Consider the following 72,089-nt stretch of genomic DNA (forward strand, 5'->3'; position numbering starts at 1 on the left):
TATCTAAAAAGGCAAGGCAATGGAGAGGATCAGCCACAAGCCTTTTAATTTGAGAAGGTATTAAGGGACTTCCCTGTAAAAAAAAAAAAATAAAATAATAAAAATCAGTCTATGAATAGACTGGTTGGACTGAACACATTTTTTTCTTTCAAACATTAAGGTACAGTTATTCCACACAGATTGATATTGCAGAATGGAATTGATCAATACAAAAAAATATTATTTCCAATTTCAAACAATAACAAAGGTCAGGAGTTGTTTCATTTTTGTGGCATAAGAAATGTTTTCCACTAGTTAATAGTTTAAATTTTGCAGGTGCAATTCATATTGCACATCCTAAAACATCTGTTTTCAAAGCTGTAAAATATATTTCTATGCCCCCTGGTTTTTCTTTCCCAGGAATTTTGATTTTACTTCCAAATAGATTTGAAAAGGCAGAGCTGTCACTCTCTATTATGGTAACCTCAATGATTTCGTGCTCTGTCCAAATCCAGTGGTTTTCCATAACAATGCAAATTAAAGGGCACAAAGCTGAAGGAGACAAAACTTGGTATTTCCCATCCGAAGGACAGAGGTTTCTTTACAACAAACTTGTCTGTACGCCTTGTGTAGACTTTGACAGAATTTATATGCCGACTTGGAAGTTTTTTTGTGCGACACAAAAGTTTTTGATGTCAATTCTTGAGGATCAGCAGCTGTCCTGAGAAAAAGTGGTACTAGCGCTGAGGAATGGGACCGGAATGTCCCTGCAAGAGATTAATTTTGTGAATGAAACCGTTTGGGGAGCTACTTATCTAAATGGGTAGAAGTTAAAGGTTACCAGACTTGCACAAATGGAAAATTTGAACTCTGTGAACTCTGCTAGAAAATACTGCTAAACCTACCTATCAATGTCTTATCTTATCTTATCTTATCTTATCTTATCTTATCTTATCTTATCTTATCTTATCTTATCTGTGACACGGAAGGAAATGTTTACAAATAAAAATCTGAAATATGCGATGTGCACACTACTGCCTTCAGAGTCATTCATTAGTTAAAAGTATGAACCATCTATTCTGTGAATCTCTCAGAACTTTGTTCGAGAACATTAGAGATCAAACAACATCAGGAAGACAACCCCCCCCCCCCCCAAAAAAAAACAGCATGCATATCAGGGAAAAGGTTGTGGAGAAGTTGACTAGGATTGGGCTGTAAAACTATATCCCAAACTTTGAACATCTCCTGGACAAGGGCACAAAACCAAACCAAGACAGAAACAAAGAACGAATCCATGATTTCTGAAAAACATGGATACTTGGTGAGAGGCAGGACCAGTATACTTGTAGATGAACAGAGAAAGATACACATCAGAAGGAATTTAGAATGCCTTTGATGGGCCCAAAATATATGTTTCAACCCTGTACAACCATTACATTACCGCTCATTCTAATCTGCAGAATTTACTCCTGATTTAGCCTGAGAAAACATCTGCACAGTACTTGAAGGGTATTGTTGCCACATTAGAATCAGACATCAAACTCATTTGTTACTAGTAACTTTTTTTGTGACAGACCCACATAAAGTAGTTCATACTTGTGAGTTGGAAGGTAAATGATTCAAAGTTTTCAATTGTCTTTTACAAATAGAAATCCAAAAAAATGGGGTGAGCCTCATTCATCATTAAAAATGGAAAAAGTACGAACTTTAAACATACCACAACAAGGAACATGGTAACAGAGATTCACAATTTAGAGTGGAAAACCTGTCAGAACAACAATTATGATTTAGGCTCTCCATAAACCTGGCTTTTATGGAAGAGTGCTGAGAAGAAAACCACTGTAGAATGCCATAAGAGGCAGTGTTCGCCACAAGCCAAGACACCAAACATGTTGAAGAAGGTGCTCTGGCTTGATGAGACAATACCTGAAATTCTTGAAAAATACTGTGTTTTGCAGAAAAGATACAATGTAACACTTCAGATATTTTTTTTTTAAATGGGCAAACTGTTCTTGTCCTTTTACTATGTCATACTGGTGCTGGTCTATCATGTAATTGTCAACTCGCGTTTACAAAAGGCGAGAAAATTCAAGGGTTGTGAAAACTTTCATAAGGCGCTTTGTCTGTCTTTCTACAGTAATAAAATTAATTGTATAAAGATGGCTTTGTTAATTAAACATGATATCATTTCTTTGTAACACATTCAGTCATGCACCCGCTCCCCTTTTCCCAGAGTGAATAAGCTGCAGTCAGTGACCCAGATCTATGTGCGATGAACTGCTTGACTCAAGACTGTTGTTTTATTCAGCGCACTCACTGTCAACAGACGGGCGAGGAGGAGGATGAAGGGCGGGACGTCACACTGATATTCCATCCTGATTGGCTCCCCATCTCATAACCCTTATCGCTATTGGCCGCGCGGGGTGTCCTTTCGGGGAAGATCTGTCATCGCCGCCGTTTCCCGCGCCATTCGCGTGCACGCGCGTGAGAGGGGACCAGGCACGCAACCGTTAGGAGACTGTCTGGAGTCTGTCTCAAATTGATAAATTTGGAAATGGAGTTTTACGGGTCTCTGTGCATCTACAAGGAAGCCGCCTGCTGGGAAATTTGGATCTTTGCGCTCCTCCTCAGACGTCGCTTCACCTTGAGTCGCCACGCTTTTGACGAAATGTTTATTTTTCTTCTTTAGAAAACAAAAAACCCAAAGTTTTTTTCCCCCCTCTTCTGCAGTCCATCAGCAGGCAGACAGCTCCTTGTGCCCAGGTAGGTTAAGGCAAACCCTGGAGTGCAAGCAGCCTAACAGAGCGGATGCTGCAGCATTACAGCAGTGCTTTTCGTATTTTTTTAACGCTTTTTCTCCAACATCTTCCTCTGCTTACATACGCAACAGAGTGGGAGAAGAGATAGTCCCATTCATTTGTGCTGTTAAAAAATAATTCGCACCGCATTCGCGTTCGTATTATTTTGTGCAACTCATGCCAGACAATAGCGGTGTTGTTGTGGGGACTTGACCTCATTCACACACTACTTCAGGAAGATGCGCAGGTGACGCACCTTTGCTGACGCGAGGCTTTTTGATTAACTCCACGCGCGCTCGAGCTCTGTGTTTACTCAGCAGCCACCTGAGGGGCACAACCTGGCTTTAGTGCGTTTGCTTTAACCCTTTCAGCCACAGCACCAAGCACTGGGGATTTTTTCTTTTTCCCGAAAAAGCTGTATTCTATTAATCCTACGCAACATGCACCTAAATTGTTACATCATGATGAATTATGAACTCTATAAAATGCTTCCCTTTATTGTGTCTGTTTATGCTCTGCAGGGAATTGTTCCTCACCCATGGAGTTCAAGATGAGTGCATCATGCACGAGGCAGCCTATAAAAGCACATAAAGGTTTGTTTTGGTATAAATTTTAGGGATAGATATTTTTTCTCCCATAGATAGATAGATAGATATTATGAAAGAATGAAATTAAGTGTTATTGTTGAATTGGATCTAAGTTCTTAAATTCCACATACCGCCCTTGAAAGGCATCAGTGCCAATTACACTGAACCCAACTGGTCAAATTTATCACTAGCATGGGGAATGTGACTTAATTGTTATCATGTTTCAGATATGTGATAATGCAGTAATAATTGCAATTCAATATGTTCAGCAGCTCTAATACTCTGTTGTTTAGAAATTTGGCCTAAACTACACAAGGCCTTTAGCGTTTAAATAATAAATGCACCATATTTTGGAGCCTGTATCAAAACTCTTATTCTTTCTTACTATATTTATTGTTTATCTCCCTAAAACTTCTCTATAAGTTCTCTCATTCAGCCCAAGATTTCACCGTCATTTTATCGTCAAAGTACAACAATCCATAAAACAACATGTAGGACAAAGTTAGATAAGATTAAACACTCAAAGTCCACATTGAAAACCAAAACTCATATTTGGAGCATTAAGTAAAAAAGTAATAATTATAAAGTTGTGAGTTTGCTGAAACCTGGAAAGCCTAGAATGCATGTAGCCTCACCTAGTTTAAACGATGCACTTGATGGTCTCCATTATTTACAATGAATATGAACATTTTTTAAAATACTTTTTAAGTAATTTAATTAGATAGACAGACAATCAGAATTCATTGATTTCTGGAAAAATCACAACTAATCTGTGTGAGATGCTGCTAGTCTACTTCATCTGAGATGAGCTTAGACTCGTCTAGACACTTCTTTCCAGTCGCTGCAGTTGTCTGCAGACTGTGCAGTCATATGACTCAGTCAGACAGGCAGTTCCTCCTTCCTCGTCTCAGCTCTGTTTTGGCAAGATGGCTGCTGAGGCTCTAATGCTGCATTCGTGACATGTACAATCAAAGATAGGATTAAAAAATAGAAACACAAGACTAATGGTGAATCAGCAAGTCTGGATTGCACTGGATTGCAATGCATTAGTATTAAGAGCATGCGGACACCATAGGGAGGTCACATTTTTTGAACCGATATTTCTGACTGAAATATTTTTTGGTTTGCGAGTTAGAGGCTTTTTTCTCTTCTTTTCAGCAGGTTGCATGCATTGATCAACTGAACTCCGTACAATTTTATTATTTTCATCTTGTTCTCAGTCACATTTTCTTTCACATGCTCATCGAGTGCTGCAGATCTGAGACGCTTGGTAGCCATTTTGTCTTCTACGTGCATGCAAGAGGCTTGCAGGACATCAAACTATTAAGAAAAACACTAAACAAACACTCTCCATGTTATCCTCTTGACTTTGCATTTTTAAAACACGTCGAAATATCAGAGTGTTACAGAGAACCAATTTAAAATTAAATCTGAATGTTTATTATTTTAACGACTTTGTAATAAATAAATAGCTCTGCCTATGATTATACGTGTGTAAGGATAAACAATTTAGTGTTGCCAATAAGTGCTAATTTTATAATTCAAACTTTTTTTTGATTACTTAGCCGATGTTTTTAAGAGCTATAGCTAAAGGTTATTGAAACATATCCTGACCTACTAGAGTCCACTATGTAGCGGGACAGAATTAATTTCACTGTATTTGTGTGTATTTTGTCTAATGTTTAACTAATTTGCTGCTTATAAATTCTGTTATTAGAAGGTATGTGATTAAGGACAAAGTTTTTTATTTACAGTAGTAATTTACAGTATTTTTTTATGAAGAAGAATACAACAGTAGGTTTCGTGAAAGTAAATATAAACCTTGATGCACTGTAAAAAATGATATTATACAATAAATTATGTTCTTTATAGCTTGTATAATCGTTAAAACAAAACAAAGAAAAAAACAAACAAAACCTGTCCTGCAGTTGAAAGCTTTTTTTTCTCTACAACTTTCTTTTCTGAGGGAGTAATGCAAGTAGCTGAAATTAACTTTGGCTTAAAAAGTGCTCCAAGCGTCCGTCTGACATTACAAGTTACATCCACTCACTGAGTCTGTGATGTTTATCTGTTTGCCATATCATTGACCAGCCTGGACAGATCTCTTCATTATCATCTACTTAGTGCATACTCATCTGCCGTCAGAGGAGCTCCTTTAATCTCTTGTGGTCCTGGTTGCTTTAATGCTTTCTGAGTGCTTGCTGATTGTGTTGTTTACTGAGGCATGAAGCCGCCTTTGAAAACATGCAGAAGTTTTTACAGGTCCAGAGTTTCTCCGAGAAAAGTAGAAAGTAGAGGTATTTTCAGGCTCGTCTATTAATTTTGTGTTTTCAGCTGTAAATTGGCAAACATGGATTATTAAAACATTTTTGTGGGAATAAATTATGCACAAAACATATAACGTATACTTTTATAACTATAAGTACAACTACGTTATAAAGAAGTAAAAATTTCTCTTGATAAATGCGGCTGGTGTTTAGATGATAAATTATAGAAATGTATCTGTTCAAAATAAAATTATTTTGCATACATGTCCTACATTATGTGTGCCAGACAGAAGCATTTGCAACCTTTTTTTATAATTAAAATGTTAAAAATTAAATCAAACTTAATTTATCATTATGAAAACAAGCAGCTGACCTTAAATAGAAATTAGTTTTTCTATATTTCAGACAGACAGTAGATGTAGTTTAGGTTGTTTTAAACCATTCAGCGCTACAATGACAGCGAAATATATTTTATTTGAAAATGTTTGTTTTTGTGCTTACAGCCAAATCTTCCACACAATCTCACACTTGTTTGCTAGCACTTCATTCTCACAGGTGATTCATGTTTCTGCTTTTCTTGCAGCTGCTGACATTGACAGTTATGATTTCCTGTCAACAAATGGTAAGATATGCGTTGACCTTTTCATTAAAGCATATTTGGGTAAATTTAAAATGGAGTAAAGCAATTCTAGGAAGGTTTTAAGGCACTACAGCCATAATATGATTGCCTGAGGGAAATATCACTCCACGGCACACAACGGTGTCTGCAGAAGTCGAGCTCTTGAACTGCAATGCCGTTTCTGTACGCTACACAGCTGAAAATTTGACTAATCAGCACCGTTGCCATCGCTCACTTCTAAACTGTGATTGGTTTTTATCATGGGGGATTTTTTTGATCTCTTCATGACATAATCATGGATATGAAACTCGTAACTTTCACTTGAGGTTTGGTTGAAAAATGCTGATGCCAAAAGCACTCCGAAGCATCCTCCCTTGTTTTCTATTGGCTTGCTGTCTCCACCCACAGTGAGGTCATGAGGTCCAACATCGTGACGATGTCTGGTGAAAAACAGGCTTTCATCTTGGCTCTAATGCTTCCTGAGGTTTAATGAAAGGATTTTTCTGGGTCTATTTCTGAATGCGAACAGAGTTAAATCCAAGCACATTTCAAAGCACGGCCCTCTGGAAAAGCATCCACAGCAACAGTCTTTGCCTGGTGAAATGGTGGCGTGTTTATCTCAGCAGTTCTTGCTGCATGATGACGCAGTTTTCTCTGACTCTGTCATGGGACATTTCAAATGAATATCTTGTGTGTACTTCAGAATGTCTTTTGTCAGTCTGGCAAAGCTTGGGTCCACTTACTTGGGCCCACAACTGCGCAACTGAGAACCTGGGTTGGTCTTAGCCTTTATCTCAAAGCCATCAGCGTCCATTTTACTTCTTGGCAGTTGAGATTAACTGTACTCAAGCTTTTAGAAAAAAGAATCTGAACTCGCAGTCTAAGTCCTAGAAGAAAATCCTACAACTTTTACGCACCACACAAACTTTTCCTCAGAAGATATTTCAAAAACAATTATGCATGAACGGATGCATTAATAAAAATGTGGTTAATAGTTAATAAGTTAAATTTTTCTTGATGGCAGCACAAATAATTATGTTTATTTTATGCTATTATAATTAAAACCTTTGTGAATGTTCAGAATTTTAAACATGATCTTACGCAAGCTGTGCAACATTTGACACAATGAATTAAAATACGTAGAAATTAAAGTTTCAAACATTTTGAAGCAGTATTTAAATCTTATTATACACCGCAATTATATGTTGTTATAAAATGATATCGATTGCTATATGATATATGCCGTGCACCTTTTTTTTACTAATTACATTAAACAAGAAATTATACAAGCCATATGTTAATTAATTAAATTACGTGTTTTTAAAGGAGACATTTAAATCTTGAAAAATACTTTGACTGTGAATTTTTTTTTATTTGGAGTTTTCTAAACCAATATAAAAAACTCCTTCCTTAACTGTAGCTAAGTTTTGATTTACAGCTTATAAAAACTGAATAAAAAAAAAATTTACATGATAAATAAAATAGATATTAACAGTGCAGCAAGTCATGTACCAAAAACACGACATAATGCAAAAATAAAAATGGTATCATTTCATCGTTCTGTATTCCAGTATAAAATTTTAAGATATATTGTCATATTTATTGTTTAACGGTTCACATCGTTTTTTGCTTACAGATTTATGCGCTCATATTTATGCATTTATTTTCATTTTAAATCTAACTACTTAATTCACAAAATATTTGATTCATATTAAACTTTTAATTCAAAGAAAACACAGCGATTAACTGATGCTATTTGTGTGTTAGGTTGCAATCGTTAAAAATTAAAGATTTGAACGATAACGAAGTTGCATTATTTTGGGAATCTACGTTGAAGTAAAAAAAGGCTTTATCAAGATTTTGTGGAAACTACAGTACACTGTGATTTAATCTAGTTAAATTGAGTGATGTGGAGGTTTAGGAGACCCTCCTCCTTACTTCTTGTTTTCATCCACTGTTAAGATTTTGTATGAAAGCCAGACTGGGTTCTGATGCCACGTAGCACAACAGTGGCTGTCCATAACGTCATGTTTAGTCTCCTCTCTGTAGTCAAGCAAAAAGTGAGAGAAAAACCTAATCTTTTGGGATCATGCATATGCAGGAATTCCATGTTTCCAATTTATAGCTTAATGTCAGACTAATCAACTTTTCCCTTATTAAACATACAATTTCTTGGCTTTTGCAACCATGAGAGATAACTTCACCACATTCATTTCAATGCATTTTTATAGTTTCAGTTTATGTTTCTTAATGTTGAATTATTGAAAACATTATGCGATTTAGGATTTAATTTTGTTTAGAGCACAAAAATATGCAGAGAATAAACCACTGTTGCTTTTTAACTGTTTTTTCTGTGTTTTTTAACTAATATTCGGTGTTTAACGTTTCTGTATTAGATGGATTTTTCCAAATAAAATTTCCGCTTCTTAAAGCCATCTTGAGCTAACATCCGACTGTTGTTTGGTTAACCACATGTTCTGTCTTTCCGCTGAAGTCGCAAAGTAATTAATGAATATTAGGATCACATTAATTACAGTATGTCGCGCTTACATTGATTATAGTGCAAATGTAATCTTCTATTTTTAAGCTTTTTGGAAAGGTAAGTGATTTTACTGTGAACAGTCTAAATGTTGGGTGTTTGCCCTGCTTGTTTGTGATCCTGCCACTCTTCAGATGTGCACGTGTTGCATGTCCGCTCCCCTCTGCCAAAAAACTGCAGCAGTGACAGCTTCAGCAAAATACTCCCTATTCTCATTTATCTTCAAATCTGACCTGACTTTAACAAGGATGGTGCCCATCCACAAACATTTAAATGACTCGAGGAAGGCTGGCAAAGTCCGGAAGACCATTGTTTATTGTAATGTTTCTTCTCGACAAGATATTCTCCTTGTCTCAGACAAACTTCTGCTAACTTTAAGTCTTTAGCTTTTATTGAATTCTCGGCATTTACTAAGTAAAAGATGTAACTGGAGTAAAGCCTTACAAATGAAGAAAGACTATACAATATACGATTTTCCAGCACTCTGGAGTCTAACAGAGGCCAGCTGTAGTGTTTCATGGAGAATGTATTGCTTTCAAGCACAATAACTAGCATGCTATGTATAAATAGTTTGCTCTATCAATAAGAGATTGATTTAAAAAGTTGACAAAAAATTTGACTCGCAAAAAAAATAAATAATTAATTGATGAAACAATACTATCCGTTTTGGTTAAAATAGGTGGTAGAGAGATTTTGCTCTCTACCACATTTTTTACATCTGATGTTAAAGTATTGAAAATTATCATGACCATATTAATGGGTTTATATAGTCAGTAGAATAAAATCAAATTTTAATTGGATTAGAAATCAAAAGAATCCATCAGATTGTTAGAACAAAAAAAGTGGTAGACATATCTTTAGGGGCCAGTCTAGTCTTCAGTTAACCACTTATTTGGTGTAAATACCATAACACCGAAAGGAAAAAAACAAACAAAAAAACCGACATAGATTTCTCGTAACAAAAAAGGGAGAGGGCTGGGCAAAATATGATCAGAGAATAATGTAGTAGTTTAGTTTTGAAACCATAACTTAAAAACATTTTTTATACTTCACTAACAACTATAGTAGTATTGGTCAATACCTAAGTTTGATAGACCTTGTTTTGTTCCAGCTTTCTACACAACACATTAAACATCACATTTCAAACTTAAAGAGCATTTATAGCAAAAGGAAAGTGCTGTGGTTTGACTAGCAACTGACATACTGATGGGCTAACCTTTTTGGTAAAATAACAACAAACATTCTGTTGTTATTGGAAAGAATGAAAATTAATCAGATGCTTATAAAAAACAGAAATCAATGAATATTTCAATACTACATCATAAAAGAAGATATTTGCGGATCTCTAGGAAAGGAAGCACAGACTCCCAGAGTCAGCATTGATAATGAAGTTAGGGTTCTCCTTATAGTTTTCGAATTCTGAGGGAAATATTTGAAATGTGTTTCTAACAGGAGTATTATCTCCCTCCTGACAGACACACATACATATTTCCAGTTCAGGGTATTTGCTCAAAGTTACCATCAAAGTCAGACTTGTGAGAATTGGCAGTATTGCCTGCATTTTTCTTTAATTGGGGCTTATTCCAACACACCTTGAATACCTGCTTTCACTTTAGCCATTTGACCTTTTTTGTGAATTAAGACAGCACGGCAGAGTTGAGCTCGTCATCCCCGCGGTACATCATAGTTCAGGGGAGGCTGCACCATGACTAATTAGTAAATCTCACTTCTCTCCAAGGTGAGAAAAGAAAATGATTTTCTTTGCAAGAAGCTCGGGGGCTTGATGAGTAAATACCCACCTGCACTAAGTTGCAGTAACCTAATAAGTCTCCCTGGACTTCGAAAGGGAATATTTCATATTTCACTGATCTCAAACAGCCAGTTTTGCGTGTCTCATATTCGACTCAGAAAGCCCGCTAAAGTGGCTCAGGCTGCACCCATCGACTGCAGGGTCTCTGCTGTCACACAATGGCATGGAAAGGTCAGGCCTAATGAAGTCGGGGGTGCGACCCCAAGCATTCAGTGACTTTGCATGGGCTCCCATCCCACCGCTGCAACCATGCCGGTTAATCCCTTTTTGATCCTAATTGATAGGCATTAACATGATCCTTATCCAGGAGCTGTGTTTTGTCTTCCGCACTCCTTCTCTTTTGGTGTCAATGACACAAAGTGTGAAAGCGTTAAGCCAAATGTGAAATTGATATTTTTCATGTTTGTGTGCCTAAACTGTGGCTATGCTTCCAAACAGTCACACTGAAGTTCTCAGTGCTCAGCGTTTTGCCCTTTGAGACTATCAACAGGACTTAGCTTCTAACCTCTGGAATCCGACTGCGATGTGAATGGTAGCGGCCCATTTCCACATTGTTTTCCTTAGAGTCCTTTCATCTTCATCAATAGGCAATTATTGTCTTTAACTGGTAACTAATGACCCTCTTTAAATTGTTTTCTTAGACTCTTAGGTCAGAGCACATGTCACTTTGAAAGTGAGGACAAGGTGTGATTTCCAAAGTGCAGATGTTACACCAGTTCTCACAAGTTTTAACTAAACAAATGTATTCAGTAATGTTTTAATAATATAGCTATTGTTCATTGAAAAAAGCTCAGTTACCAACACTTTAGAAATGTATATAACAATTTGCATACCTTTTAGTTTGGGTAGATTTTTAAAAAATACATTTCTTCACATAGAAATTATGCTTCACTGCTAAAACACACTTTTAATAATTATTTGAATTTGTTTACTTAAACTTTTAATTTGAATCAGAATTCTTTATCAATTTCCCAAATATAAGATTAAAAATATCTGCAGTAGTAATAGTAAGTTGTCTATTAAAATTAGACAATTTGCATGAAATGAGAAAACAACAGCGCTATAAAGAGTTACTTAGTTTTTTGGAGGAAGTGATGGTTATAAAGTCTTGCAGCTGCTCTGAGGAAGGAACTGTGGTAATGCTCCACTGTGTGTCTAGGATGATGTAGTTTGTCACTGAAGGAGTTCTCCATTTCAACAATGTCTTTATGCACTTTGTGGGACACATTGTCTAACACTTGCAGTGGGGCATCCTAGTTTAGTGCTATTGCTAAACTAATATAAGCTGGATGCGAACTTAAATTCTTGCTCCATCTTTCCCGGCATTATGACAGTTCCAAAGTTTTACTTTGCTGATGCATGCATTTATAAAACATGTCAAATAAACATAGAGAGCAGAATGCCTCACTTGACGAATTAGGATAATGGCCCCCAACCTTATTTTTTAGAAATATTTGTTCTTTTTGTCTATTTCAACTATCACATGCTTGTACATGTGTTGGAAGAACTGAAAAATTTGTTTTCTCTCCTCGGGCTGTGTAAAAATTCTTTTTTCGCTGCACTGAATTGAGCGTTCTCGAAGTCTTCTCTTAAAATATCCTGTGGGCTAAACTTTTTCTTATGTGGTGTCCAATGACTGTTATTTAATTGTTTAGAAATGTTAATGGGGCATAGTTAGTTCTGGAAAGAGAAGAATGTTGTCATTTCTGCTCTTTTGCTGCCATGGAACTTCCCAGTAGATCTGTACTTGGAGTTTTTTTATAAAGTGTGAAATGTCCATGGTTCTTGCATTAAGCTTATGGCTTATATTTAATACCGATCAAAATTTTCTTTATCTCTTTAAACATTTAGTACGGTGCATCCAGAAGCAGTATAAATTGTTGCCTTCCTTGTTGTATGTTGATGTATTTTATGTAGAGTTTATCTTTTGTAGCTAAGTTTAGATGAATTGGTTCAATACAAACATCAGACACCTTGATTTGGAATAAGAATTTAGGTTAATATTTAAGCCCAATTCTGCATTTTTCCCCAATTATTGTTTGAGTCATCTACTTGTAAATAAAAAGATGCCTGTGATATGGTCTTTACTTAGACTAACAATAGATATGTATTATCTGGATAGTTTTAAATGTACAAATATATCTTTATCTAGATGGGATAGGTAGAGAAATTGTTCCCATTAAATGGCAAAGCTCTCCAATAACCTCTGCTGTCTCTCAAAATGACATCAATTTATCTCATTTATTTACTATTACATTTTAATCAGTAAGCTTTTCAGCACACAATCAGTGTTTTATAGCTTCACTTGTGTTTTGGTTTATTGTGCACAAAATATTTGGTGGCAAAATATCAGAATTAGTCATTATGATGTAAAATTAAGTCTACCCATACATACCTACAATTCACAAGTCAGTCTTGGAAAAGCTTATGAAAAGACTTAATTTTTCTCATGAAAAAATAATGAAGTACTTCTACTTCAACTGAAAAATGTTGCTGTTCTTCCCAAAAAAAATCCAACTAAAAAACAGGAGAGAACCTTATGTTCCAGCCTGCTTTACAGTTTTCTCCACTGTCAAGCCTGTGTGATTTAAATTTAGTCAAATGTAGCTGCCCAGGAAGGTCAGTGTCTGCTGATGTCTGTTTGCAGCCCAAATATTTGTGACTGTGCTGACTGCCTGCCACCTTAAACAATACTCCCAATTACAGGGTGGCATCAAACACACTGCAGATAAAGAAAATCTGTGTGTCACAACCATGACTCATATTTTTATGAGAAGGAGATTTGCTGTATTCCATGTTTTAAATCAACATCTTCTACCATAAGAATACAACAAACTCAACAAGACAATTTTTAGGTTAAATTTTTCTTCTCCTTTTGTAAGTTTAATAAATTCAGCCTTGGCTCTTTCTGCATGCATGTGTAGTTTCTCTCTGGGTACTCTGGCTTCCTCCTACGTTCTATAAACATGAGTCTTAGGTTGACTGGCCTCTATAAAATTGTTCTTAAATATGCAGGTGTGGTTAACTCTTTGTTGCCCTGGGATGAATTGACATCTTCCTAATGACTACTGGAGTTGGGCATCAGAACCCCCCATGAGCCTGTAAGGACAAATGTGTACAAACAAAGAATGAATAAATGAGATTATAAAGTACGTTTATTTATTTGGATATCCCTCACGGTTAATTAAGTATCACCTAACCAAATCAAATGTTACGTATTATGCTTTTTTCTGGTTGGTGCCAAATCCTGGAACTGGATGTCACAATGATGAGTTAAGATCCTGAGCTTAAAGAAAACACATAACTAAACCCAATATGATCTCAAAGTGCAGAACTGCTTCCTTCTCTGAGTACACTCAGAGAAGGAAGCAATAGAAAAAAGTCACCTTTTGTTTATTGGTTTGGTGACAGAGTTACACATGGCTGGACTTTGTCATTTTACAAAATGTCATTTTACAAAAGCCTTACATTTTACCTCTGAGTTTAAAATTTGAAAAACATAACAGGAAAGGACCACAGATATTGTTGTGAAGTTTTAAATGGGACATAGATAGGAACATACCTGTGTTAGCTGTAAAGCTGGGGCATAGCAGGTTGTTTCCAGCACCAACCCCAAAGCAGCATTTTAATGGCCCCCATCTATGTGTCAGCTTGTCTAAAAATGCACACCTTATCTTCTTCAAAAAACGTAACTTTAGCCAAGAGTCCAGTTTCTATTGGATTCCACTCTTCTTGGTGTTTGTGTTTAGCTGCCATGTTCTTTGCAGTTATTGTTCTTGATTAAATATAACTTAATATGTGAATAAATTCTTCTATCATTCCTCCCGGTCAGATTTGTATGAGACTTGAGACTAACTTTGTTATCCTTGTATTTTCATAGGCAGTATGAATATTGCCCATTTGGAAAACCAATCTGAACTGGAGCTTTAACTTCCTGGCTGATGTCTTTAGATGTTCCTTCAATATCTCCCATTTTTCTTACAGATATAATGATGGTCTTTATGACCAAACTGTTCCACTTCATTTCCATCAGACCACAGAATGTGTCTCCAAAAATGAAGGTCTTTGTGTCTGTGTGCATTTGCAAACTACAGTTTTTTATTTGTCCCTTGGAGTAATGGCTTCCTCAATGCTGAGTGGCTTTCAGGCAATGTCAGTACAGGACAAGTTCCACTGTGGATAATGGCCAGATTACAGTGTAAACTGTGGACTGCGACATGTTATGCATTGAGATAGTATTTTAGGGCAGCTTCATTTAACACAACTAGAACACAACAATAGTTTTTTCCAGCATCCTGTTAGATCGCTTGTTGAAGCAAAAATTAATCCCCAGTGATGCAGGAGGAGTGTCTTTGTTGTCCATCACTGTTGTTTGAGAATCCTGCATTACAGGCAGAAATGCACAAATACAGTTTCCAACCACAACCTTTGTAAAACATATTGTGATTAATATTGTGATTTTTTTTAACATTAATTAATCAAAATGAACACATTATAGTTGAGGCTCTAATCTTATTGTACAATATGTATGCAATTCTGGTACCAACTGCATGATATAGGGAGCAATTCTTTTCAACATCTGTCTGAAGATGCAACATAGAATATAAAAAAATGTGTTCTGTGTTTTTATTTTTTTTTAAACAAGATGCTCATCTTACATATTTCTATGTAAATTTATTTCTATGTGGGATAACATCTTTACCATAATGAAGTTACTTTTATTTCTTCAAATAGTTCTGCTGAAAATCATAATTGTCTTGAGATCAATGTTCCATTTCTGAAATCGCTAATATTTGTACACTGTAAAAGATAATGGGTGTTAAAATTTATATTCAAATAGAACTTTTTTTTTTAAACCAAATTTAGTTAACAAAAGAAAACAGTAGTGGTTGTAGCATCTTCTGGACAGCAGTATGTGATTTTTGTGAGTAAATTCAAATCTGTACAATTAAGAAGCACTCTTCACCATTGTGCTTAGCAGCGTGCAACAAACCACTCTGAGCTGTAAAACGCCAGGTGTCATGTTGGTTCTTGTTGGTTTCACACAGCGATTCCATTTCCTCCCTGGAATACGTTTTGCATGTCTCCAAAGGACTGAGAGCTATTTCCAGTTTGTTTGCTACACTGACTAATGAGTTCTCCATAAGTCCTGATGACATAATTTGAAGATCGCCAAGGAAAAATATCTAATTATGTAGTTCAGACATTACATACTGGGACTGCGCTCATGTACTTCACTCGACTGGCACCACCTGCCCTCTTTAGATGTCGCACTGACTTCCACACTGTTGAGATGCTGAGCTGGTATCTGTGCAACCCCCACCACACATATGTGCAATGACTCCTTGGTGGGTTAGACTTTAGATACTTATTGTTCATTAGATTAGTTTTAACTAAAGAAATAAAATAAAATAAAATGATTAAAAGCTGAATACAAAAGATTGAGAGATTGACTGAATAATGACGCATTGACAGTAAAAAGTGGGGAAACTCTTCAATGAGATGACAACAAAGAGAAATATGTGGAAAGGATCTTTGTCTTGAAGATTTTAGTCTGCTGTGTGATTAACTTGGTAGTATTCGTCTTTATTCTGACTGCAGGAGGAGCGTTTGTGCTTCTTGTTACTCTTTTTTGTGCAAATTTAAAATATGGGTTTTTGACGGGGATTTTAGAAGGGAGTGGGACTATACCCCAGATGTATTGTTGTGTAAGTACTGTATGCCAGTGCTTAGGTTTGCTTCATTTTTGGCTGGAACTGCACCAAATATGTTTACACTTCCACTTTGTTTTATTCAACCAGAAGAAAAAACATGCAAAACAGTTCATGAATTTCAAAACAGGACAGTCACCTGAGTACGTAGAGAACTATGTTTTACTTTTAAATGATGCAAAGGCACAGAAAGCTCAATGGAATTTGGTTTGCTCATATTATATTTTTATATTTTACGTTTGAAACAGTATTTATTGTGTTGTTTTCTTTAAAACAGAACAAAAAACAACCATTATTCTCACTGATAAATTAGCACAATGAGATGTTGATATAGCATGTTACATATTAATGTTGTCAAAAGGTTATCTTAGTTGTTAGTTTGATGTAAATTAAAACAATCGTTGCTCAGAATATAATCAGAATGTCATATTTTGACATTCTGCTTATTATAGAGTAACAGTACCAACCTACAGTCAGCCGTTTAACAAACATGCAACTGTAACTTGACAGCAGTCTTAGCTTAATATGAGTGATGGCTGGTACTCCTTTAGTTTTCTTGGCATTTTCTGTCTTATTATTAATATTTCCAAACAACTGAATTTGTCTTTCTTGCAACGTGGGGAAAACATTTTGTAGCTCTCTTTCAGTCAGCTGACTATCAGTGCACAGTCAGGTAGGAGACTGGCAATGCTAGGCATCGACTACTTGATGATCCGTGCAGTTTCTCTGATGCCTTTCATTAAAAATTATTAAAAGGATTTAAAACGCTAAGAAACGTATAACAGAAAACTAACACTTTTAAAACCTTAATATCATGTTTTACTGATAACTGTCCATGTCTACCCTTGATAAAAGTGAATCAAACAATGTAAAATGGAATAATCATTTAAACTGGAGGCACCTCTAACTATTTCTATAAAATAAGATAATTATGTATTTTACACTTTACCATTCTAATTTGGTCATAGGCAGTATAGAATAACTTTCAATAAGTAATCCATGACTTCCTCTTTCTCTTGAGGACAGACACAGTTAATTTTCTCAACCATTTTTTTAAAGGTTAAGTCAATTTACATATTTGCATAAAACAAAATAATATTTTGCTGCAGTAGCATTATTTCATACTAAAAAAATTGAAAATCCAATATTTGGTTTGAGTACATTTATTGATTTACTCAAAAGATTCTGCATTAAAATAAACTTTTCTACAAAAAATAACAGGTGTGAAAACAAACTATTCACAAAGTAAATGCATCAAAAGTATTTTTCTTTGATTATACTTTACTTTTTTAAATTGAACCTTTAATTAGTCATGTGTAAGGCTCTGTTTCTTGTACACATTCATTTTAATTAGCCACTTTTCAAAATGGGTAAGATTAGAGAACATAACACTCATGTAAGATGGATGTTTTAGATCAAGATATATGAAAAAAAAGTATTCACTTATCCTTATTCTATCTATAACATATTTATAGTCAGAGCAATAATGAAACAGGTTAAAATAACTAGAGTTATTTTGAACCAGTCGGAAAAATGACTCAAGTTCATCCTGCCTCGAAGCACTTTGAAAAGGACGGTGATGGAAGTTAAAAAAATCTCCAAAGCTAACATATACCAATCTACTTCCCTTTTTTTTGAAACTATGCTGATACAGTAAAAGATGTATTCATTTAAAGGTTCTTTGTGCACCTTTACCAAGTGTGCCAATAAATATGTAAAGTGCTGCAGACATAAATATTTTTGACCCTTGCTAGCCAGTCATTCTATGCATATCTTTGCTGTATTGAACTTTTGTCTTGCTGTTTTTGGCAGTAATTGCAATGCAAATCACTAAACCACCCGAAATGTGAAATATGTTTCATTTTTTTCGTAGTGCTTACTATGTACTATTTTGCACATAGTAAGCAAAAATGTGCAGTATCAAAACTCTTGGGTCGTGCAATGGCATGTCCAAGTCATGCTTATAGAGAAGAAAATGTGGCTTGAATGGAAATTCATAACTCCAGGCTTTTTTTGGACTACTTTATGTCATGAAATAGAAGCCTTGCAGGTTACCCTCTTTCGTTTTTCTTTTTGCATATCATTAGGCTAGAAAACTGCTTCCTCTGTAAACAGATGAACACATCAGGATTCTGTTGTAGTTATAGCAGGGAAGGGAGAAGCTTGTTGTCATGTGTTCATGCAGGTCTTTTAAGACACTGACACTAATTTTCGTTGCACCCAGGGTATAGCTGTCAAGAAAGCCCAAAGTCAGTTGATTTCATTGATTTTTTTTCTTCTTCAAACTACCTTGCAGTAATGTGCTGTGTGACCATTTTGGACTGTGTGTTGATAATACATCATGTAACAGATTTTCTTAAAGACCATCCAATTTTTATTAACTTTTTTTTTTTTTTTTTTTTAGCAATTTACAAATTTTAAATTACATTTTTTTAATTGAGAAACTGTTGTGTGAGAGACTTGGTGAATGATTTTTGCTGAAAATTATTATTTCATAACAAGTGATTTTTTTTATTTTTTATTCCACGATTTAAATGTACTCAAATTAAAGGTTGGATTATTCTAAATTTTTCAGTGTAAAATCATGCTTCTGCAATAAAATATACATTTATTTCAAGCTTTTTTATACATCCTTACTGTGGATATCAATAAAAGTGGAGGGTGCTTTAAATTTTAGTTTTTAGATAAAAGTAAGACAACTTCAAAAAGATGTTACGATATGTATTAAAAATGTAGAGATTCTAATTTTTCATTCTGTTTTGAAGGGTCGATAAAAATAACATTGTCAAAGTTTTGTCTGTTTTCACTGTAGATATTGTGGGAGTTTCTTATCTACAAAAACATGCAAGTACGTTAATAATGTATGCATTTTGTTCCTGCAAAGTGGATTTCTCTAATTCTTCCGCTCCTTTTGAAATCTAAAACCTTAAGTATGTGCATTCTTTAAAAAAAGAGTTGGTGATAAGTTATAACGATAATCGTGCTGGGTGCATGTGTAAATATGACTAAAATAGACAATTTTAGGACTGGCCGTTGGCAATAAAATTTTAAGTTTTGCTAATATTTTGGAATCCAACAAATTATTGTTTTTAGAATAGCACAATTAAAAAACAAAATCACACTTGCAGTTATCTGAAACAACTTTCCTCACCAGTGTTGCATATCCTCCTTTTTTTCCCCAACAAAACCATTCAAGAACAAGGGCAGCATCACCTCTGCCAGTAATGAGGTTGTTTATTCTCCAAATTTTCTTCTGAGCTCAAACTGAGAGAAAAAACAGGCCATGCACAGCAGAGCACATAATCAAGCATTAGCTAAATAAAGCTTCAGAAATCCCAGGTTATATATTCGTGTGACAATATAACTCAGGGTATCATACCTGCAGTGACTGCATGTTGAACATGAACACCTTTTTAAGGAGGTTAGTGAAGTGAGCAGAGCACATTATTACACTCAACAAAGATGTGCAGAATTTTAAATTGGACATAATCTTCAAAAGAGGGCAGTGGGGAGTCATCAAGTCGTCTGTTTCAAAGATGAATAATTCTTTAAACTCCTGTTGAAAATGAAGGTTCTTCAAAATGACCTCATGTTAGAGCAGCAAAAATGAAACCTAAATAAGTCTCTGAAAGTGTACATGGAGATATTTTATTTTATCTGAAGATACATTTTTATGCCAATTTGTATTAAAATTCTGACTTTTTTGCTGAACACTTGCACTTTATGCAGTTTTGATGCTGAGATTATCTGCTCCAGAGGTCAAATAGCACAGGGAAGATTAGGGTTTAAATCAGGTTATAGGTATTGCAACCAAAGAAAAATTACTGAAAAGCAGATTTATAAATTGCAAACTGACAGCCATAGCAAGAGTAATTAATGTTGCAAATCAGTCAACAATCAATTAGTTGAAACTCTGAACTTTTCAAAATGTACTACATCTTATATCATGCCGATATGTTTGATTTCACTTCTTAATTCTGTTTTCTAAATTTTTATACGTCATTGTTTTTTAACACTGTTTACATCTAACATCTACTAGCATTAGTCAAGTTAGAAAGATACAGCATCAGTTTTTAAAATCATTGACAAGGCTCACCACACAGAGCGCCCTGTGGTCAGGGGAGAACCAAATATTGATTCCAATTTCTATTAATTTTATTAAATATTTTAGTGCAGTCATATTCAGTATATTAGGAAATAATTAAAAAGTTTTTGTCAGCAACTCAGTTCACTAAGTAAAACACATCATATAGATTCATTACATGTACTGATGTTTTATTTTTATTTGTTTAGATTTGGTTAATTCAACATTTTGTGCAAGAAAATTACTAAATGATAAAGTTTATTTAGTGACACTTTCTAATATGGACGTAATAGCCCTCTGCCAAGGGTGCCAAACTGCAGAGGGTGTAACAAATTATTCACATACTTTTTTTTTTATTGACTTACTAGTTTCAAACATTTCAAAACATCTTATGTTTGGAGTAATTCAATATCTTTTACTCCTTATTCCTTAATTTTTGACCTGACTGTAAGAAAATACTCTGTGCTGAGACTGCAAGAGAAAACTCTGACACACTTTGGCTGGTTAATAATGCTAACGTTGGTATTTGCAAAGAAATTTTCCTTTAATCAAAATGGTCCTTTAACTTATAGATGCCAGTTTGACTTTAGTTTAAAATCTAAAAGTATTTAGTTGGCTAAGTGTATTATTACACATTGCACAGAGATTCTTTAAAATAAAACGTTGATATTTTCAATCTTTTTTATTTTTAGAAAACAAAAAAACATGTTCAATTCTTTATTTTAATGGAAAGCACAATATTTCAACAATTTAAACCCTTTTTTACACTCATTACAAATTATTTGCAAAAATTGTGTTTTTTCTAAAATTTTCTAAAACTTTTATTGATAAAATATAATCTCATCCAAATTTGTGAAAGAGGGTTTTTACCTAGGGTGCCATTTATGTAGAAAGCAACACTGGTACCATAGCTCACTGTAAGCTGATGAAGACTCTCTACACTTTTGTGGCAGTGGTATTTGTGTGTGTCGTTGGCACATCGCTCTGTTTACAGACCTACTTATCGGAGCCCACGTATGCTGCTTTATTTGCTGATGTAGATTGGCTTCCAATCTCCGCTTAAACATGAGGCTTTACTGTATGTTTGCTTAACTGTCCAGCCATCCCATCTATTCAAACAGCGTTTCTTTCAGTTAAAGCTGTGTGCTTGCTGGGCTCTTTTTTCCCCTTTCCTTTTTCTTTTCTTTCCTGGGACCTTTTCTGTTATTTTGGGGACCAGATGGCGAGGAGCATGGAAGAGCCTCTTTGTCTGGGAGCCCCTGTGTGAAAAAAGGTTGTCCTCCCTAATGTAATCAGCAGCACCGGAAGGGTCCATTTTGGGCCGTGAAAGGAGACAATTGGGCCTGGACACGTCTAGATTACAGAAACGCAGGGTTCATCTGCCGACCCTGCCTTCTTTTGACCAAGGTCCTGGTGAGGAGGATCCTCATCTTTGATCAATGGAGGGTGGAGGTGCTGATGCGACCCCGTGCGGGCCAAAGGCCACCCCCTCCCCTACACCATGCCCTGTTTACCCTGTACTTGGCTGCCACTGACACCTCCTTCCGGAAAGAGCCAGGAATGGAAGGGGAGGGGGGTGCTGGCACTCCTGGGGAAAGGGAAGGGGCACCATGACCTGTCTAGACACCGTTGTTTCTAGTTGCTGTGGTGTTGCCAAGGGGATATAATGAACTTTGACCTCAAACATAGTTGGTTAGGAGATGCTGTGGTCAGTCAAGGAAGACAGTTTTTTTTTCTTCTTTATAATTTTTGGAGTTAGGGGTGGGGAAGTGAGGCTGCATATGGATGCAATCCACATTAAACACATGCTGCTTAGAAAGACCACAGGCATGAATTTACTGCCTTATATATTTAATATAGAATTGCACTTTGATTTGAAAACCATTTTATTGGACACAACCTGGATGCACTTGTGGAGTTATTTTTTTAATATATTTGCAGTAAGTAGCCACTAAATCTCTTGTTATTGAAAAATGAAGTAAAAATGATAGTTGCTATGGAAACTTGTTGACTGTACGGTATCATTCATTGCTGCGGTTCTTTAGTAGAGAGCTTCTTTGCTATCCTATTCACTGTGGCGACAAGATAAACTTTGGTCCATTCTTTGGCTTGTGTGTCACAGCTCCAGCTGTTTTAAACATTTGCATTATTGAAGACTATTCTAATGAGCAAATTTAGGCCACTAGCCTTTATAATGCATGTTTATTTCATTCAATGCCATGTTTTCCTGTCTTTCCCACTTTGAAGAGGTATTTTTAATAAAACAGTCATGACTGTATGTTTAATTTTGCCCTCTGAATAACTATACTCGGCATAAAGTTTTAAGCTTTTAGGTTTTCAGTTTTAAATTATGCTACTGCAGGAAAAAAAAGATTTTATCAAAGCATACTTATTGTTTTATCCATTTTAAAGGGTGGCTAAGAGAAATTTGCCTCAGTGACACATCATGTTTATACAGGAATACAGAAAGTCAAAAATGACTAAGTCAAAGGTCCTCAACTCTGTAGGTAACGTAAAATAGTAAATTACAAATTTTTTTAAGTATACATTATAAGTTAATAACTGTTCAGTTACATTTGATTTAGAATAGTTAGGTTTGCCATCACCCACTGTGGTATGAGTGATGAAGTTAAAAACAGCTACAGTTCTTTACTGGTATGTTCTCTCGTCTTTCCAATTCTGCAGACTTGGAATTAACAGGCCTTCAACTGTGTGACCATCCTAAAATGGAAAAGCATAAATTATGTAAATAGTTTAATTTAATTTATTTTAAATAAATAGTAAGGACCGACACCAAATTTGGCAGCACAGATTTAAGAAAAAAACATACAATACTTGAAGAAATGTTCTCTTGTCTTTCCAATTTTGAAGAGTCGTGTTAAAAAAAACAACTGTTTTTAATCATGTTTTTTTTAAGTTGAAGTTTGGCTTTCTAATGTCATGTTCACCTTAATTTGTGTAAAAGATGTGAAATTATGGAGGTTTTCTTTTAAGTAACCTTGATTGATTTTTTTTTTTAAACAATGTAAAATTACAAAGGGTAAAACGATGTTTTTATTTTCTTAAGAAAATATATTTGCACTGATTTAAATTTTGTCTTACTAACGCAGGATCTCAGTTGTTTCTGTGCATGGTAGTTTTTTATCTAGATTATTCAAAATTACTCAAAAGCAAATGTTGCAAAGTTAGGAAAGCATAATGAATACATTTTTATTTGTGATAGTGTCCTCAGTGAAACGTCTCATGCAACGTCTGTCCTACACAGTACCTGAGTTCGAATGCAATCTATAGTATTGAGTTTATTGAGAACCTGACTGATGGAGCCTCTGCACAGGAGCTGCACTGGTGATTCCACCATCATGGCTGCCGCCATCACCAGCCACGCCCTCTCGCCTGCCATTCAGGAGTGAGTTAAAATGGCAGCATGCAGCAAAATGAGTGAGGGTAACAGAAAAAAAAAGCAGGGAGACGCCCACCTCAGTGAACAAACACGATCGGCTGAGCCGCAGCTCGCCTCATCTCGTGTGCCAACTCAACAATGTTCTCAACAACGAGAACAATATTTTTGGCTAAATTGCGTCCATCTGGGTCCAGAGTTCAGTCCAACGGGGTAGCATCTAAATTTATGAAAAAGCTAAGGTCTTTTTTACATGACTATATTGAATTTTACGATACATTTAAATCTTTAGGAGCAGATCTAATACACCCCAAAACCCCAGTTTTGTAACAAATCTTTAGAATTGGGACGCCAGCAGATTTTTACTGCGCACCGGCTGCAACGTGGGGTTGTGTTGAGTCCTTCTGCACCAAATTTTTCCTTTTTTAAAGGTGCGGACTCTGATCTAAATTATTGAAACAAATGTTATTTATTTTTCAACTGCACATATTTCCTTTGAAATATTGTCTGTGACCTTCATTTTTTATTACAGTATGGATTTTTGATGCATCAGAACACTTTTATACATGTCCGTTACTAAATTTTACTGTAATTCAGGCTCTATAAGCATGTTATTGTTGAGGTTTAGTGTAGTAGGGTTGCACACTTCCACCAGTGTCCTTACAAATACCAGAAACTAGCTGCATGTTCTTCTTTAAGCTAATCCAAAAGTAAAAAGCGGGAAATTTACTCCATTAGTTCCAAAAATCTGTTAATCCAATACTAATATCTTCATTTCAGTGTTCAGTCTCACTACGCAATAACGTAGTGAGCTTGTTGGCAAGATTGTTTTTATTTTTTAATGATTCATTGCATATTGTTGCTGTATCTTAAATGGTAGCTCCTTATCCCATTTGGTTTTACTATGTATCATTTTAAAATTGAAAGTATTTAAATTATGTATGCAATATATATGTGCTTGACATCTTAGTTTAGGCATCTGAAATTATTTTAAATTCCACATTAATTTAAATCACTAAAAAAGAACAAAGTGGAAAGATCACAGATTGGCAAAGCCCTCTGCTTCTAGGCTAACATCTTTATGGATGTGATTATTTTGTCATCTCACTAATTAAAGGCTATCTTAATACAGCAACCTGACGCTGTTTCACTAAGCTCAACACTGAACATTTTTACACCCAGTCTGTGCGAAAAGCTTAAATTAAGAAATATACCCTGTCATTTTAAAGCTTGTAGCATTGGCTGCCACTTCTTAACAACTCTATTGCTAGACTTACTATATTCAAGCATCAGTGTGCAGAATTTAAAGGTAAATGTCTATATTTCATTATTTTTAGCTCTTCCCCACTCTCGCTGAATGACACTTTATTATTAGCTCTCGGTGTGTGAATGTTGTTTTTTTCTCTCCACAGTGCAGAGAGAGCTGTGTTGGTGGACTAGGAGGAAGATGTCACACTAAGGATGGGGTTTTTTGGCGATGATGTTGGTGCTGTTGATGCAGCATCGAGCTCTCACTTTGTGCCTCTGTCAGCTATGATCCGTAACCATAAAGTGAGTGACAGGCCATTCTCCGGGGGGAAAGCAGAGGTCTGAGGTGAGTCAGATGTATCCTTGACCCTGTCTAGCTGTGTGTCAGCAAGCAACATGAACTCAGTAAAAAGCAGGCCTGAACTGGCATGACTGTACATTGTAGCTACATCTTTATTTAGTATGTGTAAGGAGAATGTAACATAAGAAGCAACCAATCTGCTCAAGAGATCTACTTTCTACTGCCTAGACTCCCTTGACTTATGAAATTGTAATGCACCTCATAACTTAATACACTGATGTTTTTCATAGCTTAATTTGCACCTGTGTCCCTTGTGACAACTATGTTTTACAAACCTACCTGAGCTAATATTTTGTAACCAGTAACACTATTTTCTTTCATGCATTAAATACAGAACAGGGCGCCCAAACCTAGCTTTGGAATAATGCTTTGTTAATCAAAAGCAGAAGTTTTAGGTTAAAAACTTCGGGATGTCACATAGTTTTGAGCGTAATATATGTTGAAGTTTATGTTTTGAGGTGTGTAGTCACTCTAAACTAATATTCAAGGATGCATACCAAAAAGACAAAATGTTGATAATTGTTTAATTACTGGTAAATGTAGGCTGGTTACCAGTATCAAGGTATACCACGGTGCTAAGAGTTAGTTTCAGTGTTTCAAAAATATTTTGGGCACGCACACAAAGTTGGTGCAGTTTTCAGTCCTTTTAATGACATGTCAGAGAAAGTTTTCTTTGGCATAATATTGCAGTTCCCCTCTAACTTGAGTTTCTGCACACAGCCATTCAGCTGGCTTAAAGAATGCTACTACACTTTTTCATCTTTTACAAGAAAGCAAAATTTGGCAGTTTTGAAATATTTCCAGTTTCAACAAAACCAGGAAATTAATGAGGTTGCTCTGTATTTCAACAGCATTTGGCAAGTGTCTGTCAAGTCTGCAAGCAGCTGACTGTAGGCATAACCTGCGCTGATAGCCCCACTAATTATTAAGTTAATATTAGCGCTGTAAAAGTTTCGTCAAAAATGTAAATGTTAAAATTTCTAGTAAACTCTTGTATGCGTTTATTTAATATTTCCACTTTGGTTATTGTATCACAATAAAAATTATATTGAATTAATATTAATCAACATGAGTAATTAAATAGTAAAATATTTTTTGTTTTAAATTTAAGTATAAATACCAAGAAATATCCATGTTACCATGTTATTTCAAAAACATATCTGTTTCTGGCTAAGCACCAGGAAACAACAGCATATAATGTGTGTCCAAATTTACCTATAAAGTGGTCTAATTTCTTCAAAAATCCTGCTGATTTGGAGAAAGTTTGGAAAAAAAATCTGCCCCGCAATGCATATATGTGCATATGTACAAATCTATAAAATTAAACGAGTATCATTTGCAGATTACTGAGATTGTCAGATATGACAATGGGATTAAATTACACTGCATCTGACTATATAATTTGAGTGTGTTGGAATGAATCTGATTGAAATAAATTGTTTATAACTGTTTATAAATTGAATCTGTTTGCATAAAAATGAGCCTTGAGATGACAGCTGTTGTGAATTTGTGCTACGTTAATCGACTGAATTGAATTGATTCAATTCCATCAATTGAATTTGATGGAAATGTAAATCTAGAAGAAGTCAGTTTAGGTTGAATCTCGCAATTTGAACTGTACCTACAAAGTCAGCTCCATAAGAGCCTCAGCCAGTCCTTCAGTTATGTTTCCAAATTTCACAATGCTCTGTTTATCAGCTCAATTGAACTGCATCATGAAATTGGTTCTTTGAAGCACACTATTTGATAATGTATAAGCTTTACTTTCACAGCAAAACCTATGTTTGTAAGGTTCTAGATTGTATAATGTGTAAAATGGATTAGTAAAAATACCGTTTTTTGAAAGACTTTATGGACTTATCAATTTTTTTAATATTATTTAAAAACTATGATAGTCATTTGAGATAATATTAGTAATAAACTGTTGATAATTAATTTTGCTGTTTAAGTTATTTTTAACACTAGTTTTCTTGAGATCTATGACTCAAAATTTTACTAAATGCAATAATATAGCATTTAGCAACTTAGTATCCCCACTGAATGGAACTGTTGTAGTGAAGTTGTCTATTTGATATTAGATAACTCTTATTTTTATGTGGAGTCTAATTACATGCAGATGTTTTGCCAAAAGACTGATGGATTTTTTGATGTAATTTTTATTGTCATCACCATAAATATAAAATGCCTTGATGAAAATTTAAGCCACTTCCAGTCTCCTTAGTTTATATTATGTTTATTGCAACTTACATTGATATCACCACAAGTACCACAAAATATTTTATTAAATTACTTAATGTATATTCCTAGTTTGTGTTACTTTTTTCACAGCTTGTATTGCCTTTGCCATAAATACCATATAATGTCTATAACACACATTCATTATTTACTTTTTTCTGATTTATATGGTAATCACTATAAATGCCACATAATCTTTCGGTCATTTTTGCAAATCTGTAGTTTTTATAACTTTTCCTATAAGTTTTACCAAAAATACAAAATATCTTCATAACATAATGGAGCTATATTTGTATTATCTTGACTTTTATCTTATTCATACAATATTTCAATAATATATAAAATCAGTTTCACTTATTTCTAGTTTGTTTTACATTTCCTATTTACTTATGGGATCTTGACTAAAACCTCCCAGCAAATAGCCTGAATAAATTTACTAACATTTATCCTCTTTCCTTGTTTGCATTACTTTTATGGTGACTTAAAATATAACCGCTACAAATCTAACAGAAAATTGTCCTACAACTTTATGCTCCTTTAGAGTTTTGATAGTTTGCAGTACTTTTTACACTGCAAACTAAAAAGTTTGCAGTGTAAAATAATTATAAGTTATTATTAATTATAATAACTCATAATTGCCACAATAATCACAAAAATCTTTACGTTTCACTTATTCCAAGTTTCTATAAGTTTTACTCTTAACCAACGTAATTAAAATAAGTATTACAAAATATTTGGATAATGTTTAAACTCTACATTTCTCATCCCTAATTTCATATTAATTTATTGTCTATCTATAAATATCTTTATAGCATTTTATGTTCACTTCGATTTGAACTTTTTTCATGACTTTTGTCATCATTGTCATCATCATCATCATCATCACCACCATCATAATAAGCAGCATCACCATAATAAACATCACAAAAAATCTTCAATTACTAGTTGATTTTGCCTTTACTGTGATTTATGTTAGAATTGCCATACTATTATTCATAGTGATTCCAACTGGTCCAGTATTTGCAAATATTTTCTTTGTTTTATCCTTAAGACTTAAATCAGGAAGTATTTTTGAAAATGCATACATACATACATACATACATACATACATACATACATACATACATACATACATACATACATACATACATACATACATACATACATACATACATACATACATACATACATACATACATACATACATACATACATACATACATACATACATACTGTATATACATTGTCTACACATGCCTATCCACATAGGATCACAAAGGGGTTGGTGTCTAAACCCACTGGTCACTGAGTTAAAAAATAAATAAATAAATAAATAAATAAAAAAGGCTTAGTTTTCAGTGTGCTCAAACTTGGTCAAAATTGGTCTACAAATAAGAGAATGTGGATCTGATGTTTTTAAAAATAACACTCTGAAATTAATTACATTAGTTCTACTTCTCAATGAGCAGAAAGAAAGACTAATAAAAGTCGATTATAGATCAAATGTGTTGCTAGCATTAAAAAAAAAAAAAACAGTCCACAGGTGTGTTTTCTAAGTGATCCAAAGAATTTGAGCTTAAAAGTTCTGGATCCTTCTTCAAGGGTCACTCAAACCCTGTGTGTGAAATGAGAGTTGCTTGGGTGTGACTTTTACCAGAATGCATCCACTTCCTATTGTCTGCCCAGTCAACTTCTGCAGGCCCCAGTACCCTGACTTCCATACATGAGAGATCAAGGGTTACCAAGGTGCTTTTAGAAAGGAGGGCTCAGTGTGAGAGGGGACAAACTGGTCCACAAAATACTCATTTCCTTTGCATGTTAGATGCCCTAGTGGGGATTCAAATAGGGTCACTGACACTTTTTCCCCCTCCCATCGTTGTCCTTAATGAAACTGTTGCTTGCCTTTTCAATGGCTTGGGACCTCTACAGTATCTGCTGCCTGTACAGTACGCAGCTTGATAATATGGTGAGTATGCCCTAAAGAAAGTTTGTTCAGACTCTGGCTGTTTATTCGACAGTACCAGACAGAGGCACCTCGTGTAGAAAAGGTAAAAGTAGTTCTGTCCACCTCTCATTCTTGCAAAAAAAAAAAAAGTTCAGCCACTGAGCCACGGCATTAACTTGTATTCTAACAAGATTAAAATATATTCGTCCTGGGGATTAGCATAGTTAGGTGTCCTTTTGCCTCTTTTTTCCCCCCTGCACTGGTGCGTTGACAGTGGGCTTTGATCTGTGTTGCGAGGCAAGAGTCCTGGCTTGGACCTAGCGATTCGAGTGCCAAGTGTGAAATTGGCCTGATGTCATCCCTATTCTTCACCTTTTACATCTTTCACCACTTTAATTATGTTTCCGCCACAAAGCCTGGGCACCTCTGAGCAGATTCCACTCTGGCCGTAGGAAGCATTCAGAAACTGTGGGTAAATGACACAGTAGGGGAGGAGGAGGATGGTAGGAGAGGTCATAGCAGGATGGGGCCCTTTTGTGTGCAGAGATATATACACTGATACTTTACTTGATGCATCCCACACTCTCTTCAGTAAGTTTAAGTTTCTGTAGTTTTCTTTGGACCAATAGGCCAATACATATTGATGTACACCAAAGTTTTAAAAAGTTACGGCTTCAAAATCTCCCATAAAATTCTGTCATACTATTATTATCGTTTAAAGTTGAATGAAATGCCAGATAAATCAAAATAACTGATAAGAGGTTTATAGAGCATAGAGTAAGGCAGCAATGCACCTCCCCCACTTGGTGCTGTGCACTGGTGGTCAGCTAGCTGGAAGCAGGCTACTGTATGTTTTCAATGTACAATAAAGAAATTCCAATAGATAGTTGTGATTTAGAAATTAAAGAAGCATTAACTCTCACAGCTAGCGTGTAACTAGTGTCTGCTAAGCAGCAAATTGCAGTCTGGCCACTTTAGCAGGTGGTCTGACTGATAAACAAGCATAATATCAACTTGGTAACTTTGTGCTAGACTATAAAGAGCAGATCAGCAATAGGAGATACTATTCAACAAAATAAACCCTTGAATTGAAAACTAATTCACCATGTATTATTAAAAAAAAACAACATAAGATCTAATTTTTAACAGAGCAAAATTTTTGGAGCTCACCAAAGGAGCAATTAATGCTGAAACCGCCACTGTCTGTAGGCACGGGCTGGCATCAGATTATTAGGTACGATAACTGAAAAATAAAAACATTTTATGGTTTCACACTATTAACAAAAAAATCAGAAAAAATATGGAACAGTTTATTTTAAACTGAAAACTATTTAATCCCACTGTCTATGATTACCTAGCAGACTGATTATTGCACTTTTTTTTGTGTTTTCTCTGATGCTTATTGGCTGTTCTTGTTTCTCCTGACTGAAAATATTTTCCTACCGCCTAATTTGTCTTTATTGTAATGAAAGGGAAAGTGTAGTAAGATTTTTTTCAGCCAGGAGTCCAGCAGTGCGTAGCAACAAGTGGCGGAGGAACAGAACTGTGTTACTAAATACAGACATGGAAAAATAAAAACACTAAAATCAGTATGACAGAAAGGTTTTGTGCTCCACCCCTTTAAAAATCTTGCTGTGTCAGTAATTTACCTATGCTTAGTCTTTCTGTGTGAAATATGCTATGTAACACTGTAAAGCATTTACTAATGAGAAAGTATTGCAGTGTAAAAGTCAATAAAATGTAATGTTAACTTAAAACTTGTTTAACATTTTTGTTTTCACTCTGCCTGAATTTTACATGAGACGTCTATTTTGACTGTAAATACCTTATATATTATATATTGCGTTCTCAGTATGTCTTTCACACTAGAGGATTGTTTGTGGTGCACCACCTCCCATCTTCATTTCCTGTGTAAATAATTATCGGTTTCTCTGCGGATGTGCCAATGTGAAAAAGATTTAAGGAGTCATAAGATATCTTTCTCATAAAGCGATAAAAGATGTTTAAAGATGGTGGATGTCCGTTTCCTTCTTGGTCTCCTCTTGGACTCTCTATTAGCATTAACTTCCAGAATCAACATATCTGAAATCATACTAAATGAAGACATGAGTAGAGTTATCTGCTGCAGGTAAAATATTAACTGCTCGTATCTTTTGACAGAATCTCACTTGAGAAATCTTTAATCTCCTTTCCCAAACCATCCACAGATAACGCATTTTCTCTTAATTTCCAGGAGAATGCGCCCATGTTGCTAAACAGCTTTAGTTTCTGTTCATTCATTGGTGTCCCTATCTGAACTTCCCGCAGCTCCTCTTCCTGTGAACATTCAGATGAAGATTCCTATTGGTTGAATGAAGGATCAAAACAACAGTGGAGTGTGAATGTGTGCGTGTATACACGCGCGCGTGTGTGTGTGTGTGGGAGAGAGAGAGAACTAACAGAAATGAATGGAGTCTGGGGAATGTGTGGGAGAATAAAATGAAATACAGTGATAAATGTGTGTGGGGGTGTGTAGGTGTGTGTAAGGCAGACTTAGTGTATGAGTTTAGAGAGTGAGAAAGCTGTGTGTGGAGAATGGGTTACTAAGAGAGGCGGAGGTGGGGTAGAGAGAAGGAGGGAGGGAAGGGGGGACAGCCACCTGCAGCCATGACGGGCTTTGACCTTCATTGCTCTCTTTACCCTCCCTTCCCCCACCCCCTCCCTATCTCCCCCTCTCTGCTCCCCATTTCTGCCTCGCGATAGAAGCTCAGGCTCCTTTCAGAGGCAGCGAAGAAGACTGACCGTCTCGAAGACAGTGCTGGGAGCAGCCCCCAATCTGCTCCAACGCTAGTCGCTGGCCGTTAGACATGGCGTTCAAAGACTAGCGGTGCAAGTATGGAAATGCAGATAAGGCATTGTTGAGGAAACATGCCTGGGAATTGTTCAAGGTTTTCACTTGCATAATGTTTGGATGTTTTTTTGTTTTTCTTTTGCAAATGTTTTAATCTGGAAACTAATGAATGTGATTTTGATTAGATTTCATGGAGATTTCTTATGTTTACACATACATTTGTGAACATGTAATGTATTTTTTTGAGTAAACCAACATAATAAAGGTTTTATGTATGTATATTCACTAGATGACTACAAAAAGAGCCAGAAACCTACTCATGTATAATCTCCAAGGTTTTATTTACTCTTTTCCGGCTTTTCAGGAGGCAGTTAATTACACAATTAATACATGATACAAATTATGTACATTTATACCAAAGAATACTTCCAACATAAAATAAAAAATAGCATTGTATTCTACAACTCTGTGTTGTAATTTCATTTAAACATGTTCATATATAGATAGATATACGCTGATGAGTAAATTCATAATGTCGTACCAGCAGTTCTCATAAAGGCATTAAAACTTGAGTAAGTCTGCATTTGAAGTAACACTGCTTCTCTGATTCGGCACAGTTCTGTTTCAGGAAAAAAAGTTCCAACTCGAACTTTTTAAGGCAAAGTGTGTTTCTGTTTGGTGGATTTTTCTTTCTTTTTTTTTTATTCACACACACTTTTTGCAGATGCACAACAAAAGAAAAAAAAAAACACATTGAAAAAAAGGCAAAAAAGTCCACAATTTGGTATGGATACAGTCTGAAACTCGATCATACTTTTTTTGTCCATAAAGACCAAAGTTAATAAACACAGTTGTTTTTGCCCAAAGTACAACAAATTGCAGCTTTCATGCAAAAAAGGCCCCATAAACTTTTTTTTTTCATTCACAAAGAAAAACAAACAAAAAGGAAACAAAAAGAAGTTATTGCAAGATAAACAAGCAGTGTAAACACCTCAGATATCTATTCTAAAGCAACACTGGTCATTGGATAGATTTTTTTCTCAATATAATCTATATAAATACACATATGAAGTCCTTTCAACAACGATAAGAGATTTGTAATACAGTCACTGACGGAGTTCCCTTCTTTTTATGATATATGGATATGCAATAAAAATGTAAATAGAGAAAGATTTACCAAGAACATCCAACATCCTGCATGTAAAAGTCTAAAGAGTGCGCAGAAATGGTTGTCATCATTGTCTTTATGCTACAGAGTTGTTTCTGTGACTCAAAAGGCAGCATTATAGCCTTTGTTTAGCTACAAAAAATTATTTATATTGCTATTTTAAACTATAATAGCTGCACTGATGCATTGGCATATAATGAAGAGAACACGCACATTTATTTAAAGGCTGTGAGACGACCATAATCATATAAGCAAGGCCTACTTTTGTGTGTTAGTTACAAAAGAAAATAAAATATTTTTTTTGCTCTTTCACTTCCAGTGGCGGTTTTTGAGATATGGCTATCTCCCCAGGGCGGCCTGGTCTGGGTGCGCCATGACACAGAAGGGAGAAAGAACACATCTTAAACTGAGAAAATTATGAAAAGCATAGTATAATTAGTGGTAAAAAAAAATCTCTACTGATATTTTCTGTAATTCTTATGTATTATCTCTATTTAGAGAAAAAAGATTATTTTTAGTGATGCACCAATTTGATTTTTTCTGGCCAATATTCGGCTTGGTATGAGGTGCTAATTCTCATTTTTATGAATTCAGATTTTTTTATGTTAACAAACTAAGACACATCAAAGAGAAAATAAAATGTTTTGCAGCTTCTTTGATAGGTGTAGTTTTAATTCAAACAGCAAATGTTGGAAGTACAAAATTATTGCAATTTATGAATGAAGAATATATCCCTAGCCTTAACTTGATTTTGAACCAAAGACAACTACATCAGAGTACACACTGCTAATTGATGTGTTTACAGACACAAAGTAAAAAAAATAATTAAATAAACAAATGATGCAATTTTGATGTATGGCCAGTCCATCGGTGCATCCCCAACTCTTTGTGTTGTAAACAAACATAACAACAAAAATTTAGCTCAATTATAGGTTCAATATGTGTATCTCTAAATGATTCTGCTGAATTATATAATAAAAACATTCTCTGTAAAATAGTTTTTGGGTGTGGGTTTTTTACATGTATTGGGGGGGGCAAAAGACAACCTCGCCCAGGGTGCCATTCCTGCAAGAAACGCCACTGGTCACTTCCAACAAACTGCATTACAACAACAACGCTTGGGGAACAAAATTAAATAAATAATTAAAAAATAATAATAATGCAGTGCCCAATTAGCCCTAACAAATTTCGCTGTCCACTTTGCACGCAAAAATCAACCAAGAAAACCAAGCGAGCATGGCATTAGAAAAACCTTGTTAGCATATTTAAATTCACAGTAGCCTGGATGCAGCAGAAAAATATTCTTTGGACTTCAGTTTTTCTTTTTTTTTTCTTTTTCTTTTTATTAATTTCCCACTTTACTGACAAGTAAAAACGTCAAGTGCCAGTTAGTTAAAATGTAACACGATGACAATCATGGATAGTAGTAATCCTTATACGGCTTATAAAAATGGAGAGTGTAAGCATGTGTAGCCCCGGGAAGGGGGCGGGGACGACAAAAACAATGAAAACGTACCTTTATACATCTTTTATAGACGTGATATTGCAGAAATATCTCTCTGTTTTTTTTTAAAACAATTTATGCTGGTAAAGGCTATACACTGGCCCTTTATTCGATCATATTATTGCATTGTAGGCTTGATTACACCTCCCATATAACGAAAAAATCACTATAATATTCCCATAGGAACCTATAGAGGCCTATGGTTGGGTTAGAAATTCGTGTAGGGAATCTATTCATTTGTTATGGTTTCTTGGAGCCATTGTGTACATCCATGGTGAGTGATAGTTAAAGTATCTGCAGTGGTAACATTAAATATTCCTGTAAGTAGAGTTTTAATCTCTATATAAATCTATCATAGGATTACTATAGGTTCTTTTTCGTCAGGAGGTTGCTGTTTACTTCTCTGGGAATCAATCGCTGTCTGATTTCTCGTCTTTCGACGTGACGGTGGCGTGATTGTAGAGTCCCTGCGCCATCAGGTGCAAGGCCAAACTGTTCTTGGTGCCGCTGGCCTTTTTGATCTTGGCCCTTTTGTTCTGGAACCAGATCTTGATCTGGGATTCGTTCAGACCCAGCTCCTGCGCCAGATTCTGCCGCCTCTGCTCCGTCAAGTACCGGTTGGTCTGGAACTCCGACTTTAGTCTCTGCAGCTGCTCTGCTGTGAAGGCCGTCCGTGGTCGCTTGTCCTCTTTGCTGGTCGTTTTCTTCTTTGGTTTGCGAGATCTTGGCCCTGAGTGGGGTGGAGAGATTGGGGAGCGGGAGGTGGAGGGGTTTCAGAAACACACGCAGTTGTTTGTCAGTATATATAGAAGAATAATTGGTCAAATAATTGTCATAATAATTGAGTGCTGATTTTTTTTCTCGCCCATTTGCCATGTTGTACTTTTCTAGTTTTGTCCATAAAAGCTCCAAAAAGTCGAGGTATGTATGGTCAGTACGAAATTTAACTATTTCCCAAAATGTGTAGTAGAAAGTTCTATTTCGTACCCAATAAGCTGCAGTGTAGAGAATTTCCCATATTATCTTATGGTATTACCATCAGTAGCTCGATAAAAGTTATTTTAGTACAATCAGGGTTCAAAATCTTGCATACTAACTAAGAATCAACGGGCGCAAAACAAGAGTCAGAATTTAAATATGGAAATAAGGCGTAACACAATGGTTTCAGATCATCACTGACAATTAAACAGCAATTTACTCGAGATTTGAGCGTTTCAGTGGACATTTATCACCACCACTGATGAACGTACTTCTCTACAAAGATTAATAAACAGATTAGAATAGCTTAAATACAAAACAGTTTGTTTGCGAAGACGAAATGGCAACGTGTGGAAACGAATAAGGATACGAGTTGAGGAAGCAGCGAACTAACCACAAACCAGCCAAAACATAAACCAAAACAGCTCCGCCAGGAACATATTTTTTATGGTTTCGACCAAACTACCTCACTAAAACGTGAATCTTATAATATTCTCCCAATTTGCATTATGGAAATTAACATCAATTGCACCCAAAATCCGTGCGTAAAGCACACTTTATAACAAAAGGTCACTTTTTCCCCCCCGAATATTTATTCTAATCGCCCAAAATGCATGTAAACAAACATGCTCATCTGGTGCGTGCTCAGTTCGGTTTGTGTTTCTGTAAAACCAAAAAAAACAACAAAAAAAAAACACCAAGAAAACACATCAAAAGTAAAATTATCTGAATAACTTAAACTCATATCTTTCGCTCTGAAAACTTGCAGAAAAAGACAGCAAACAATGGTTCAAAATCTGTCGTAAGCTCCCAAATGCAGTCATGCCTCCCTGTTGCCCCCTCTCTTACAAACACAGACACACATCAGACACACACTCACACACGCACACACATTGAACATTTACCGACACCGTCTAGTCTTTAGGCTCTCATATTAACAGACTTCTGCAGGAAAAGTAGAAGAATCCGTGTGTTTGTTGCTCAGTGAAGAATTAAGAATAATTTTGCTGCCACTACCTTGTCGCTCTCATTCTTCCTCCCTTACTTTCTGAAAAACTCCTTGGCAGACGGACGTGAACAGAATTTTGGATCTGAGCTGCTCCCATAACACGTTCAGTCACTTTTCACCTGAAAAGACGGCCTGCTAGCTCTTCAGATCCGAAACAGTGCGCGAAAACATAAACGAAACAGACCCATAATCAACTCTATATGTTGAATGAACTGTAGCCCTGCAACTGGTAGTAGTCCCCCACGCCACTCTATAGTATAGCATTACATAATGCATGAGAACAAGTTGTACTCCACTTTTATATGCACGTCAAAAAATATTTAAAGACGTTTCTACTTCTCAGTGAGACGATAAATTACAGGGAGTTTATTAGTTAGTTTATAAATATACCAAAAAGTTGACTGCTGCATCTTGAGCATTGCTATATCATTGCTATAACCCCAAATATAACTTTTAGAAAGCAAGCCCAGACTCTACAAGTGCATCAATTGGTAGTTTTAAGGCTTTCCCTCGCCTGGAAGAGGCTCAGCGCGCCTGTGTTTACTTGCAAAAAAATAAAAAATAAATACTCCAAGAGTCTCGAATTTTCATTACTATACTGGGAAACAACCTATGCGTAAAGTTTTAAAAATGTGTCACTAATAATATTTTTGTCGAGAGCTAAAAATAAAAATAAAATGTAAAGATTCTGCTCGCCGACACTAATTATTTATCCTATTTTCTCAAAAGGCCTGCTCTCCTCGTTCGAGAATTCTAGTTTAGGTTTAATAATAATGAGATAAATTATTTAAGTTTGTTGGAACCCGATGGCACGTTTTTGCGTAAATTCTATTTCTGAATGCAGATTGAGGTTCAATTACATTTTTTTTTGTATTTAGAAAAGTATTTTTTTTCGCTTTGTGCGCTACACAGCGATCGTTCTCCCTACTGCAGCTAAAACTCGGTCAAGCCATCCTGGGTCAGTGTTACGGGGTATTTCAGGTTACAGAAAATATACGGGGATGTAGTAAAACAGTCACCAACCTGACGAAGGCCTGTCCGAGTATCTGGTGCAGTAGACCCAGGCTGGCCACAACATGGGCTGCGACATGGATGGGTTGGAACTGGCTTGGGAACTGTCTGAGTCTGAGCTTAGGCACTGGTCTCCGCTCTCCCCGCTCGGTTTCAGGGACTCCTCGGCGGCTTTCGCGGGCTTCTTGGGCCCGGTGACTGTGTGTGGAGTGGAGGTCCCCTCCGCTGGCACAGTGCTGCCCACCGGCTCAGTCTGAGGGGCGGCGGGGCTGCCGCGGCTCTCCCGCGACGCTGGGCTGCTCTCATCGAGGTGAGCGTCCACGTCCTTCTTGCGTCCGAAGTCCGGCCGGAGGATGTTGTCGATGAAAAAATTGGTGACCCGGTGCGGGATCTGCAGGTTCCCGGGCGCCTGTAGCAGGGGGAGGATGGCTCTATTGGATTCATCCGCGGACTCCTGTCGCTCCACCGCATCTCTGTTGCCGTGATCATTTTCTTCCATACTGATTCACTTTCCCCCACTTTATGCTCTTTAACCCCTTTGTCGCTCCCTCCGCAGCAAGAAATTTTGCGAAGAACTTTGAGGGAAATTACCCCAAAAAACTGCACGGGTAGAATAAATCAATAAAACAACTCAGATACCAGTGAGTGCCTTGGACACCACGCAAAGCCTTGCCGTAGTGTCCTTTGAGAAAAGCATAATTTGTCTCATATATTCCCTTAAAATCGGGTTACAAGTGATATCTTAGAGCTAAAGCGCTTGCCATTTGCGCACCATCCAAATTTATACCACCATCCGATTTGTGCGTCCTCGGGAATGCCTACACCTAAACTAAACTAAGGGTAAATAAAGAGGCTCCTAAACTGATGCTCTAATACTCTCACTCTGGAGTTTTGTTCTTATTTTCAATGCGAGCCCCCCGAGTGACGTTCTCCCACCCTCCTCCCAGACACGTGCCTCTGACCAATAGGACGGCAGAAACTGGGCCACATGACGCAGACTACGGAGCAGTCTACAAACGCCCCATCCTCGCCCTAGTAAAAGGGGAAGAGCCCTGAACATGTACGAGGAGGAAAGCCTAATTTGAATCCGGTGCATGCACACAGATACACCCAGTATTTCATGACATGTTGTACTTTATTTTTCTCAGGACTTTGAGAAAATGTGCATTGAGTAGAAAAACAAAAACAACGGTAGGGTTGACATGTTCAGCCATGAGGATCCACTGGGTTTAACAATCTCAATAATACACAAGGAAATGAGATTTTCATTTGTTTAATATGCTCCAGAACATATATGAATAATGTGAAGTTTAATTATGGTGACTTTTGGAGATGAAAAGTAGAAATACTCATCAGCTGATTAACAGTTGAAAATTTGCCTAAATCAAAACTAATTCTGCACCTGACCTATTTAGGAGGGAATGCAACATATCCTGGTGTGTCACGTAGAAGTGAGGTGCTGTTTGATGAATTTAGGCCCACTTGTAACGCTTGTGATCAATTTAAGCGGTTTATAGTGTAAATAAAAACGCTTTACGTATAGCCAGCTGGTGTGGATTATGCGTAAAAATCAACATTAGGAGATGAAGTAAAACAATATTGGATTTCTAAGCTGTTATATCACTATATTAACATTTACTAGATCATTGAACTTAACGACTTTTCTTTATATGTGTTTATTTCCTGCAAAATAGCGTCACTTCATCTTGTAATATGCAACTAAAAAGCGTGATAATTAAAGCTCGATGGCCAGAAGAGCCAACACTGATGTGCTTTTAGTATTTTAAATGTGATTGCTTTCTCCTGCCGTGCCGCCTGCGGTCGCCCCAGAACAGGGTTCATATCCCTTTAAAAGAAATCAGTGATGCAAACAAACTGTTTTGTGCGCGCCGCTCGGGATCCGGAGTCGCGCCAAAGACAAAACTTTGAGTAACTTTGCTGACCACCTCCAAAGCCGAGTTTTCTCTGCTTTTCTCCCCCAATCAGTGAGGACGAACGGTGCTCCTCTGGCGTTTTGGAGCCGTCAATAAGGAGGAATCTGCAGAAAGAGAGGCGGTGAGAGTGACTGAGTTAATTCTTTAGTATCAAAAAAAACGTGCGTTGTCTTTTCCTCTTTTATTTTTGTTTGCAAATTTGGGGTACGTGTATATTTTCTAAAATGCTATCTTGCGTCTGACATGTTTTGACCTTACTTTGACGGATGTGATCGTATAGCATTGTTTTATTATTGCTTGAATGTTTTTCTAATATTAGCTGTTTCTATTTGAAATTTTGCCATATGAAACTACTTTCGTCACATTTGGCTAGCTTTGCAGGAAAAATAAAATCGCATTTTATTTTTTCGCCTTTTTGATTGCTGCTTTGTTTATAAAGAGTACAGGTATTGTTTTTTGCTATTGTATTTTTTTTTTTTTTTTAGCTAATTCTGGTCAAATCCCTAACTTATATGTGTCCAGTATTTAGTTTTTAAATAATATTAGAACAATAGCTTCATTGTGAAGTTAAAAATGCCTATCTTATTTCCGAGCCTAAACATTTGAATTTTGATTACCTGACTAAGACCCACCGCTTCTATGCGTCCAGTCCAAACAGTGGCAAGTTGAGAGTGAAAGGTGTAATTAGACAGGCCACTCTCACGCTGCGATTGTTTCTCACTTGTGAGGGGAAGCGCAGATTAATGTTGAGCGCTAAATAAGCAGCAGACAATGGATCCACAGACAGGCCGCTACCGCCTGGGCTTGGCCTCTAACCTCCCCAGCAAAAAACCAGGGGCGTCTGGAGGAAATGACACCATTGCAGACTCTGAATTAGAATGGGGAGGCCTTTTGTGCATTACAATATATTACATATTATTCAACCAAGCCCCCCTAAAAGTCGTATTATCCCTGAAAAAAAAACTGAAAAACATTCCCAAAATGATTTTTTACTAAAAAGAAATACGAGTCTAGGATAGATAGTAAAGCTCGGGAAATTTTAGAAGATTTTTTCCCCCGAAAAACTGGCAAAAATCGTCACTTAGATGCAATCATCCTTTTATATGTTCATATTTGGCAGGCGAGCGCCCATCGTGGTCACTACTATCTGCTTTGTTAAAGGAAAACTGAACATTAACTGCTATATCATGTTTTTTGTTAAGTTGCCCGCGTTTAATGGTATGCAGCAAAATATATATATATATATTTCACCTGTTTATGAAATGATCAGCTTTTTTTTTTATTTCTCGAGTTGCGAGATTTTTTCAACTCGAGTCAACCTCTTAACCAGCCACTTTTCTGTCTGGTTAAGGGATCGCAAAAGTGCTACTGAAATCCTTATTTTACTTTATCGCCTTTTAAGCTATAAACTGGTGGTAGCATTTTCTTATTTTGCTGAGGTGTTTTCTTACAGCTGTTTGGGTTTGTTAGGTACTTTGAATTGGGATTTTTGCTGTTTCATGCAAAACCATCCTGCAAATAAATAAATAAATGTACGCCAACTCTGTTTTCATCAGACCGGTTGCCTTTTTGTACTCCAAAAGTGCAATAAGGCTTCTATCGTTTGCATTCCACCTAAATGTGCAATAAATAGTTAAAACATATGCTGTTTGGGCAAAGGTTTTTGTTTAAAACTGGTTTTCTTGTTGTTTTGACTGTTGACGCGTTTAACAAAGAGCCATGCAGCTGTTACTGTTGTGCAGAGACAACCTCGTTTATGGAAACCAGTCATAGGCCTCGATGTCTGCAACGATTTCACATGTTGAACCCAAACATCACGTCCTTGCAGGCCATGCAGCCGCTTAAATTTCTTGATCGCTGCGCATGGAGCAAATATTTAAAATGTTGTTTATTTCTATTTTTTTGCAGTAAACATACCATTTACTAATCATACACTGAAATGCGTTGCTTGCTTCCATTCCAGAAGTCCAGGTTAACAAATACAACCTCTATTTGCCCAGTTCCTGTATTTTCTTGTACAAAAATAAGAACCATACGCTGGGATGCGTGCGTGCATATATATATATATATATATATATATATATATATATATATATATATATATATATATATATATATATATATATATATATATATATATATATATATAATGTGCACGTAAATTACCTGTTTTTCATAGAGTATTTTTCTAATTTTATGAAGACTTATGTATCCCTGCATGCAGTCAATGTATATGACAACATCCACATATAGCTCCACTCCCCCTCCCTCTTCCTGATTCGTGCACGCGCGCGCACGTAGACATATCACCCCTCCCTACGCCTATAAATCAATCGCGCGCGTTGTGCGCATGTGCCCTGTCCTTGAGTTCCTATAACCTATTTCATTCCACACACACCCCCACCCCGTCCTCCCCCCGCCTCCCCCGTATCTCTCCTGGTAGGATTGTCGTATACGTCAGTACTATGGGGTACTACAAAAGGTGACGCGCAGGAGGAGGATTTGTGAATGGACGCCGTGATGTGTGCCAGCTCACTGATCAGAGGGCGGTGGGACCTTCTGCAGATGCGGCCCCACCGTCCCCGTCCCCCCATCCACCCATCCCTCCTTCTTCCCGGTCATCATCCTTGCCTCCAGATGAATGGGGGTCCCCTAAGATATCGGCTATGTCACCATCGCAGGGGTCGCACCAAATCCTCCAGCTTCCTGTGTCCTTTCAAAAACCTGAAAGCACGTCTCTTCTATTTGATGATCCTGTATGATTTTTTCCCTCCCTTTTTCACTTTTTTTAAGATCTGGGAGTCGGCTATCCCCTGTTTTTTTCTCTTTCTTTTCTTATCCCGGGTCGCCCAACAGCATGGCAGCCGACATAGAAAATATTAGAAGCGAGCCCTAATTGCAAAGAGTGGAAACAGGAACAAAAAAAGTCAGTCGGTAACTGACTATGATAGATTTTTAAGATGAGATTTACACCTGTTAAAATGTGAAAATAAGACAAAACAAGGAAAATCTGAAAGGGAAGTTAAACATCGTAAAGCAATCCAGATGTTTAGAGTTCTATTAAGCAATTAATGATTGAATCTTATTGCATGGGTTCTCCAAATTGTCTAAATTACGATTACCCTTTTTTTGACTAAATATTTGCCTTTACACGAATCATTTCCCCTCTTATTTATTCCTCGCACATTGCACTGCAGCTACATGATGTCTATATAATTTGTTTGTATTTTTTTCTTCGTAATTTCACTGTGATTACAGAGAAATCCTCTAGAGTCGCCACGCTGTGGACTTTGTATCTGTGGAACCTTCTGCTTTTAGCCCTTTATAGGTTTTAATAAGTTTTAATCCGTTTGATCGTTGTGGCGTAGATAAGTCTCATTTGAATTGGGATTGTTCTTTTTTCTTCTTCTTCTTCTTTTACTTCTTCTTCTTCTCTCAACAGAAGCCTCAAACGGGGCTTAGCGCAAACAACTACCACCCTGAGCGCAATTAGGGCCTCAGCTAAATTAGATGAAGGCTAATTGAATGCAGCTGAGTTCCATCAGCGAAGCCCTGAAAGCTGCACGAACGTGGGCAGCAATGCCCGTCTGATGGTCAATAATTGCTTTTTTTTAAGTATAGGTGTTTATTTTGTGAGTGATCAAGTTATTGAAGGGTTCCATTCCTCTCCTTCATCGTTTTGGAAAGAAAGCGTGTCACAAACTAAAGTCACAATTTTATATGAACTAGCGCTAGTTTGTACATAAAACTTTGTACATAGAACTATATATATATATATATATATATATATATATATATATATATATATATATATATATATATATATATATATATATATATATAGAGAGAGAGAGAGAGAGAGAGAGAGAGAGAGAGAGAGAGAGAGAGAGAGAGAGAGTAATAACTAAAATTTGCACGAACCAAATGATACTGAACCCATAGGAATCAAATTGGATTTCGTGAAAAATATACACCTAAATATAAAGTACAAATATGTAAGTAAATAAAGTCTGTACATAAATAAAGATTGCTTGCAGTGAATGATTGCATAAGTAAATAAAATAAATAAATTGTCCCGCATTTAGTCCCCAAAAATAATGATTTGTCGTATTAAAAAAAAAAAATCAAATGTACACTAAACTCTCCCGTCTTTTAACCCACATGCAACTTTCTAAACAACAAAGAAGTATTTCATGAATGTTTTGATGTTAAAATAAGTTAATAATGACATTCTAGTTTGTTTTTATATACATGGACGCACTTTTTTTATTTCCTCCATTAGTACAATGCATATTCATATTCAAAGAGCAGCTATTTGTCTGCGATGCTTAACTAGTGCCAGACCCCTGGCCTGTCCCGTTGAACTACAGGTCTGCAGTTCTCACAGTGCGGAGGTTTTACTCTTGACACCAAGGAATGCTCTGTCCGCAGTGGCTATTTCTGTAAGTTTCCAGGCTTTACATTCCCATTCTTCCAGAACAAACAAGCTGCCATGCGATTGTTCCAGAGTTAGCTGGAGAGGAACAAAAAGAGTTAACTTGCCGACAATTATTTAAAAGGAGAGGAAAAAAAAGAGTTTGAAGAAAAGAGCGTGCAATGTCAAAAATCATACAGCGCACAGCAGCACCTGTGCGCTGTAGTTTGCTTTCATCCCTGAAAAGTTGTGGATCTTCCACTCTCTTGTGCGGGCTAAATCTGGGATGTTTTGGATTTTTGACGTGCCAGGTGAGGGAGGAACAAGTGGGAGATGGACAGGTGGAAAGCACTTGCTGCAGAGTAAATACAGATTTCTTGCTCTGAGAGTTTAACCAGCCTTTATACGAGGAATAGTGCAATAACAGGAAATTCGCGTAAAGTTGAGAGAGCCTTTTCGACTTTCTCCTGACGGATGATGCATGCAAAACACAATCGACGTTTGTCGCGCAGCTTGATGATTCCTTTTCTAAAATCGTTCAAACATGAGCCTACTAAAGAAAGGCTCAAAACATATACACAGAAACGAGGCCCCGTAAGTGATTTTAAAAGTGTACCTGATTTGGAAAACATTTATGTAAACTTTAAAAAGCATTGTTTTATCTAGATTTTTTTTTTAAAGGTGAGAAAACAATTTAACCTATGTCCTTGCGCTCGGCTCCCAGCTTTAATTATAGATAAAGGAGGTCAGCCAGGAGCGGTTACCCGACCCCTCTCCCTGTGTGGCACCGCGCCCTTTGCAGTCAAACTCGCCAAAATAGTGCCGGACTCCCCTGAAAGTGCCATGTGCGCCCAAGTTCCTTTCTCCCCCACCCTCCTACGCTACCGCACCTGAGTTGTTTTTACCCCCCACATCGCGGATATGTTGTGAATTTGTCACTTATCGGGAGCACGGGCTCGTCAGCACCGCAGCACTAACTTTCTGCCATGCCAACTCTGAACGTTTCTCAGCTGAGAGGCGCAAAGCATGTCTGCCCACACACACAGAGACTAATCAGTACATGGCAAACACTGACCTTTGTGGGTGAAGCTGCAAGCTTTAACTAGGTCATTAAGTGTCCATTGATTTAGATTATTCAAAATGACAGCACATAGACTTATTGTGCAAGCCTTACAAATATTTAGAATGAGTGCAGTTGCAGTTTTCACTTATAACTAATGCTAAATATGTATTTTACTGGGACTCATTTTGGGATAACCAACATAAGTTACTAATGCAAGGAACGGAAATGACACAGAAAATATTTAAATAGAAACTAACAAAATCTACTGTGTGGTGTGAATTTATATCCGACCCCTATATTCTCGTTCCCCACAAATAAAATCCAGAGCAACAGCTTGTCCTAAAAATCCACTTTATCAAACGGAGTCCTCCTGTCATTGAGTTGATGTCAGTGTACCTACTGCTGGTCCCTTACGACCTCCGAGGTTCATTAGAGAACAGGCAGGTACTCGGATCCAAAACTTTTTTCTGTCAATGTACGAAACATTATTCCTGGTGTAAAAGATCCAGAACACTGTCAGCATGACTAAACAGAGTAGTGGCAGCATTATGGTGTGGGGATGCTTTTCTTTTGCAGCCAGTCCAAAATACTGGAAGAAATCCTGCCAGAAGCTGCAAAAGACTGCAGAGTAAACATGTAGCTAGATCAAAGCATGTTCAAGAGTTAGAATGGTCCAGTCAAAGTCCTGACAAAAATTTGATTTCAAATGTGTAAGACCCAGATATTGTTGTTATCAATTGCTTCTCTGTCTAGTTCGACTGAGCTTGAGCTATTTGGGCAACAATTCCAGTGTCTAAAAGATATCCTAAAATAACAGCAGTTGTAGTTACAGAAAGGGCAGTTTTACAAGGTGTTGGGAACTTAACATAAATGTATGTATGTCACACTTTTCAAGTTATTTGAAAACCCCCCAAAAGTAAAATAAAAAAAACATAAAAAAATCATGCATCATTTTCATTTCTTTTTGCAATTGTCCTCTACTTTGTGTTGGTCTGGCATGTTAAATTCCAATAAAAAACATCTTGTCTCTCTTTTGTTTGTTTTCTTATTTCCTCTGAAGTAAATTTTGAGCTTGTCGACCTGTGTTCTACTTTTAGCCTTTCTGTTGTTGAGTTCCTAAAATTGGTTGACTTCAAGACAGATAGTGGAATGGATCTTGATTTATTCTATTAATTTTCAATGTCATTGGCCTGGCTGACATCACAGAGTCCGATCTGTGCTGTGAGATGCTCTAGGTGTGTTTACTTTACACTGGCAAGAATTTGCTTGGATGGCATGCATAATGTGGCATCGCCAAAGGTTTACGCTGTCATTTTTATTATTGTCCTGCAGAAGGAAGAGGAGGAAAGCAACATGGATGTGGCTGAGCTCGCTGACTGAACTGATAAATCCTCCACTCCACCATGATGATAACGATGATCGCTGTTTATCCTGTTAAAGTTGATGCTGGATCAGGTTTTTTATTTACTTTTGGGTAATTTACCATGGAGCAAAGCAAGAAAAGTGGGAATAATGGCTTCTAAAATGCTTTAATGGAAAAGAGGTGTGAACAGGTCATTTACCCTGCAGACAGGGGTACACAGAGAAACCAAAGAGCAGCCTGAGACTGCCATTTGAATGGGATCTGAGACGCAATTTGATCTAAAATGGACTCCAGTCATTCACCCTCCTCTCTCTCTCCCATGGCATCAACTGTAATTCATTATTCCTGGCCGGCACAGGCAATGAGCGAGGGCAAAGGACAGGAGTGGACTCTGCTCTGGTGTAATGAAGACTCAGTAGACCTAAACGGCCCCCTTCCTCCCTTTCCTCCCCTCTCTCCCTCCATCACTTATACATACACGCAATCTTTCATTATCTATCAGGGGGAGCAGCACATTAATGCTGCCGAAGACCTTTTGGTGGAGAAATAAGAGTGTGCAAGGATTTTCTCCACTCTCAATCTATTTCATTGACCTTTTCCATCATGCATGTAACTCAGCTTGCTTGCTGCAACACCAGATAAATATTCCAACAATAATATTCCTGCTGCCACTTAATAATGCATCTTTTTCAAATGCAAAAATGTATGTTCGTCAGACTTTAAAGAAATTATATATAGATCTTTCGAGTTATCAATATGCTTTCTTCACTCAGACATGCAATTTTAACACTTTAGAGCTTATTTTCTCAGATTACAGAAGAGCACTCATTTTATGATTTATGAAGACTAAGAACACTTGCATTATCAAAAAAAATGTTAAAGAACTGCTGGTTTGACAAAGCTTTTTAAGACATTTCAGTTCCCTGTCCCTCCACTAGGGGTCCACAGATGTCTTGTCCAGACTGGCTGAGAGGATAAACACTGTCATCTGGTGGTAACAGGAAAGACAATTTCTTCAATTTATTTGGAGGCAAAACTTCCTTATAATATGTAGTTTGGGCTTTATTGCAAAAACATTGTTAGAAGGATTTTGAGAAGTTCTCAAAAGCAGGGTGGGTTAAAAGAAAAAATGTAGAGTGGAAGGTTTTCAAGAAAAGTTCCCAAATATGACCAAAGCTGATTTAAAGCATTCATTAAATTAACTTAGTTTTTAAAACTTACTAGTAGTGACTTAGAATGCACTCTTAATAATGTGTGAGTTGTAAGAGTTGTGAGTTGTTTTTCACATGTTTTATATATATTTATATAAATCATGTTTTATATAAATATATAAATATGAAAGTATGCCTATGGAGTTTAGTACACATGTTCTGGATCCTTAGTTTTCATTAAGAACCTTTTAAATATCCCTGTGTATTTGCTTTAAATTACTCGTGTCACTTTGATTTTCTTTATTTTAAACAGTTTTATATTTTTTTTAGTCATGAAACACTGGAAGTTTCATGTGGGAAAGCTGCTAAGTAATATTTAGAGATTTAATTAATAACATTGGAATAATTGGCTTAATCAAAGCTACTTAGTCAAAATGAACAATATATATGCTGTGTATTCATTATTAATATAATTGTATTTGGAATTATCATTGTCCTGCCAAAACACCCAGCTGTGTCCAAGGTTCAACCATCGGACCCAAAGCCTCATTGTCAGAGGAAATGATACTGGTAGGGTGTTCAATAACAACCCAGGACCCTGAAAGCCTCGGGTCTGTCAGCAGCTAGAAAATGGTGGGATCACAATAATGGGAGTTTAACATTACCACTGACTGAGAAGGAGCAAGCCAAAGAATCAGCAACTGTTGCAATCTAAACACCTCTAAAGTCAACTAAGAGCAGCTGTCCACTTGAATAAGTCAAATAGTTTCTGGAGAAGCTTATGTTTTTAATTGAATGACATAATGATTGGACTATTTTATCCACTAAGATAAAATATTTTCAGGTGTCAAGCTCGGTGGTGGTAGGGTTATTCTGAGGTTCTTTTCTGTGGCCACAAGAGGGGATTGTGAATCATAATCCCTAATAATACATTAAAACTGGATTTGGATAGCATGAAATCAAGAGGTCAAATGTCCAGCAAGAATTTCAGCTGTTTAGTTTTGCAATAACCTATTATAGAACGTTCAACTAAATATCAGCAGGGGTGCAATATTATTTTTAAGCCTGTGTATGTAGCACAATAAATTGATAGTTTTCTTTTACAACCATTGAAGTTGTATGTTGCGTTCCTCCAAATATAGAGGAGTTCAAACCAATCATTCAAAACCCAAAAGCAATGTCCAATTCATGTAAACTTTCGTCTTCTTTTTCTTCTTTTTATTTTTACATATTTGTGCGTTTTTGTTCATTCATGCGTTGTATGGTGGATGTTTCTATCTTGTTGTTGCTGCTTTATTGCAACTCCTTCCCCTCCAATCAATAAAGATTGATCTCACCTCAGCTTGGGCCATCTGGATGAGAGAGACTGTTCGACCTAACTGACTCCATTCCGTATTTGTTTCAAAACGATAGCTTTCTTAAGACATAAAAGTGAAGTGTGAAATAAAACAGTCAAGGGCAGGTCTACTTTCAGAGCTTTCCTGTTTTTTAAAGACACCAGAATGCAGCTCGGGTTGGTGTTTGTCTGCCAGGACAGAGCTAGATAGGAGTAAAAAAAATAGATCAGATCGGGGCCCAGCCTGGCCCGTCTCAGTGCCCTGGAGGAAGCATCGAGCTTATGAGTGAGAGGGGGTAGGGTGGTGGTGTTGTTGGCAGAGAGAAGGTGCCTTAATGGAGTCTTTCAGTTTGCTGTGGCTGTAAATGAAAGGAGGCTGAAAGTCAGCCAATTACCATTCCTTAGAGGAGAGAGAGAGGGCGTGTGGCGCTAGATCATTGCCTCTGTGTGTGTGTGTGTGTGTATATATATATATATATATATATATATATATATATATATATATATATATATATATATATATATATATATATATATATATATATATATATATTCACAGACTTACATACATAGCTACATAGATAAATAGGTTTATTCAGACTAGCCTCCAGACATTGGCTGCTCTCCCAGAAATTTCCCCCCAGTGCAAAAGGTTAACTGTCAGTCCCCTACTAGGTATAAATAGAAGGCTGCCCTGCAGAAAGGCATGTTCTGGGATGGGGCAGACAGAGGCAGGAAGAGCAGGAGGGGCAGTCTCTTATGATCCCAGTGACACACAAGTGGAGGGCAGCGGTTTCAGGGCTATTTGGCTCATTGGTGATGGTCCCACAAAGAACAGGAAGGAGAAGGAAGATGCAGCCAAAACCATCATGGTGGCTTTGGGGACTGACAGAGCGCAGGGACAAAAGAGCGTCCTCATCCATTGAGCTTCGCCGTGGCAGCAGAGACAGTCACCAGTTCCACAGACAGCTTAATTCTGATATTGTCTGAGACTTAAATAAATTCAAGGGGCTATAGTTTACTATAGCCCCTTGAATTGGGGTTGTTTGGGTTAGTTGTGTTTTCACCAACAATGGAAGAGATGTTTTATTGTCATTTAACTTTTGTTTCAGAAACTGTTTAAAATCAGTGAGTTGCGAACTGTAACTATTTTGTATACCTTTCCATTAACGGGATTCAATAAAAGCTTCCCTGTGTAATATTTGTGGTGTAAATGGTTCCATTGTTCCGAAGTACAAGATGTGTTTTTCATATCTTGTGAGATTGAAACTAAAAACTTTGACATACAAGCAAAAACTTTAGCATAGTTGCTCTATAAAGGGAAGGATGCAATTTGATTGTTTCTATGAAAAACAGAATAGTGTAAAGAGCCTGAAGGCGAACCTACACCCCAACCTGAAGTCCTTTGCCGTTTTCCTTCATGTAGCTGCAACCATATTTCTTTTATCAATTCTGACCAAGTTCCCTTTCATGATGTTGCCACCACCATGTTGCATTGAAATTTTCTACCAAACATGTATGCAAAGAAAAACGTTCAGGTTTGGTCTCACCTGCCTAAATCTCCTTCCTCCACTTTCTGTGCCCATATAGTCTGTGCAAACTACAGACATGGTTTTCTTCAAGCCAAAGGTTCATAACAGGTTTGTGAAGTGCATGACTTAATAGTTATGCTGTTGGAAGATGTATCAATCTGAGCTGTGAATCTATGTTGCTTCTGTAGAGTTACTTCAAGCCCATAAAGTATGAACTACCTTTTGTTACGTAGTGAGGTTGAGGTGAATTTTCAAGCCTTTCTGGCACTGAAGGTGGTGATTAATTTGGAAAGACAAATAGATTATTTTACTACAATACAAATTAATATTTTACTTAATTTTAAAGAATCAACATATTTTTTAGTATTTTTTAAAATACATGCATTCAGATTACCATTTAAAAAAAAATCTGATGTAAAATTCAATTAGTAGGTCGTCATAAATAAAGAGCAAAATGTTGTAATTTGTGGAACCAGAATTAAAAGACAGTATCTGCATCATACAAGAAACCATTTGAGCATGTTAGTTGTACAAAAATATGTCTTTTGCAATCCTTGTTCATGTGTGATTTATACTTTTATCATGTTTGTAATAAATAAATAAAAATAATAATCATGATTTTTCACTTATGTTATCATAGACTTTTTTCTTAAATCATTGGGTGAAAACTGCATTTTCTATTTTGATTATTTTCAGTATTAAACATTGTTTAAATATAAAAAAATAATTCTTCCATCCCTTCATGATTCTAACAACACAGATATTGTCAGTTTTTTTTTATTTTTCACTTGAACTCAAGGTAGCATAAACCATACATTGCTCAAATTTAAGACAGAATTAAAACACATCAAAACAAGGTGATATGCCGCATCAGAAGAAAAAAAAAATACAATAAATAAAGCTTCCTCTCTTGTTTAGCATACCTGAATAAATGCAGACTCCACTTGGAGCGGTCTGCCACTGAACACACTTCAAAAAATATATATATCAGGTATCCTTAGATAATGCTACACAATGAAATTTAATCAATGGTTTGACACAACATAGAATTTATTTTATTTTGTCTCTGGTGAAAGTCATTGGTGTTGACTCCAAAGGCATGAAATCTGACAAAAAACAAAACGATGTTATTGCTTTTTTTTGTTTTTCTCCAAGCAACTCACACTGCATGTACATAGATTATTTCTAAGCCTTTGTCAGGAATAATAAATAAGAATGATCGGCTCATGTGTGGTGTGATTGCACTTAATCCTCTTGACCCCTAAACACTAAACATACAGTCAGTCTAGTGTGGCAATACCTGTGTGATTACATCGGCAGAATGCTTTTACACATACAAGCACTAATGACAATATCTCTACACAAAGGAGGAAACTAAACCCTTATAGTGACAAAAGCACTAAATTCTATAAAACACAGGCAATCACAGATTGCAAATCTTAAGTAACAATGTCTCGCCCACACATTTGATCGGTGCATGTTCCCAAACTGTTGAAATGAGCTTTTAAGATGTGACTGGGAAAATGAGCGTGATCACATGATTCCACGAGACATTTAGCTCCTAAAGGTTATATACTTATGGGACATTCTCCTTTCCTTTCAACTACAATCCTTTTTTTTGTTTGTTTCCCAGATCTAAAACAGTAGAAAATTGTCTGTAAAAAAATAGATATTGTACTGACAACCAATTGTAAGTCAATATTGTACTTTTTTTTACAAGCAAAACATAAAATCAAAGAGGCTGTCAAGTTTGCATGAGGTGCCCCAAATGTCTTACAGTGTACCTCTTAAAACACAAATGCATGTGCTTATACTCACTTAGTATAGAGTATTCTAACAATGGCACGTTTTACATACCACACTTTTGCTTTTCATTCCAACTAACCACATCTACATAAACCAACACAGTGGGAAACCATTTGCTTTCTTCTGAAATCCTGAAAACAAATGCAAAGCTTATCTTCATTTTTACTGGAACTAACCAAGCAACAAGCCTTTTTTGCCATTTGCAGAAAAGCTAAGCAAATTTTTTTGCTCCCCATGTTCAAAGCGCAATTTCCAAATAAGAAAGTCTTAGAAAAGTCCAGCTGCAGATCTGCAACCCTGTGAGGTCTGATGCAAGAAATAAGCAATCCTGCAACTATTTACTCATATCGCATCTAATCTGCAAGGCCTCGTATAAAAACTTTGCTCCAACTTTGATGAGGTGAGGGAACTAGAGCTTATAAATTGCATTTACAATTAGGAGGCTCTTGAAAATTTAAAGCAAGTCTAAATTAACTGTACATTAAAAATCACCTTTGAGAAATTATGCATTTTTTACATACACAATCTCAAGTAGTTCAGCTAAAGTTACATTTGAAAGAAAGCAAATAATTTCCCAAACTGTTCCTCAAGAACTGAAGAGTCTAAATCTGTATTCCACGTGCATCTGCTAGTTTAGTGAAAACTTTCCAAAAATAAATACTTTAATTTGGTTTGATGGGGAACATGCAATACCGCTGATTACATTTCTATGAAAGAGTGAAAACAGGTGTGTCCCCACTCAGACTAAGTTTCCCTTTTATGACCATATTACAGTCAGGTAAAAAAAAACAACAAGAAAATCTCAAGACATCTTTGCAAAATTATCAAGTCTTTTCTGTTAAGACCGTAATACATCCACGCTCAAACACTCGCGCACACAGGAGTCCACTTCATGAAACAAAATCATTGTGCGTCCATTTGTCACATGAGACAAAGAAAAGCAAAATCAAAACAAGGCTAAGTCCATCCTCCAGTGTGGTGCGAAGGATGCCTTAATGCTAATGCAGGATATCAGGAATGGCAATTCATTTGGCTGCAAGAAGATTCGAAGGGCATGGCACGTTAGCGGATGGGGCAGAATTGACCTGTGCTTTGTTATTAGATCAAAGGATGGAGTCGAAAACAAGGAGACAGTTTTTCTCAGGTTATCCTTCTCATTCTTCCTTTCCTGTTAATCCATTTCTGCTTAAAATGTTCTTCACTTAAGGTCTTCCTCTTAAGGTCTGTGCAGATCACAGTTCAGTCCATGTGGGGTTTCTCAACGCCACCCTGAGGAAAGACAAAGGCGAAAGGAATCAGCTGGTTTAAAAACCAAACTCAAATACACGAGTAGAGACATTGAAATGTATCGAAGTCTATGACTAATGTCAACTTTCAGTCATAGGCTATTGTTGTGTGTTTGGCTTGCAAAATTATATATATATTTTTAAAATTCAAGCTAATATCAAGTTTTCCATTAAAATATACAGGGCTAAAGTATGAAGTCATATTTTAGGACTTTATAGTCTGGATATGTATTAACAGAAAAATAGGTCTGACCCCCCAGAAGTGCTGGGTTCTTAATGTCATTAAAAGATCAAAACCAAAATTTCTAAAAAAAATAAATGGGTTTTTATATTCATTAATATAAAGTTGACATACTTTTAATTTGGATTTGATTGACAACCAGTGAATAAATGCACTACTAACTATTAACTCTAAAACTATAGTGAAAAAAGCAGTCCTTAATAGATTGCATGTGGGACAATTCTGCTAAAACAATGTCCCACCATAACAAGCTTACATATAAATCTCAATAAAGATGCTCTGAAAACAACAACAAAAAAATGTTGGTGCAAAAAACAACTTAATTCTCCCCCGATCCTTAGCCGAAGTACCAGAAGAAGGAAAAAAAAAAATGCAGCGAACAAAACTCCCAAGCTCAGACTTGTGCCAGCATTCCACAGGCCTCATCGTAAACAAAAACAACAAGCAGCGAATGACCCTCTGGTCAGCCGAGTCCTGACTAGCTCTCATTGCCTCGCAGCGACTGTGAAAAACAAGAGCTCTTAATCTGCTTTCACGCTCTCGCTGAGTCAAACTGAGGGAGTGACGGGACTCTTACTTTACAGACAGAATGAGGTGAGGCTTCCAGGCACAGGCTTAATGAAGACATCAAAGCTGACTTGATGGGATAATTATGACAGAAAAGCAAGGGGACTTGGAGGGGAGCATGCAATGCTCTTTGCAAAAATTTAAACCATTTCACAATCTTATCTGCGAGCTCTTTGGCTCTGCTATATAATTGCTAAAAAAGCATATGTGGCGAATAGGAGCCCTTTAAAAGTCTTTATTTTTATTAATGAATGGCATGGAAGCTGATGGAGATAAATGCAGTGGAGCTATTCTGAGCAAATACAGCAGAATAAAAGATATCTCAGAATTTCAACTTAGTAGTCAACATCAAGTCAATTATGTGACATATTCCACTAAAACATCTGGAGCGAAAAACTAGTTTGATAACCAAATAGCCTCTGATTGGTCAATTGGAATGATACAGATTATCAATAGCAGAAACAAAGGGTTTTCATACTGTTATCAAAGGCAGATTTATTGATCTAAGAACAACCAACATTCTTAAACTGTGTGATGTAAATGTTACGTTAGGCATCAGTTTGCAAGTTTAACCTTTTGTATAGAATAAAAACCCAGAAGAAAAGGCAGCAAATGTTACCATGGCCAGTTGCCGTCCGATGTTGCCCACAGTGACACCGCCTGAGAAGAATATGCAGGGGAGCCAGGAGCGCACATACAGGAAGTCTGGAGATGTGTACCTGAAAAAGAGGACACGAATAAAGCGGATTATTAAATAACTGTTAAGGTTTTTAGAATAACTAATTTATAACTGAGCAGTTCTGGATTTGAAATGCATTTAAATTGCAGTAAAACGGTTCATAGAACTACAATGCCTCCTACAGTTTAAGTTTCAGAAAATGTTGTTGGTGGAGGATTTTAGTTAATGATTGAAACCCCTGAGGCTAAACGTTGTTATATATGCACTTTTACAAATTTACAGAGGGGCTGGAAAATACTTAAGTCAGAAGTTTGATTTTAATGACATAGACACATAGTTTTAAGTCAGTTTCACTAGCAGATTTCTTTTGAAGATGTGCAGGAAAGGCATGGATGTCAGGTGATAAGTTCCTTTATGGCTTTATTGCTCCTCTTCATTATGGGATTTGTAGTCTTGTCACGCCATGGTGTATGTGGGTGTATATTATATATTGAGAAGGTTAATAAGAGAACATGTAGTTTAAAAAGTATACTATAAAGTAAACTATATATACAATTTTACTGTCAGCTTAAATCCCCCAAGAGCCAGGTTTCCTGTCTTTGGACCAACACGTACAACACTGTGAGCGAAAACTGTTTGACTCACTGATAAACTCCGTTGTAGACCAGCAGCTGTGTGATGACGGTAGCCAGGAAGGCGGTGGTGATGCCCAAGCCAAAGCCACTTCTGGAGCGGTCAAACGTCCACCACAGGCCCAAAGATAAGGCGGCCAGGGTCAGGGAGAGCTGCACATTGTTAGCGAAATCTAGTTTCTGGGTTAGAGTAAGTTAAGGGCAAAGTCAAACAGATTGACATCAGAACAGGAGGATGTGTAGGACTGTGATCTCAAGCAAATATTTGTCTGACCGATTGTGACTGAGTTCCATCAATAACAAATGTAAAAGTCGGTCATTGTGTCCAAACCGTGTCCTGTGGAGGAATTTACAACTCTGAGAAGAACTTGGTTTAGGAATCAGCCCTTTGAGAAAGGATACAACACTTGCGTGGTTGATTCCGACAAACACTGCGATACATCTCATTACACTGGCCCACTCTCTCTTGAACTTGTGAGGCTCCCCCAAATGGCTGTCGAGGCAGGGATAGAGAAGGCCGATAACAGCTGCAACAAAAAAAGAGGAACAAACAGACCTGAATTATACAAGACAAGCACAAAATTGTGTGACCCGAAGTGGACCAATCCTGACAAAGCTGTGAAAGATTATCTGCTGAACATGAGTTTTTATACTTGGTGACTCATTTGCACTCATGCAGGGTACTGTGAAAGTATTCAAATCCTTTAACTTTTATATTATTATATTACAGCCTGTAATGTATTTTATTAAGATTTTATTACAAAGATCCAATACAAATTAGAGGATAATTGTGAAGTGGAAGGGATACAAGACCTAGTTTTCCAAAATATCTGAAATATCTGGACTTCAATACCTTCCTTCATTTGTGAGATCCCTTTACAATGCATTGAAATTTGTAGCTAAAATGTGCCAAAAATATCAAGTTTGAACTTCACAGTTTTTGTGGTTAAAAACTGATTAAAATTCATTTCAGAATAAATATTAACCCTTCCTTACCTTATATTTAAAACATTGATCTTAAGCTAAAAAAAAATAATCAACAAAATACATACACACCATTTTAAGTATAGTAAAAAGACACAAATTATTAAATGACAGAATTGAGAAAAGAATAAAATACACAAGGAAGAAAGTGAGGAAAGAAAAAAAAAGGACAAAATGAAAGCAGGAAGCAAGTACAACTTTTAAACAACACTATCGGAACTCACACGAAGTAAACAACACGTGAAATAAACACAATACTTGATAATAACCTTTTACAGCCTGGAAGACTTAACATTTATTAAAATAGAAATGTGTAGATAAAATATGTTAAGGAAAATTTGTTTAATTTAATCCTGCTTGTTATTTTAAATTACATAACCCCATGTATAACTGCTTAAATGGCTTTTATTTAATTCAATGCATTACACAGCAGCTGCCTTTTCCTCTAATTTTGTGAAAGGAAATACAAAAATCGCTTTCAAGGAACTATAAAGTTAAATAAAAGACAAAAAAAAAATCAACATCATTTTTTGTTTCATTTCTCTTTCTGCCTCGCAGCACATGGGGGGAGGAGCCAAACACGGATGTGTCCGGGGTTTTCAGGGAGGCTCTTCAACTCACCCGTTATGACATCAACCAATGAGCGCATACCTCACGTAGTGTGTAGCCAATCAGAAGGTAGGCATCTCTATTACGTGTCTATACTCAGGTTTTTTGATAACAAGCTGGCTGACATACCAAATTTAGACTGTAGCTTGTGAATTATAATCTTATGTACCTGCAAGGAAATGAACAACAGAAAGAAGCGCCCTACTTGCTCAATACATTATTAGTTTTTCTTCATGAATAAAGGCTAATGTGTCATTTTGTCCCTAAGTTAGCAACCACTAACACACGGTAGGAAAGTGTTTTATAAAGTGAATGGCCACTCACCAGCTCCCGTCCCGCAGCATGGCGGGATCCACCAGGCAGATGACAACAGAGTTGTCATCACCTCTTCGGGAAACAGAGTGACATTTCTCTGTATCTGCAGCAAGTTGAGCACCAGCGCCAGAAATGCCCCCACTGTGAAGAGGACCAGACCCCTTCGGATGAGGTTGGCGGTGCGGACGTCGTGCAGGGAGCCGTAGGCGCTGCCAAGCATCGCGGTGATGATGGACATCATCTCTTCAGCTTTGGAAGCGAACCAGTTCGCTCCGGACGAATGCTTGGTTTCAGCCTTCGGTGAACAAGAGCAGCTCCAGCAGTGGTCCTCTAGTCTGGGCATTTGGCACTTTTGCTCTATTTGTCATAAATAGACAGATAAGTTTTATTAGGGTGATGCTGGAAAAAAAAAAGGTGTGAAGTGAGACGAGTCAGGATTCTGGCCCCCTTACCTTGCTCTCTAGACGGTTTCAGAGTCTGATTCAAACAGAAACCTCCACGCCTGCTCATGCAGCCAGGATTCCTCCCGCTTTATTTTCCTGCTCCCTACGACAGTCACACGAATGACGTTGTTTTGTTCATATCTACTTCGGTAAACACACCGTGTTGCTTCATTCAGCGAGTAAAGAAGGCTGATCGTACCAACAAGAACAGCAGCTTCCTCTGCAGAAAACAATCTCAGCTGTGTCGGGTGAGAGTCGGCAGCCAATCGGAGCGCGGCGGCTGATATGACGTGACGCTTCTGCCCCGCCCCTTCGTCCGGTTCAGACAGATGCACAGAGATTAGGTGGTTCTGGGACAGAAGTGAAAGTAGAAACTGAGCAGTACTTCAAAACCTTGACTTCCCAAGAGAGATATTTCCAAGGCATTCATCAAAAACTTCACTGTGTTTCACAATCAGACGATAACCAGCAGGGTTCATTTTTACCTATTTAGTCGCAGTTTAATGACAAAAATATATTGGTTCCAATTTAGTCATTTTGTGTCATTTTTTCCCCCCTATGGGGTTTAATTCACTGTCACTGCCCATTTTAAGAAAACAATTCCACATCGCAAAATCCAGATCATGTCTAAAAGTGCACCCAGCACTTTGCTGGTTGTGGGCCCATGTGGAAGTGGCACTGTGTTGCCTTATAAGGGCTGGGCTTCAGTGCCCCAGGAACCAGGACACTTATTTTGAACCACCTCCAGAGTGGTTCCCTAATTTCTTTACTCCAGATGAAGTACACCAGCTATCATAGTCTTTCTTCATCAAGAACGAAATCTTGAATTAGGGTCTGGAGTCCTCAACAGAATTACTAGGGTAATAGAGCTACCCAAACCACTCCAACCCTTTTGTGGTAACATGGATACACACATTTTCCTAAATACTCCCTGAAGGTTCTCTGAAGGATAGGTTCAACATCACAGTGTGACCTTCTGAAGTATCAGGTGATACATTCTTTTTGCAACTGTTATCTTCAAAGAACCTTCAGGGAAATGTTTCAAGAATGTTTCCCAAAAGTTACTGCAATTTTCTCAATGCAACATCAAAGTATTTTAAATGATAATGTAGCTGAAAAAAATAGATACAAGAAAATATGTTTACCAATCAGCTAATGATCCCGTTGGGATGGAGAAGGTGAAGAAATCCTTAGTTCTTACTTTAAACACAAACTTGCCAGGTTAGCGCTCATGTCATTCACAGGTACTCTTATATATAGGCGGGCACTGGTTAATGGGGTTAGTGGCACAGCTTTTTTTCTTCTCTGTTTTCCACATGGTGCAGGAGTTGTTGAACTTTGGGTCAGTCTGCAGGAGGTGTGGCTTAGGGGTGTGTGGAGTTCTATCACGTCTGTCTATGATTTTGTTATTGGCATGAGGGTCAATGACCGCCATCTCGATCGACAACAACACAGATACGTGTTTTAATGTACCTACCCTCCTCCAGAGGCAGCAGAACAGCAAACACACACTCTCTGCTAAAATCAACCAGACAACACGTACATGCACAGATATTTCTTTGCCTGTAGATGTGTGTATTATATGTAACACTGATATTAATATGCTAAAAAAACATATTTAGATAAATACAATCCTCACTTCTTTGATGATGTCCTGTCAATTGACTATCCAGGTGGATGTCAAATTAATGATTAAAAAATAATCCAAATTTTTTCATCCTAGCTTTTTGCACTTTATGAAAAAAAAATATGTATGTACATCAGCAGAGTGGTAAGTCACTTTCTTTGACATATAGCAAAAGAAATACACAAATACAGAGAGCAAATTATTTTAGATTGTTGGTATATTTCTTATGGCTTCTCGTGTCTTATGAAAATACATTTGTGAAATATGCTTTTTTACTTTGGAGTCAAAACTAGTCTGGACACAGCAACGACTTTTATTCTCCCTTCAGGCCATTACGTGTCTATACTCAGGTTTTTTGATAACAAGCTGGCTGACATACCAAATTTAGACTGTAGCTTGTGAATTATAATCTTATGTACCTGCAAAGAAATGAACAGAAGGAAACGCCCTACTTGCTCAATAAATTATTAGTTTTTCTTCATGAATAAAGGCTAATGTGTCATTTTGTCCCTAAGTTAGCAACCACTAACACACGGTAGGAAAGTGTTTTATAAAGTGAATGGCCACTTTACAACAACAGAAGTACAATCTTATTTTTATTGATGTTTCTTTCATAGTTCCCCTATTAGGTGGCACATGAGACATAAGAGAAAGCAAGCAACCAGCAAATGAAATCACGAAATGAAAAAAAACAACAAAACAAAACAAAAAAAAAAACATGAAGTCATTTTCTGACTCAGACCAATAATGCACAAGGGAAACTATTATTAGGTACAGCTTGCTAGTACTGGGTAGCTGCTGACTGCCGAGGCCACTGGAGCAGCTGTGCTGAAGAAACAAACTAGATGATTTGAGTTTTGTAACAAGATGGGTTGTCATCCTAAAAGTAGGCATTAGATGATGGATACATTACGGTTCCATTGGTTCCATTACATTGCTTCTTGATTTGAAAACCAGCAGGTGATCTTCATCATGTCTAGATGACTGAACACATTGACCTGGCTCAGTTGTGTTGAACAGTTGAACCTTTTAATCTTCCTGGCAGTGTAGAGGGCTTCTGAATTCAGTTTTTGAACCTTTTTACTTCTCTCTGCAAAGATAAAAATGGTAAAAATGGAAATCAGAAACACAATATGAATTATAAATACAAGGATCCCTGTTACATTTCTGGGACTTTTAATGTCAGGGTCAAATATCCCAAGCTGTAAATCAAATATAGGCCAATATATAAAAGCCAAAGCGTCCTACTTTGTGTTCCAACTGTGACATTATACATTTTGAAAGATAAAGCAGCTTCAGAAGGAATTTTTTCAAAGCATTACAGCTTCCCCAATACACATTCAAACTGACCGACTTTAAATTGGATTCACTTGAACAGAATGAGAAAAGCTGTTCTCTAAAAAGGCACCGATAACTGAGTGGTTAAATATAAATGTCACAGTTGCACTCTGCCTGAGCCGTTTTACCATACTGAAGCAAACAAGTCAGGCATGGAAATATGTTGAGGTTGAAAAGTTAGCATTTGTCTCCCCAGTTTCATTTCTATGAGATGTCCTGATGTTGGCAGAAAGCAGAATAAATAAACCGTGCAATGGTGAAGAAAATTGTTTTCTTTTTTTTTTTTTTTAACCAGAACAGGTCTCATTTTCTTTCAGGCCATAGCTTTGAAATATACTTGAATGTAAGATTACTAGTCTAGAGAATATTTGCAAGAACTGAATTAACATAGCAGTCCATATATAATGATATCAATCATATTACCACAACCCAAATTACAGGGAGGCCTGCGTTTAATGCCTATAAATCAGCATACTCAAAATTTTTCATAAAAAGAGATAAAAAAAAAAGATAGAATACAATGAATGATGTAGGAAGCTAGATTTGGCCTTTGGGATCCACAAGGTGCACAAAAGTTCTATAAGACCCCTGAAGTTCCACCACCACCAAAGTAGTCTAACAATAGTAGTCCTTTCTGCAGCAGGACTAAAGGCTTGTCTCAGGGAAGTGGAGTGTGTATGTTTCCCAAATGAATACATTTCTCTTAATGTAATTCTTTGCTATCCAGGTGCCTCAGGATAAAAGCCTACAGCAGAGAGTGTGTGTAGGTTTAAGAGTGTGCAGAGCTTTCCTCTTCTGCAGCAGGAACATGCTCAAAATTCGAGAAGGGATCCACAAACAACAGATGAACATGTTGACATTATTCATTTAAACATAGTTTAATGATAAATGCAAACTAGAATTGTGCATGTCTTCAGCTCCTTGCCGATATTTATGTCCTCCTTTAAACTTTAAAGATTTTGTTGCTACATTTTAAAGTATTTTATTGGAATGTTATGTGACATACCAAACGAATGGAAGGGAGCATAATTATAAAGTGGAAAGCAAATTATACATGTTTTTCTATAAGCTTTCAAATTAAAATAAAAATGTAAGTATTCTGCCAATTACATGCAATACTCCTAAATAAAGTCTAACAGAAATAAAAAGAAAAATAAATTGAGCCCACTGGTGTGTGATTCAATCTCTTTTTTGGACTTTTTTTTGGAGAACATTAATGAAGAAACAGCATTCTGTAGACCCAGAGACATACAAGAATCAGAGATAAAGTTGTGGAGAAAATTGAAGCAGTCAGGTTGAAAAAGAATATCTGAAATCCATTTAATCCATCACCTGTCACTTAACCTGTCCACATAAACTGACAGAGTATTATTCAGAGAAAAAGCCCTGTGTAACTCGGGAGGATCTACACAGATTCATAGCTCAGAAGAAAGAGTCTGTTGACAAAGAATTATTCATGCACTTGCCATATTTGTCTTTTTTAGATAGGTGGGGAAGAATACAGTGTTAAAAGAAAGTGATAAGTAGTCAGTTTGAAAGTTAGCCACAAATAGAAGAATGTGCTTTGGTCAGATATAGCCAAATTTGAACTTATATACCTACAACAGCATAATGCTATGTGTGTTGGAAAACCAACATTGTGTATCAAGCTGAACTCACCCTCTACTGTGAATCATTTGAGTGTAGGCATCGTGTCATCTTGTTGTCTGTCTCTTGTAGAGGCAGTGAAGCTGAAGCTGGTCAGAGTTAAGGGAAAGCTGGAGTAGCAAAATAGACGATGTACCTGCAGAAAAAAATGTTTGATGCCGAAAGATTGATGACAAAGGAACAAAAATTCATCTTCCAACAGGAGGATGACCCTAAACCCTTTTTTCTTCCTTAATAATGTGTTTGGTTCTAGTGACCTGTGACTGAACCTATTTGTACCAAACCTTTGTAGCACACTCTTGTGGTACATATTGAGAGTATTTGTGTGTTGAACTGATGAAAGTAGTTCTTTGTTCTGGTAAATAACTGTAAAAAGCAGCATCATAAAAGAGTGGAGAGTACTCCCAGTTATGACTAATATCTGCTGTTTGCCAACATTGAAGTTTCCCATACAGCTATAGTAATAACAGAGAAAGAAAGATGTTCCAAACCTAAGAATTAGATCAGCAGTTTTCAACAGATAAAAAGGTATGTAGGACCCTGAACTTTGAACTGTACCTGAAACAACATCAAGCTGAATGAACACATTACTGATACAGTGAAAAATAGACCAAAGCCGAAATGTAGTTTCCTACAGCATTCGTTATATTCGTTATATATTTCATAAAATCCAATGAAATAAAGTAAAATCTCCAGCCACTTTTATATAGGCCTATCAATTGGTCTTATCAATTCAAGGGTACCAAACCCGCCACCTCCAGAGAATTGACTTTAGGGAGCTGTATAGAAATCCACTCCTTACATTTCAGATTTTCATTTGTGAAAAATCTGAAAAAAGTCCAACATCTTTTTATTCTTTCAACTTCACAGACATGTTGAAAGAATAGGCATTTATTCTGTTCTTATTACATAAAACCAGAATAAAAATAATTTTGTTTTCTGGTTCTAGAGTGACAAAGCCGGAAAAGTTCAAGGGCATGAATACTTTTCCAATAACTGTAGATTATGTCTAGTGGCATCACTGATAGAACATGTGCAACAATGATGAGACGAAACACACGCATTATGTTAGCGAATGCTTTTCCCTAAACCATGAAAATGACTCGGCATATAGTTCTCAGCAACCAGCAGTGTTGGCGCTAGCGTCGGGGAGGTCTTCCTCGTATCTGGAGATAAAACAGGATGGCGTATGACACTTCAAATGAAGAGCAGATCAAGCATGTCACAGATTATGCCGTTAGACTCGGAGGGATTTTTCCAATGGGAAAGACGAGGAAGAAGCCTGCTGGAAGAGTTGGCAAATTAATCTATCAAACTCAAGCGTTTGACAATTTTCCCCCTCAATCCTCTGTGAAATTATGAAAGGAAACATCCTAATCCACCCTCACCAAGAGTTGATTAAGATGGAAACGGTTGCAGTTTCATCCTGTTTATTCCCTGCGCATGATGTGTCAGAAAATATGGCATTTATTCCTCTCTTAACACATTTTCTGGAACCCTTAATTCAGCATGAACCCATTGGTGATGATGCATTCATGTAAATATGACACATGGTTACAATATGTATGTATTTCTAAATGAACAATTAATTTCCCAAATATGATTCATCCTTTTCTCTTTTCCCATGTAACAATATTTCACTGTATTGTGAGTAGTTGTCCAAATACCAGTCTTTTTTGTGTAGCTCTGCATCTCTTTCTGTGGCATAGAAGATAAAAGAGGAGTCATTGGGTAGAGAATGTATCAACCACCTTAACAAAGGTTGCCATAAAGGCCCAGCCTCAGCAGCTGGAGGGCGTGGCACTGCGATTCTATCTCCATATCCCTTTGTTCTGCGGTGCTCAGCTCTGAAATTGTTACAGTGCAGCTGAAATGCGGATCCTGCACACTTCCTGCTACAATGCTGTAGTGGGAAGAGAGAGGAAGTTGGGATGATAAGCAAATTCCTGATTCAGGAGATCTGCCCACATGCAGATTTTTCGGGGGAATTTTGAGTAGATATACTAAACTGTTTTAGGCGGTCATGCTGTAATGAAAGCAATGCGGATATAAGTAACATCTTTAAGACATATTTCCTGAAAGAAAAAAGTAAGAAGTAAATATTCATTTAATATATTTTTTTTATTCTGTCAGACACAATATTTGTGAAAATGTAAGTTTTGATATAATAGTAAAAAGAAAACCCTGAAACATTTCTTGGTGTGTTCTTGACTCCTGGTTTTTGACTGAATTAGCATTTTATAAAATGTTAAATTTCACTATTTTTTTTAATGTCTATTCAATTTCTCTGATATTGTTTTTGTTTTTGTTTTGTTTCTCAAACTTAAAAGAGGGTTTTTTTTTTTACGTCTTTGACTTTCCTAAAAGTTGCCATTGTTTTTTTCTTGATTCATCAAGTTTCAGATTCTTTCTTCAGTGATGTGTCTTTTGTTAAAAAATTATTTTGTCATGGTTTCTAAATTCTTGTTGTGTATCTTGAGTAATTATATACTCATGATTTAAATAATGTTCTTATAGTCTAAAATTCTGAAAAGTGGCATATATGCCCCCAAATAATTGTTTAGAGTTATATTGATTTGAGTTAGGGGTTATTATCTGTCTTATCTCAAAAGAGTTAACTGTTGTGGTGTAACTACACATGTAGTAAAACATACATTTTGGTTCACCATATATATTTACTTAACCTGTTCACAAGCAGAACATTTATATGCAGAACTTTAGAAGTGAATATCATTTGTTATGCCACACAACTTTCATAACTCATTCCAAAATAGAGCAGAACTTGTGGACTCTCCAATATTACATTATTGTTACTCAATCAACTACAAATGTTGACAAAAGAAAGATACCACAGCTCCATACCAGCACTGTTAAGTTTAACTACTCACTTATCAAACAATGTCAGGCTGAATACAAGCATCCCTGATATGAAGGGAATAAAGTTACAGTGTGAACTCAACTGCCTGTGGCATTCAATCCGCTCTATACCTTGTGGGAGTTTTCACAACAGCAGAGATGCATCTTTACTCTTTGGAAAACACCAATACTTAATACATAAAGGTCTGCTGGTTTCCCCACCAGGGATACTCCACGGTGCATTGAAGTATAACTTGTATACCAGGATGTCTCTATTAAAATAACTCTTAAGTGATTTTATATTTTTTCACTGTCAAATGTTGACAAAGTTTGAAGTCTTCTGAATTCCTAAAGTAACACACGTGATAATTTCCTAATTCAAGTTTTTGAAATGGTTCAAGACGATAAGTAATTATTTTCTAAAAATGTCTACATTTTTGTACTGTTGAACAACAGCAAAAATGAGATATGTATCAGACTTTGATTTTTGTGTATTTTTACATCTCTATCGACTGGCCTGTAGTTTAACCAATCCTACAGTCAACAGAAATTGGATGTAATATAAAACCATAAAAATACTCATTATCACTTGAATATGATTATTTAATATATTTAATTGCCAAGAGAAATAAACTGATGCACTATACATGCTATTATTCCCTGTGGTGCTGCTGAGATGTCTGAACATGGATGTTTGCTGCATTTCAAAGTGACCAATACAATGACAACCTAAAAAGGTTGTAATTAAATACACAACTAATGTTCTCACACTGATTTAAAAGACAATATTAATACTGAATAAATTAATATTGTTAGCAATGTTTTTTGTCCAGAGCAGGAGAGCTGATGAAACAGAAAATTTGCCAATTGCCTCAACTCGTTCCTTCAACCTTTCAAAGGCTAGTTTCACAATATTATCCCATTTAAGTGGTAAAAGTTGATGACCCCCATGTTTTTATGTTGTTTTTACCAGTATTTACTCTGGAAAAGATGATTTAATTTAATCAGTGGGAAAAAAGCCAATCCTGAAGTTGCCAACAGAATTGATGCAACTGAAGAAGTGCCTGATAGCAAAGAGGAGCCCTGGTTGTGCTTGGAGAATGTTTTCAGACTGAACTCTTACACTGATACTGATTAAAGAATGAAAGTTATGGATCCCAAAACGATTTGGAGACAGTTGAGGTCATGAGCTCAGGAAGACTAGATATGTAAACTAGATGTGTGCATGTGGATAAAACCTGTGTTCAAAGTTAGAGCTGTACGATAGGCAATGCCAAATACGGTATTGTCTACAGGTCTGTAAAAGATTCTCTGTCTAAAGATCAACAGATAGTCTTCTATGATTCAGCAAATGTTCCTTGTGATTTGTTCCTGGTAAGGGCTGCAGTTAGAAATTAAAACCTTAGCTGTTCAACTGAAGCAATATCTATCGTCTTCTTCCCTGAATCTTCAGCGAACTAAAGACAATTCCATCACACATAACAATATGCATCTTAGGATAGAAGAGTGATGTGGAAAGATAAAACATGCAAAACACTAACTGATTCTTTTCTGAATTAATTGTTTCACAAAAAAATCCTCAAATTTTAAGTATTTTGTAATTTTGTGTTTCTTTTAATTTTATGGACTTGTGCTGAATGTTGTGCCACTTTATGTATCATTTATTGTGTTCACAATTTCCCTAATTGTTTGTGTTTTGCTCTTTAAAAAAGGGATTCACAAGATCAACCACTTAGCTGTAAATTTCTGAGTTCTGACCTTGTTACATTCAGCTTCTTCCTACACTTTTCCAAGCAAAACTGTATCGGACAAACAACAAACTTCGTCATAGATGAACCACTGACTGCATTTCAAATTACTTTGTGATTTTACAAGTCAAATAAACAGATGACTCAACAGCAAAATGAACATGTCACCATGTGCTTTTGCTTTGAACTGCTGCAGATAAAGTGTTTGTGATAGCCCTACAGAGTGTGTGGCATGTTTGCACAAAAGCTCTATTCATGCCAGCTATGCTAAGGGCTGACAAACAGCGCAGCACTGGCAGCCAATCAGCATTCTGAATGATCCCCAGCCATCTACTCAGATGTCATTCTCAACCAATCAGAGCCGTTCCCTCGGTGGGTGCATTTGTTTGCGTTTTAACAAGGGGGAGATAGTACGTGCGTTGGAGTGAGTCAGTTGGAAGTTGCACAATGAGCCCGAAATATTTCCCACATGTTTGTCCTCAAGCAAAGCTGCACAGAGACACAAATTAGTCACAATTCTGACAACAGGCAGATCTTGGAGCTGCTTCACATACACTGACTAATGAGACAACTCACCATGAGAGCCATCACAGGGTGCTGTATGTGGATGGGTACATGACTAACAACTTATAAAAGCTCCTTGATTGAATTGGTTTTGTGAAGAAGGTTGCTGTTGCATGGTAACATCAGCACCACTCATTGCAAAAGGTGAAGAGGAGAAGCTTTTCTTCGTGTTTTTGGGAATTTTGTTTTAGCAAAGACATTTTCAGGGCTATTCAAATAAAAATATACATGGGAAGCATCATTATAAAAGCTTATTTTCGTATTCAGCCTATCGCTTAAGGGGTCATGGTTGTGCAGGATCCACATGCAGGCAAAAAGAGACAAAAGTGGAGCAAAACTAGAGATGTTTAAGCTGAGCTGGACAAAAAAAATGACAAATCAGAGAAAAAGACTCAAACTGATTAAAAAAAACCCAAACTAATCCTAGTGCACAAAGAATAGAACATAAGAATAAACACACATGAATTATTTGGTATCTCAAAACATGGGAATTAAAAATACATAGAGTAACAACAACAACAAAAAAAGAAAAAGTCACAAACACAACCTGACGAAAACACTCTACCACAGTCAGACCAGCTGTCTATTCATCCATGCATCCATCCATCAATCCATCCATTGATTTTGTGACCGAGATAGGACATAGCATTGACTGAAATTCATTTCAATAACTCTTTTCAGTCTTAAGGCCTGTACATACCCCATATGAACAGGTAATTTTGTAATTTTATTCAAGATGGGAAGAAGTGAAACAACGTTCTACCTAGCATGGACATTTTACATTTCACAAGAATTCAAGTCTAGATTCATATACCTAATGATGAGAAGAGTAATTCGTAGCGCTTAGTACCAAAAAAAGCTTTGGGCAGATACCCTCGGCTCCTGGACGCCGCAGCAGCCCCAGGCAGACAGATACCAGGCACCCCTAGTAGCCATTCACACCCGACATGGAATCACATCAGCAGTGAAGCTCATGGGCAGCAGCCCCCAGGCCAGCAAAAAGGGCCCCAACTTGCCCCCATACAGGTCAAGATCAAAACCTAACTACCTCGGCAGTCAGGTGCCTGTACAAGCTCCCAGCAGAAGAACCACATGGCACTAAGGAGGAGGAACCCCACAACGTGTCCTAAACTCAAACCTTGGGCAGCTAAGCTGCAAGGACCCTAAGCTGGGACTGAAAATAATATAATTTTGTTCTTGCAGCTCTTGGAGAGAAAACATATGTCTCTTTGCATTAGGACAAGGCTTTTGGTCACTGTAAAGTCCATCTGTCTTCGGAAAATACATGATCATGCCAGAATAGGTGCTAAATAGATACCATAAAAATGTACATGCATACACATGCTTTAGGGTAATGTGCTCCAATTTAAACGGAGCTCATCAATGCATTTGGAATGTATAATACCCGGGAAGAACTAACCAACAACCCTTTGCACAGAAAAAGATGAAGTTATCATAGTGTTTTATTTATTTTTCCCAAATAGTGCATTTTCACCCATGTGACTTTGATGGGATTATATTAGTGTATTATAATTCATGATCCAAAACTTTCAACATTTTTTTTATTTTTCAATAAGAAAATTGTATTTGAAAAAGGATTTTCTCTCATCATCATATACTTTATAACAATGATTCTTTAAAGAAGGTATGCTAAACATCTACCATTCACCTGCCCCTGGAAGGAAATCACACCACATCTGTTAAGTGCTAAGTGTTTCTTGGTTTAGTTAATATTTAACCATCAATAGTGGCCTCATATTAGGCCAAGTGCCAAACACTTGTGTGTGAGTTAAAGTTAAAAAGTAAACTTGTCTTGTTTACTGTTCCAAAGGATTCCCACTTGACCTGAAAATACAGAGAAAAACACTTTAGATTTTGATAAAAACACAACCCATTGCCTGGATAAATTTAGATGTAAATTAATGCAAGAGTTGTATATAGTTTTATGTTTCAGTAAATAGTGAAAGTGTTTAAAAACTCTGGAGGAAAACCTACAGGGTCTCAGTGAATAGTAAAACAGAAAATGATTCTTTAGTTTTTTTTGGATAGTTTGATAACCCAGCATATCAGAGTTCAAGACCTTGATGTCACCGTTCGACTGTATGACTTCTTAACACTGCTGCCACTTGCTGACATCATGTGATTGCAAACGTCGGAGAGTTTGAACATTTTGTCTCGCACAGTACGATGGTCCTACCAGTGTCCTTGTTGGCCCGCTGTGCACTTGTCAAGCCTGAATCCTTGATGCACCGTGTGTGCTACTTTTTTGGGTTTTAAATTGAATGTTCGGCCTTGAATCATAGCCTGGCTTTTCAACTTAAAGTTTATGGGGGCAGCAGATTTTTAAAGTGACCATTTTTTGAGGGGTTTTCACAAATCAAGTTAGACCAACAACGATGAACACATTGTATGTTCAAAGAACAAGAATTTTTTTTATTTTTTATCAAACTGTTTTGTTTTGAAAAAGTCCTAATTTAGAACCTTTTGAGGAAAAAACAACTGGAAGACATCAAGAAAACAAAAGAACACCACAGTTAGATCAGGGTTTTAGTTGTGGAAAAGTTGAAAACCAGTTTTGGTTAGAAAAAATCAGCAAACCAAAACTGAAGATCATAGCCTACATGTAATGCACATGTGGTGGTAAACACCCCAATCACAGCACTGGTGGTTTTAGTATATAGAAACAAGAATAGAGGTAAAGACTGGGCAATCCAGTCCAAAAGAAAAACTGTTGGAAGTTGCAAACAGCTTGACACAAGTGTGGAGGTTCACTTATATAATTGCACTTATATAATAAGCCCATGCTATCGCTCAGGTTTATTAGTCACATCCGTCTGATATTGTTGTACTTTCTGTCTCTGATAAAGCACAACACTTACTGCAAGATAAGTGTGTGATAGGGTGTGTTCATTCTGATAAGCTTAAATTGTCCAAGTGGCAGAAACACACTCATTTAATAGGGGAGCAGAAAACAAGACTCATGAAAAACATGTACTTCCTGTGTGACAAATCATGCATGCCGCATTGCTGTGGTGCAGTGTCCTCCTAGTGGTAGGTTACGGTATCACATTGAACTGTTTTTACACAATCAACCAGGAGATGGCACCCACATCACAATCTATGAAAACTGTAATTAAACAGCTCTTTTTTGGTCTTTTTTCTTGAGTTATATGCGTCCAGAGCTCGAATTGCATGATTGCATTCATTCCTGTGAATTCAAAGGTTTTAACTTGCTTCAGACTAAAACCATACAGCAGAGTTCTTCCTTAGCAGCTCATTTACTAGACTCAGACAAGAATGAACTCATTATTTTACTCATCATTTTACAGTGCAAGTATGAGCCACATGCCACTAATTTTGTATAAGCTATTCTGGAAAGAGAGTGTACAACTGTGATCCTAATTTGTGTTTCTTAAAAGAAAAAACCTAATGAAGCTCATAGGTGGCTAGAAATGATTTTGTTGATTGGCTGCTGCAGCTTTGATATAAATAAGAAATTAAGTAGGCAACAGTTTCACTAAGATTCAGACATGATCATAGCTTTACAAGAAGCATATTTTCCATTTTGTGCGCAACTCTGTTTAAGCTGTACTAGTGACAACCCTGTTTTGGGTGCAATTCAGTAAGTTAAAAAAGTTGTTGACAAGTTTATTTATTTCATAATTAATTAAAAAAGTTAAATTCAATTATTATATAGATTTATTACACACAGAGTAATATCTTTTAAATGTTTCTTTTGATTACAGGTTACAGCTAATGGAATCTCAGAGAAACATGAATTTTACAAATTTTTAAATACAGAAATACTAACATAGTGAAAATCATGCCCATCTACTGTCCTTAATACTTGGTAACTCATATGGATGGATTACTG

The 72,089-nt window shown here is 36.7% G+C and overlaps 2 protein-coding genes and 1 long non-coding RNA gene across 3 annotated transcripts; 1 reads left to right on the forward strand and 2 right to left on the reverse strand.

The window, feature by feature from the left end:
- Positions 1–2,447: 2,447 nt before the first annotated feature.
- On the forward strand, positions 2,448–32,410 carry LOC102234602. The gene is made up of 5 exons (XR_312696.2): positions 2,448–2,742; positions 3,299–3,370; positions 6,215–6,253; positions 25,204–25,385; positions 32,323–32,410. It is a non-coding gene; the product is annotated as an uncharacterized LOC102234602 (long non-coding RNA).
- Positions 32,411–35,466: 3,056 nt separating this feature from the next.
- On the reverse strand, positions 35,467–40,407 carry en2 (engrailed homeobox 2). Its single transcript, XM_005798583.2, has 2 exons — positions 38,093–40,407; positions 35,467–35,812 (listed from the first exon to the last, which is right to left on the reverse strand). The coding sequence occupies exons 1-2, from the start codon at positions 38,577–38,579 to the stop codon at positions 35,493–35,495; spliced, it is 807 nt and encodes a 268-aa protein (XP_005798640.1). The 5' UTR covers positions 38,580–40,407; the 3' UTR covers positions 35,467–35,492.
- Positions 40,408–51,634: 11,227 nt separating this feature from the next.
- Positions 51,635–59,688, reverse strand: insig1 (insulin induced gene 1). The gene is made up of 8 exons (XM_005798584.2): positions 59,581–59,688; positions 58,635–58,785; positions 58,445–58,538; positions 58,002–58,349; positions 56,487–56,611; positions 56,098–56,264; positions 55,393–55,492; positions 51,635–53,948 (listed from the first exon to the last, which is right to left on the reverse strand). The coding sequence occupies exons 3-8, from the start codon at positions 58,500–58,502 to the stop codon at positions 53,919–53,921; spliced, it is 828 nt and encodes a 275-aa protein (XP_005798641.1). The 5' UTR covers positions 58,503–58,538; positions 58,635–58,785; positions 59,581–59,688; the 3' UTR covers positions 51,635–53,918.
- Between the last annotated feature and the right edge of the window lie 12,401 nt (positions 59,689–72,089).

Source organism: Xiphophorus maculatus, chromosome 21 (assembly GCF_002775205.1).
Source record: "Xiphophorus maculatus strain JP 163 A chromosome 21, X_maculatus-5.0-male, whole genome shotgun sequence".
Classification (NCBI taxonomy): domain Eukaryota; kingdom Metazoa; phylum Chordata; class Actinopteri; order Cyprinodontiformes; family Poeciliidae; genus Xiphophorus; species Xiphophorus maculatus.

Bases quoted from the DNA above. Each gene is read 5' to 3' on its own strand.
- en2 (XM_005798583.2), bottom strand. From the start codon at position 38,579: ATGGAAGAAAATGATCACGGCAACAGAGATGCGGTGGAGCGACAGGAG. The intron at 35,813-38,092 runs GTTGGTGACTGT...CACCCCACTCAG, and splicing joins CTCGGACAGGCCTTCGTCAG to GGCCAAGATCTCGCAAACCA.
- insig1 (XM_005798584.2), bottom strand. From the start codon at position 58,502: ATGAGCAGGCGTGGAGGTTTCTGTTTGAATCAGACTCTGAAACCGTCT. The intron at 56,265-56,486 runs GTATCCTTTCTC...ACTCTAACCCAG, and splicing joins GAATCAACCACGCAAGTGTT to AAACTAGATTTCGCTAACAA. The intron at 55,493-56,097 runs GTGAGTCAAACA...CCTCTTTTTCAG, and splicing joins GTCTACAACGGAGTTTATCA to GTACACATCTCCAGACTTCC.